Raw genomic sequence first — 72,089 nt, 5'->3', positions numbered from 1 at the left:
GTTACATTAATCGTCTGCAAAGCTATGTCGCGTACTGCGGTATGTGGAGACACTATAAGGACCATAGTCGAACACAGAAGAAACTTCTAACTTGATGTAATAGACAGTAAGAAGCAGTAAAATTCAAGTTTTAGTTACCGATTATTGACTTTTTACCCTTCTTTGGTGCCTTCGAAATGAGCTAGGAACTTAAGATTTTGAGTGAAAGTAGGACTAGCAGCCGCGTTGCATGGGAGAATGTGACAAGTGTTCATATATAGAAAAACCTGAGAAATCCGTCCGTTTTTGTCATTTGTTATCGAATCGATTTAAAGCCAGATCGTCACATTGGCCACTCTTTTCTCTGAAACGGTTACATTTATGTCTGCAAAGCTATGTCGCGTGCTGCCTTATGCGGAGACTCTAAAAGCACCATAGTAGCACACAGAAGAAGCTCCAAAGTTAATGTAATAGCCAATAAGAAACAGTACAATTCAAGTTTTAGTTATCGATTATTGACTTTTTACCCTTCCTCCGTGCATTGGACATGAGCTAGGACCTTACGATTTTGCATGAAGTGAGTACTAGCACCGGCGTTGCACGGAAGAATGTGAAAAGTGTTCATATGTAGTAAAAACCTCAGAAATCCGTCCGTTTTCGTCATTTGTTATCGAATCGACTTAAAGTCAGATCGTCACATTGTGTACTCTTCTGTCTGAAACGCTTACGTTTATCGTCTGCAAAGCTATGTCGCGTGCTGCGGTATGGGGAGACACTAAAAGCACCATAGTAGAACACAGAAGAAGCTTCTAAGTTGATGTAATAGCCAGTAAGAAGCAATACAATTCAACTTTTAGCTATCGATTATTGACTTTTTACACTCTTTGGTGCCTTGGACATGATCTACGACCTTAAGATTTTGCATAAAGTGAGGACTAGCAGTCGCGTTGCATGGGAAAATGTGAAAAGTGTTCATATGTGGTAAAACCCTGAGAAATCCGTCCGTTTTCGTCATTTGTTATCGAATCGACTTACAGCCAGATAGCCACATTGGCCCCTCTTGTCTCCGAAACGGTTACATTAATCGTCTGCAAAGCTATGTCGCGTGCTGCAGTATGCGGAGACACTAAACGGACCATAGTAGAACACAGAAGAAACTTCTAACTTGATGTAATAGACAGTAAGAAGCAGTACAATTCAAGTTTTAGTTACCGATTATTGACTTTTTACCCTTCTTTGGTGCCTTGGACATGAGCTAGGACGTTACGATTTTGTACGAAAGGAGGACTAGCAGCCGCGTTGTGCGGGAGAATGTGAAAAGTGTTCATATGTGGTAAAACCCTGAGAAATCCGTCCGTTTTCGTCATTTGTCATCGAATCGACTTAAAGCCAGATCGTCACATTCGCCGCTATTCTCCCTGAAACGGTTACATTTATCGTCTGCAAAGCTATGTCGCGTGCTGCGGTATGCGGAGACACTAAACGGACCATAGTAGAACACAGAAGAAGCTTCGAAGTTGATGTAATAGGCAGTAAGGTGCAGTACAATTCAAGATTTAGTAATCGATTATTGTCTTTTTACCCTTCTTTGTTGCCTAGGACATGAGCTAGGACCTTACGATTTTGCATGAAGTGAGGAATAGAACCCGCGTTGCACGGGAGAATGTGAAAAGGGTTCATATGTAGTAAAAACCTTAGAAATCCGTCCTCTTTCGTCATTTGTTATTGAATCGACTTAAAGCCAGATCGTCACATTGGCCACTCATCTGTCTGAAACGGTTACATTTATCGTCTGCAAAGCTATGTCGCGTGCTGCGGTATGCGGAGACACTAAAAGCACCATAGTAGAACACAGAAGAAGCTTCTAAGTTGATGTAATAGCCAGTAAAAAGCAGTACAAGTCAAGTTTTAGATAACGATTATTGACTTTTTACCCTGTTTGGTGCCTTTGACATGAGCTAGGACCTTACGATTTTGCATGAAGTGAGGACTAGCAGCCGCGTTGCACGGGAGAATGGTAAGAGTTTTCATATGTAGTAAGAACCTGAGAAATCCGTCCGTTTTCGACATTTGTTATCGAATCGACTTAAAGCCAGTTCGTCACATTGGCCACTCTTCTGTCTGAAACGGTTACGTTTATCGTCTGCAAAGCTATGTCGCGTGCGGCGGTATGCGGAGAGACTAAAAGCACCATAGTAGAACACAGAAGAAGCTTCTAAGTTGATGTAATAGGCAGAAAGAAGCAGTACAATTCAAGTTTTAGTTATCGATTGTGACTTTTTACCCTCTTTGGTGCCTTGGACATGAGCTACGACCTTAAGATTTTGCATGAAAGGAGGACTAGCAGCCGCGTTGCATGGGAGAATGTGAAAAGTGTTCATACGTACTAAAAACCTCAGAAATCCGTCCGTTTTCGTCATTTGTTATCGAATCGACTTAAAGGCAGATCGTCACATTGTCCACTATTCTGTCTGAAACGCTTACGTTTATCGTCTGCAAAGCTATGTCACGTGCTGCGGTATGCGGAGACACTAAAAACACCATAGTAGAACACAGACGAAGCTTCTAAGTTGACGTAATAGCCACTAAGAAGCAGTACAATTCAACTTTTAGGTATCGATTATTGACTTTTTACACTCTTTGGTGCCTTGGACATGAGCTACGACCTTATGATTTTGCATGAAGTGAGGACTAGCAGCCGCGTTGCACGGGAGAATGTGAAAAGTGTTCATATGTAGTAAAAACCTGAGAAATCCGTCCGTTTTCGACATTTGTTATCGAATCGACTTAAAGCCAGATAGTCACATTGGCCGCTGTTGTCTCCGAAATGGTTACATTAATCGTCTGCAATGCTATGTCGCGTGCTGCGGTATGTGGAGACACTATAAGGACCATAGTCGAACACAGAAGACACTTCTGACTTGATGTAATAGACAGTAAGAAGCAGTACAATTCAAGTTTTAGTTACCGATTATTGACTTTTTAGCCTCCTTTGGTGCCTTGGACATGAGCTACGACCTTATGATTTTGCATGAAGTTAGGACTAGCACCCGGGTTGCACGGGAGAATGTGAAAAGTGTTCATATGTGGTAAAACCCTGAGAAATCCGTCCGTTTTCGTCATTTGTTATCGAATCGACTTAAATCCATATAGTCACATTGGCCGCTCTTCTCTCCGAAACGGTTACATTTATCGTCTGCAAAGCTATGTCACGTGCTGCGGTATGTGGGGACACTATAAGGACCATAGTCGAACACAGAAGAAACTTCTAACTTGTTGTAATAGACAGTAAGAAGCAGTAAAATTCAAGGTATAGTTACCGATTATTGACTTTTTACCCTTCTTTGGTGCATTGGACATGAGCTAGGACGTTACAATTTTGCATGAAAGGAGGAATAGCAGCCGCGTTGCATGGGAGAATGTGAAAAGTGTTCATATGTGGTAAAACCCTGAGAAATCCGTCCGTTTTCGTCATTTGTTATCGAATCGACTTAAAGCCACATCGTCACATTGGCGGCTCTTCTCTCTGAAACGGTTACATTTATCGTCTGCAAAGCTATGTCGCGTGCTGCCTTATGCGGAGACTCTAAAATCACCATAGTAGCACACAGAAGAAGCTTCTAAGTTAATGTAATAGCCAATCAGAAGCAGTACAATTCTAGTTTTAATTATCGATTTTTGACTTATTACCCTCTTTGGTGCCTTGGACATGAGCTACGACCTTAAGATTTTGCATGAAAGGAGGACTAGCAGCCGCGTTGCATGGGGGAATGTGAAAAGTGTTCATACGTAGTAAAAACCTGAGAAATCCGTTCGTTTTCGTCATTTGTTATCGAATCGACTTAAAGTCAGATCGTCACATTGGACGCTCTTCTCTTCGAAACGGTTACTTTTATCGTCTGCAAAGCTATGTCGCGTGCAGCGGTATGAGGAGACACTATAAGGACCATAGTCGAACACAGAAGAAACTTCTAACTTGTAATAGACACTAAGAAGCAGTACAATTCAACTTTAAGTTATCGATTATTGACTTTTTATCCTTCTTTGGTGCCTTCGAGATTAGCTAGGAACTTAAGATTTTGAGTGAAAGGAGGACTAGCAGCCGCGTTGCATGGGAGAATGTGACAAGTGTTCATATATAGTAAAAACCTGAGAAATCCGTCCGTTTTTGTCATTTGTTTTCGAATCGATTTAAAGCCAGATCGTCACATTGGCCACTCTTCTCTCTGAAACGGTTACATTTATGTCTGCAAAGCTATGTCGCGTGCTGCCTTATGCGGAGACTCTAAAAGCACCATAGTAGCACACAGAAGAAGCTCCTAAGTTAATGTAATAGCCAATAAGAAGCAGTACAATTCAAGTTTTAGTTATCGATTATTGACTTTTTACCCTTCCTCCGTGCATTGGACATGAGCTAGGACCTTACGATTTTGCATGAAGTGAGGACTAGCACCGGCGTTGCACGGGAGAATGTGAAAAGTGTTCATATGTAGTAAAAACCTTAGAAATCCCTCCGTTTTCGTCATTGGTTATCGAATCGACTTAAAGTCAGATCGTCACATTGTCACTCTTCTGTCTGAAACGCTTACGTTTATCGTCTGCAAAGCTATGTTGCGTGCTGGGGTATGCGGAGACACTAAAAGCACCATAGTAGAACACAGAAGAAGCTTCTAAGTTGATGTAATAGCCAGTAAGAAGCAATACAATTACACTTTTAGCTATCGATTATTGACTTTTTACACTCTTTGGTGCCTTGGACATGATCTACGACCTTAAGATTTTGCATAAAGTGAGGACTAGCAGCCGCGTTGCATGGGAGAATGTGAAAAGTGTTCATATGTGGTAAAACCCTGAGAAATCCGTCCGTTTTCGTCATTTGTTATCGAATCGACTTACAGCCAGATAGCCACATTGGCCGCTCTTGTCTCCGAAACGGTTACATTAATCGTCTGCAAAGCTATGTCGCGTGCTGCAGTATGCGGAGACACTATAAGGACCATAGTCGAACACAGAAGAAACTTCTAACTTGGTGTAATAGACAGTAAGAAGCAGTACAATTCAAGTTTTAGTTACCGATTATTGACTTGTTACCCTTCTTTGGTGCCTTGGACATGAGCTACTACCTTATGATTTTGCATGAAGTTAGGACTAGCACCCGCGTTGCACGGGAGAATGTGAAAAGTGTTCATATGTGGTAAAACCCTGAGAAATCCGTCCGTTTTCGTCATTTGTCATCGAATCGACTTAAAGCCAGATCGTCACATTCGCCGCTATTCTCCCTGAAACGGTTACATTTATCGTCTGCAAAGCTATGTCGCGTGCTGCGGTATGCGGAGACACTAAACGGACCATAGTAGAACACAGAAGAAGCTTCGAAGTTGATGTAATAGGCAGTAAGGTGCAGTACAATTCAAGATTTAGTAATCGATTATTGTCTTTTTACCCTTCTTTGTTGCCTTGGACATGAGCTAGGACCTTACGATTTTGCATGAAGTGAGGAATAGAACCCGCGTTGCACGGGAGAATGTGAAAAGGGTTCATATGTAGTAAAAACCTTAGAAATCCGTCCTCTTTCGTCATTTGTTATTGAATCGACTTAAAGCCAGATCGTCACATTGACCACTCTTCTGTCTGAAACGGTTACATTTATCGTCTGCAAAGCTATGTCGCGTGCTGCGGTATGCGGAGACACTAAAAGCACCATAGTAGAACACAGAAGAAGCTTCTAAGTTAATGTAATAGCCAGTAAAAAGCAGTACAAGTCAAGTTTTAGTTAACGATTATTGACTTTTTACCCTGTTTGGTGCCTTTGACATGAGCTAGGACCTTACGATTTTGCATGAAGTGAGGACTAGCAGCCGCGTTGCACGGGAGAATGTGAAGAGTTTTCATATGTAGTAAGAACCTGAGAAATCCGTCCGTTTTCGACATTTGTTATCGAATCGACTTAAAGCCAGTTCGTGACATTGGCCACTCTTCTGTCTGAACGGTTACGTTTATCGTCTGCAAAGCTATGTCGCGTGCTGCGGTATGCGGAGACACTAAAAGCACCATAGTAGAACACAGATGAAGCTTCTAAGTTGATGTAATAGACAGAAAGAAGCAGTACAATTCAAGATTTAGTTATCGATTATTGACTTTTTACCCTCTTTGGTGCCTTGGACATGAGCTACGACCTTAAGATTTTGCATGAAAGGAGGACTAGCAGCCGCGTTGCATGGGAGAATGTGAAAAGTGTTCATACGTACTAAAAACCTCAGAAATCCGTCCGTTTTCGTCATTTGTTATCGAATCGACTTAAAGTCAGATCGTCACATTGTCCACTATTCTGTCTGAAAGGCTTACGTTTATCGTCTGCAAAGCTATGTCGCGTGCTGCGGTATGCGGAGACACTAAAAACACCATAGTAGAACACAGACGAAGCTTCTAAGTTGACGTAATAGCCACTAAGAAGCAGTACAATTCAACTTTTAGGTATCGATTATTGACTTTTTACCCTCTTTGGTGCCTTGGACATGAGCTACGACCTTATGATTTTGCATGAAGTGAGGACTAGCAGCCGCGTTGCACGGGAGAATGTGAAAAGTGTTCATATGTAGTAAAAACCTGAGAAATCCGTCCGTTTTCGACATTTCTTATCGAATCGACTTAAAGCCAGATAGTCACACTGGCCGCTCTTGTCTCCGAAACGGTTACATTAATCGTCTGCAATGCTATGTCGCGTGCTGCGGTATGTGGAGACACTATAAGGACCATAGTCGAACACAGAAGACACTTCTGACTTGATGTAATAGACAGTAAGAAGCAGTACAATTCAAGTTTTAGTTACCGATTATTGATTTTTTACCCTCCTTTGGTGCCTTGGACATGAGCTACGACCTTATGATTTTGCATGAAGTTAGGACTAGCACCCGCGTTGCACGGGAGAATGTGAAAAGTGTTCATATGTGGTAGAACCCTGAGAAATCCGTCCGTTTTCGTCATTTGTCATCGAATCGACTTAAAGCCAGATCGTCACATTCGCCGCTTTTCTCCCTGAAACGGTTACATTTATCGTCTGCAAAGCTATGTCGCGTGCTGCGGTATGCAGAGACACTAAACGGACCATAGTAGAACACAGAAGAAGCTTCGAAGTTGATGTAATAGCCAGTAAGATGCAGTACAATTCAAGATTTAGTAATCGATTATTGTCTTTTTACCCTTCTTTGGTGCCTTGGACATGAGCTAGGACCTTACGATTTTGCATGAAGTGAGGAATAGAACCCGCGTTGCACGGGAGAATGTGAAAAGTTTTCATATGTAGTAAGAACCTGAGAAATCCGTCCGCTTTCGACATTTGTTATCGAATCGACTTAAAGCCAGATAGTCACATTGGCCGCTCTTGTCTCCGAAACGGTTACATTAATCGTCTGCAATGCTCTGTCGCGTGCTGCGGTATGTGGAGACACTATAAGGACCATAGTCGAACACTGAAGAAACTTCTGACTTGATGTAATAGACAGTAAGAAGCAGTACAATTCAAGTTTTAGTTACCGATTATTGACTTGTTACCCTTCTTTGGTGCCTTGGACATGAGCTACTACCTTATGATTTTGCATGAAGTTAGGACTAGCACCCGCGTTGCACGGGAAAATGTGAAAAGTGTTCATATGTGGTAAAACCCTGAGAAATCTGTCCGTTTTCGTCATTTGTCATCGTATCGACTTAAAGCCAGATCGTCACATTCGCCGCTATTCTCCCTGAAACGGTTACATTTATCGTCTGCAAAGCTATGTCGCGTGCTGCGGTATGCAGAGACACTAAACGGACCATAGTAGAACACAGAAGAAGCTTCGAAGTTGATGTAATAGCCAGTAAGATGCAGTACAATTCAAGATTTAGTAATCGATTATTGTCTTTTTACCATTCTTTGGTGCCTTGGACATGAGCTAGGACCTTACGATTTTGCATGAAGTGAGGAATAGAACCCGCGTTGCACGGGAGAATGTGAAAAGTTTTTTATATGTAGTAAGAACCTGAGAAATCCGTCCGTTTTCGACATTTGTTATCGAATCGACTTAAAGCCAGATCGTCACATTGGCCACTCTTCTGTCTGAAACGGTTACATTAATCGTCTGCAAAGCTATGTCGCGTACTGCGGTATGCGGAGACAATAAAAGCACCATAGTAGAACACAGAAGCAGCTTCTAAGTTGATGTAATAGCCAGAAAGAAGCAGTACAATTCAAGTTTTAGTTATCGATTGTTGACTTTTTACCCTCTTTGGTGCCTTGGACATGAGCCAGGAACTTAATATTTTGCATGAAAGGAGGACTAGCAGCCCCGTTGCATGGGAGAATGTGAAAAGTGTTCATATGTGGTAAAACCCTGAGAAATCCGTCCGTTTTCGTCATTTGTTATCGAATCGACTTAAATCCATATAGTCACATTGGCCGCTCTTCTCTCCGAAACGGTTACATTAATCGTCTGCAAGGCTATGTCGCGTACTGCGGTATGCGGAGACACTAAAAGCACCATAGTAGAACACAGAAGCAGCTTCTAAGTTGACGTAATAGCCAGTAAGAAGCAATACAATTCAACTTTTAGGTATCGATTATTGACTTTTTACCCTCTTTGGTGCCTTGGACATGAGCTACGACCTTAAGATTTTGTATAAAGTGAGGACTAGCAGCCGCGTTGCATGGGAGAATGTGAAAAGTGTTCATATGTGGTAAAAGCCTGAGAAATCCGTCCGTTTTCGTCATTTGTTATCGAATCGACTTAAAGCCAGATAGTCACATTGGACGCTCTTGTCTCCGAAACGGTTACATTAATCGTCTGCAAAGCTATGTCGCGTACTGCGGTATGTGGAGACACTATAACGACCATAGTCGAACACAGAAGACACTTCTAACTTGATGTAATAGACAGTAAGAAGTAGTAAAATTCAAGTTTTAGTTACCGATTATTGACTTTTTATCCTTCTTTGGTGCCTTCGAAATGAGCTAGGAACTTAAGATTTTGAGTGAAAGAAGGACTAGCAGCCGCGTTGCATGGGAGAATGTGACAAGTGTTCATATATAGTAAAAACCTGAGAAATCCGTCCGTTTTTGTCATTTGTTATCGAATGGATTTAAAGCCAGATCGTCACATTGGCCACTCTTCTCTCTGAAACGGTTACATTTATGTCTGCAAAGCTATGTCGTGTGCTGCCTTATGCGGAGACTCTAAAATCACCATAGTAGCACACAGGAGAAGCTCCTAAGTTAAAGTACTAGCCAATAAGAAACAGTACATTTCAAGTTTTAGTTATCGATTATTGACTTTTTACCCTTCCTCCGTGCATTGGACATGAGCTAGGACCTTACGATTTTGCATGAAGTGAGTACTAGCACCGGCGTTGCACGGGAGAATGTGAGAAGTGTTCATATGTAGTAAAAACCTCAGAAATCCGTCCGTTTTCGTCATTTGTTATCGAATCGACTTAAAGTCAGATCGTCACATTGTGTACTCTTCTGTCTGAAACGCTTACGTTTATCGTCTGCAAAGCTATGTCGCGTGCTGCGGTATGGGGAGACACTAAAAGCACCATAGTAGAAAACAGAAGAAGCTTCTAAGTTGCTGTAATAGCCAGTAAGAAGCAATACAATTCAACTTTTAGCTATCGATTATTGACTTTTTACACTCTTTGGTGCCTTGGACATGAGCTAGGACGTTACGATTTTGTACGAAAGGAGGACTAGCAGCCGCGTTGTGCGGGAGAATGTGAAAAGTGTTCATATGTGGTAAAACCCTGAGAAATCCGTCCGTTTTCGTCATTTGTCATCGAATCGACTTAAAGCCAGATCGTCACATTCGCCGCTATTCTCCCTGAAACGGTTACATTTATCGTCTGCAAAGCTATGTCGCGTGCTGCGGTATGCGGAGACACTAAACGGACCATAGTAGAACACAGAAGAAGCTTCGAAGTTGATGTAATAGGCAGTAAGGTGCAGTACAATTCAAGATTTAGTAATCGATTATTGTCTTTTTACCCTTCTTTGTTGCCTTGGACATGAGCTAGGACCATACGATTTTGCATGAAGTGAGGAATAGAACCCGCGTTGCACGGGAGAATGTGAAAAGTGTTCATATGTAGTAAAAACCTTAGAAATCCGTCTTCTTTCGTCATTTGTTATTGAATCGACTTAAAGCCAGATCGTCACATTGGCCACTCTTCTGTCTGAAACGGTTACATTTATCGTCTGCAAAGCTATGTCGCGTGCTGCGGTATGCGGAGACACTAAAAGCACCATAGTAGAACACAGAAGAAGCTTCTAAGTTGATGTAATAGCCAGTAAAAAGCAGTACAAGTCAAGTTTTAGTTAACGATTATTGACTTTTTACCCTTCTTTGGTGCCTTTGACATGAGCTAGGACCTTACGATTTTGCATAAAGTGAGGACTAGCAGCCGCGTTGCACGGGAGAATGTGAAGAGTTTTCATATGTAGTAAGAACCTGAGAAATCCGTCCGTTTTCGACATTTGTTATCGAATCGACTTAAAGCCAGTTCGTCACATTGGCCACTCTTCTGTCTGAAACGGTTACGTTTATCGTCTGCAAAGCTATGTCGCGTGCTGCGGTATGCGGAGACACTATAAGCACCATAGTAGAACACAGAAGAAGCTTCTAAGTTGATGTAATAGGCAGAAAGAAGCAGAACAATTCAAGTTTTAGTTATCGATTTTGACTTTTTACCCTCTTTGGTGCCTTGGACATGAGCTACGACCTTAAGATTTTGCATGAAAGGAGGACTAGCAGCCGCGTTGCATGGGAGAATGTGAAAAGTGTTCATACGTACTAAAAACCTCAGAATTCCGTCCGTTTTCGTCATTTGTTATCGAATCGACTTAAAGTCAGATCGTCACATTGTCCACTATTCTGTCTGAAACGCTTACGTTTATCGTCTGCAAAGCTATGTCACGTGCTGCGGTATGCGGAGACACTAAAAACACCATAGTAGAACACAGACGAAGCTTCTAAGTTGACGTAATAGCCACTAAGAAGCAGTACAATTCAACTTTTAGGTATCGATTATTGACTTTTTACCCTTTTTGGTGCCTTGGACATGAGCTACGACCTTATGATTTTGCATGAAGTGAGGACTAGCAGCCGCGTTGCACGGGAGAATGTGAAAAGTGTTCATATGTAGTAAAAACCTGAGAAATCCGTCCGTTTTCGACATTTCTTATCGAATCGACTTAAAGCCAGATAGTCACATTGGCCGCTCTTGTCTCCGGAACGGTTACATTAATCGTCTGCAATGCTATGTCGCGTGCTGCGGTATGTGGAGACACTATAAGGACCATAGTCGAACACAGAAGACACTTCTGACTTGATGTAATAGACAGTAAGAAGCAGTACAATTCAAGTTTTAGTTACCGATTATTGATTTTTTACCCTCCTTTGGTGCCTTGGACATGAGCTACGACCTTATGATTTTGCATGAAGTTAGGACTAGCACCCGCGTTGCACGGGAGAATGTGAAAGGTGTTCATATGTGGTAGAACCCTGAGAAATCCGTCCGTTTTCGTCATTTGTCATCGAATCGACTTAAAGCCAGATCGTCACATTCGCCGCTTTTCTCCCTGAAACGGTTACATTTATCGTCTGCAAAGCTATGTCGCGTGCTGCGGTATGCAGAGACACTAAACGGACCATAGCAGAACACAGAAGAAGCTTCGAAGTTGATGTAATAGCCAGTAAGATGCAGTACAATTCAAGATATAGTAATCGATTATTGTCTTTTTACCCTTCTTTGGTGCCTTGGACACGAGCTAGGACCTTACGATTTTGCATGAAGTGAGGAATAGAACCCGCGTTGCACAGGAGAATGTGAAAAGTTTTCATATGTAGTAAGAACCTGAGAAATCCGTCCGCTTTCGACATTTGTTATCGAATCGACTTAAAGCCAGATAGTCACATTGGCCGCTCTTGTCTCCGAAACGGTTACATTAATCGTCTGCAATGCTATGTCGCGTGCTGCGGTATGTGGAGACACTATAAGGACCATAGTCGAACACTGAAGAAACTTCTGACTTGATGTAATAGACAGTAAGAAGCAGTACAATTCAAGTTTTAGTTACCGATTATTGACTTGTTACCCTTCTTTGGTGCCTTGGACATGAGCTACTACCTTATGATTTTGCATGAAGTTAGGACTAGCACCCGCGTTGCACGGGAGAATGTGAAAAGTGTTCATATGTGGTAAAACCCTGAGAAATCCGTCCGTTTTCGTCATTTGTCATCGAATCGACTTAAAGCCAGATCGTCACATTCGCCGCTATTCTCCCTGAAACGGTTACATTTATCGTCTGCAAAGCTATGTCGCGTGCTGCGGTATGCAGAGACACTAAACGGACCATAGTAGAACACAGAAGAAGCTTCGAAGTTGATTTAATAGCCAGTAAGATGCAGTACAATTCAAGATTTAGTAATCGATTATTGTCTTTTTACCCTTCTTTGGTGCCTTGGACATGAGCTAGGACCTTACGATTTTGCATGAAGTGAGGAATAGAACCCGCGTTGCACGGGAGAATGTGAAAAGTTTTCATATGTAGTAAGAACCTGAGAAATCCGTCCGTTTTCGACATTTGTTATCGAATCGACTTAAAGCCAGATCGTCACATTGGCCACTCTTCTGTCTGAAACGGTTACATTAATCGTCTGCAAAGCTATGTCGCGTACTGCGGTATGCGGAGACACTAAAAGCACCATAGTAGAACACAGAAGCAGTTTCTAAGTTGATGTAATAGTCAGAAAGAAGCAGTACAATTCAAGTTTTAGTTATCGATTGTTGACTTTTTACCCTCTTTGGTGCCTTGGACATGAGCCAGGAACTTAATATTTTGCATGAAAGGAGGACTAGCAGCCCCGTTGCATGGGAGAATGTGAAGAGTGTTCATATGTGGTAAAACCCTGAGAAATCCGTCCGTTTTCGTCATTTGTTATCGAATCGACTTAAATCCATATAGTCACATTGGCCGCTCTTCCCTCCGAAACGGTTACATTTATCGTCTGCAAAGCTATGTCACGTGCTGCGGTATGTGGGGACACTATAAGGACCATAGTCGAACACAGAAGAAACTTCTAACTTGTCTTAATAGACAGTAAGAAGCAGTACAATTCAAGGTATAGTTACCGATTATTGACTTTTTACCCTTCTTTGGTGCATTGGACATGAGCTAGGACGTTACGATTTTGCATGAAAGGAGGAATAGCAGCCGCGTTGCATGGGAGAATGTGAAAAGTGTTCATATGTGGTAAAACCCTCAGAAATCCGTCCGTTTTCGTCATTTGTTATCGAATCGACTTAAAGCCACATCGTCACGTTTGCGGCTCTTCTCTCTGAAACGGTCATATTTATCGTCTGCAAAGGTATGTCGCAGTGCTGCGGTATGCGGAGGCACTAAAAGCACCATAGTAGAACACAGAAGAAGCTTCTAAGTTGATGTAATAGCCAGAAAGAAGCAGTACAATTCAAGTTTTAGTTATCGATTATTGACTTTTTAGCCTCTTTGGTGCCTTGGAAATGAGCTACGACCTTAAGATTTTGCATCAAAGGAGGACTAGCAGCCGCGTTGCATGGGAGAATGTGAAAAGCGTTCATACGTTGTAAATACCTGAGAAATCCGTTCGTTTTCGTCATTTGTTATCGAATCGACTTAAAGTCAGATCGTCACATTGGACGCGCTTCTCTCCGAAATGGTTACATTTATCGTCTGCAAAGCTATGTGGCGTGCTGCGGTATGCGGAGACACTGAACGGACCATAGTAGAACACAGAAGAAGCTTCGAAGTTGATGTAATAGTCAGTAAGATGCAGTACAATTCAACTTTAAGTTATCGATTATTTACTTTTTACCCTTCTTTGGTGCCTTGGAGATGAGTTAGGAACTTAAGGTTTTGAGTGAAAGAAGGACTAGCAGCCCCGTTGCATGGGAGAATGTGAAAATTGTTCATATATAGTAAAAACCTGAGAAATCCGTCCGTTTTTGTCATTTGTTATCGAATCGACTTAAAGCCAGATCGTCACATTGGCCGCTCTTCTCTGAAACGGTTACATTTATGTCTGCAAAGCTATGTCGCGTGCTGCCTTATGCGGAGACTCTAAAAGCACCATAGTAGCATACAGAAGAAGCTTCTAAGTTAATGTAATAGCGAATAAGAAGCAGTACAATTCAAGTTTTAGTTGTCGATTATTGACTTTTTACCCTTCTTTGGTGCCTTGGACATGAGCTAGGACGTTATGATTTTGCATGAAAGGAGAACTAGCAGCCGCGTTGCACGGAAGAATGTGAGAAGTGTTCATATGTAGTTAAAACCTGAGAAATCCGTATGTTTTCGTCATTTCGAATCGACTTAAAGCCAGATCGTCACATTCGCCACGCTTCTGTCTGAAACGGTTACGTTTATCGTCTGGAAAGCTATGTCGCGTGCTGCGGTATGCGGAGACACTAAAAGCACCATAGTAAAACACAGAAGAAGCTTCTAAGTTGATGTAATATCCAGTAAGAAGCAGTAAAATTCATGTTTTAGTTATTGATTACTGACTTTTTACACTTCTTTGGTGCCTTGGATATGAGCTAGGACCTTATGATTTTGCAAGAAAGGAGGATTAGCAGCCGCGTTGCACGGAAGAATGTGAAAAGTGTTCATATGTAGTTAAAACCTGAGAAAACCGTCCGTTTTCGTCATTTCGATTCGACTTAAAGGCAGATCGTCACATTGGCCGCTCTTCTCTCTGAAACGGTTACATTTATCGTCTGCAAAGTTATGTCGCGTGCTTCGGTATGCGGAGACACTAAAAGCACCATTGTAGAACACAGCAGAAGCTTCTAAGTTGATGTAATAGCCAGTAAGAAGCAGTACAATTCAATTTTTAGTTATCGATTATTGACTTTTTACCCTTCTTTGGTGCCTTGCACATGAGCTAGGATTTACGATTTTGCATGAAGTGAAGTCTAGCACCCGCGTTGCACGGGAAATTGTGAAAAGTGTTCATATGTAGTTAACACCTGAGAAAACCGTCCGTTTTCGTCATTTCGAATCGACTTAAAGGCAGATCGTCACATTGGCCGCTCTTCTCTCTGAAACGGTTACGTTTATCATCTGCAAAGCTATATCGCGTGCTGCGGTATGCGGAGACACTAAAAGCACCATAGAAGAACACAGAAGAAGCTTCTAAGTTGATGTAATAGGCAGAAAGAAGCAGTACAATTCAAGTTTTAGTTATCGATTGTTGACTTTTTACCCTCTTTGGTGCCTTGGACATGAGCTATGACCTTAAGATTTTGCAAGAAAGGAAGACTAGCAGCCTCGTTGCACGGGAGAATGTGAAAAGTGTACATATGTAGTAAAAACCTTAGAAATCCGTCCGCTTTCGTCATTTGTTATTGAATCGACTTAAAGCCAGATCGTCACATTGGCCACTCTTCTGTCTGAAACGGTCATATTTATCGTCTGCAAAGATATGTCGCGTGCTGCGGTATGCGGAGGCACTAAAAGCACCATAGTAGAACACAGAAGAAGCTTCTAAGTTGATGTAATAGCCAGAAAGAAGCAGTACAATTCAAGTTTTAGTTATCGATTATTGACTTTTTACCCTCTTTGGTGCCTTGGACATGAGCTACGACCTTAAGATTTTGCATCAAAGGAGGACTAGCAGCCGCGTTGCATGGGAGAATGTGAAAAGTTGTCATATATAGTAAAAACCTGTGAAATCCGTCCGTTTTTGTCATTTGTTATCGAATCGACTTAAAGCCAGATCGTCACATTGGCCGCTCTTCTCTCTGAAACGGTTACATTTATGTCTGCAAAGCTATGTCGCGTGCTGCCTTATGCAGAGACTCTAAAAGCACCATAGTAGCATACAGAAGAAGCTTCTAAGTTAATGTAATAGCGAATAAGAAGCAGTACAATTCAAGTTTTAGTTGTCGATTATTGACTTTTTACCCTTCTTTGGTGCCTTGGACATGAGCTAGGACCTTAAGATTTTGCATGAAAAGAGGACCAGCAGCTGCATTGCACGGGAGAATGTGAAAAGTGTTCAAAAGTAGTAAAAACCTGAGAAATCCGTCGGTTTTTGTCATTTGTTATAGAATCGACTTAAAGCCAGATCGTCATAATGGCCACTCTTCCGTCTGAAACGGTTACATTTATGTCTGCAAAGCTATGTCGCGTGCTGCGGTATGCGGAGACACTAAAAGCACCATAGTAAAACACAGAAGAAGCTTCTAAGATGATGTAATATCCAGTAAGAAGCAGTAAAATTCATGTTTTAGTTATTGATTACTGACTTTTTTACACTTTTTTGGTGCCTTGGACATGAGCTAGGACCTTATGATTTTGCAAGAAAGGAGGATTAGCAGCCGCGTTGCACGGAAGAATGTGAAAAGTGTTCATATGTAGTTAAAACCTGAGAAAACCGTCCGTTTTCGTCATTTCGAATCGACTTAAAGGCAGATCGTCACATTGGCCGCTCTTCTCTCTGAAACGGTTACATTTATCGTCTGCAAAGATATGTCGCGTGCTGCCTTATGCGGAGAATCTAAAATCACCATAGTAGCACACAGAAGAAGCTCCTAAGTTAAAGTACTAGCCAATAAGAAACAGTACATTTCAAGTTTTAGTTATCGATTATTGACTTTTTACCCTTCCTCCGTGCATTGGACATGAGCTAGGACCTTACGATTTTGCATGAAGTGAGTACTAGCACCGGCGTTGCACGGGAGAATGTGAGAAGTGTTCATATGTAGTAAAAACCTCAGAAATCCGTCCGTTTTCGTCATTTGTTATCGAATCGACTTAAAGTCAGATCGTCACATTGTGTACTCTTCTGTCTGAAACGCTTACGTTTATCGTCTGCAAAGCTATGTCGCGTGCTGCGGTATGGGGAGACACTAAAAGCACCATAGTAGAAAACAGAAGAAGCTTCTAAGTTGCTGTAATAGCCAGTAAGAAGCAATACAATTCAACTTTTAGCTATCGATTATTGACTTTTTACACTCTTTGGTGCCTTGGACATGAGCTAGGACGTTACGATTTTGTACGAAAGGAGGACTAGCAGCCGCGTTGTGCGGGAGAATGTGAAAAGTGTTCATATGTGGTAAAACCCTGAGAAATCCGTCCGTTTTCGTCATTTGTCATCGAATCGACTTAAAGCCAGATCGTCACATTCGCCGCTATTCTCCCTGAAACGGTTACATTTATCGTCTGCAAAGTTATGTCGCGTGCTGCGGTATGCGGAGACACTAAACGGACCATAGTAGAACACAGAAGAAGCTTCGAAGTTGATGTAATAGGCAGTAAGGTGCAGTACAATTCAAGATTTAGTAATCGATTATTGTCTTTTTACCCTTCTTTGTTGCCTTGGACATGAGCTAGGACCATACGATTTTGCATGAAGTGAGGAATAGAACCCGCGTTGCACGGGAGAATGTGAAAAGTGTTCATATGTAGTAAAAACCTTAGAAATCCGTCCTCTTTCGTCATTTGTTATTGAATCGACTTAAAGCCAGATCGTCACATTGGCCACTCTTCTGTCTGAAACGGTTACATTTATCGTCTGCAAAGCTATGTCGCGTGCTGCGGTATGCGGAGACACTAAAAGCACCATAGTAGAACACAGAAGAAGCTTCTAAGTTGATGTAATAGCCAGTAAAAAGCAGTACAAGTCAAGTTTTAGTTAACGATTATTGACTTTTTACCCTTCTTTGGTGCCTTTGACATGAGCTAGGACCTTACGATTTTGCATAAAGTGAGGACTAGCAGCCGCGTTGCACGGGAGAATGTGAAGAGTTTTCATATGTAGTAAGAACCTGAGAAATCCGTCCGTTTTCGACATTTGTTATCGAATCGACTTAAAGCCAGTTCGTCACATTGGCCACTCTTCTGTCTGAAACGGTTACGTTTATCGTCTGCAAAGCTATGTCGCGTGCTGCGGTATGCGGAGACACTATAAGCACCATAGTAGAACACAGAAGAAGCTTCTAAGTTGATGTAATAGGCAGAAAGAAGCAGAACAATTCAAGTTTTAGTTATCGATTTTGACTTTTTACCCTCTTTGGTGCCTTGGACATGAGCTACGACCTTAAGATTTTGCATGAAAGGAGGACTAGCAGCCGCGTTGCATGGGAGAATGTGAAAAGTGTTCATACGTACTAAAAACCTCAGAATTCCGTCCGTTTTCGTCATTTGTTATCGAATCGACTTAAAGTCAGATCGTCACATTGTCCACTATTCTGTCTGAAACGCTTACGTTTATCGTCTGCAAAGCTATGTCACGTGCTGCGGTATGCGGAGACACTAAAAACACCATAGTAGAACACAGACGAAGCTTCTAAGTTGACGTAATAGCCACTAAGAAGCAGTACAATTCAACTTTTAGGTATCGATTATTGACTTTTTACCCTTTTTGGTGCCTTGGACATGAGCTACGACCTTATGATTTTGCATGAAGTGAGGACTAGCAGCCGCGTTGCACGGGAGAATGTGAAAAGTGTTCATATGTAGTAAAAACCTGAGAAATCCGTCCGTTTTCGACATTTCTTATCGAATCGACTTAAAGCCAGATAGTCACATTGGCCGCTCTTGTCTCCGGAACGGTTACATTAATCGTCTGCAATGCTATGTCGCGTGCTGCGGTATGTGGAGACACTATAAGGACCATAGTCGAACACAGAAGACACTTCTGACTTGATGTAATAGACAGTAAGAAGCAGTACAATTCAAGTTTTAGTTACCGATTATTGATTTTTTACCCTCCTTTGGTGCCTTGGACATGAGCTACGACCTTATGATTTTGCATGAAGTTAGGACTAGCACCCGCGTTGCACGGGAGAATGTGAAAGGTGTTCATATGTGGTAGAACCCTGAGAAATCCGTCCGTTTTCGTCATTTGTCATCGAATCGACTTAAAGCCAGATCGTCACATTCGCCGCTTTTCTCCCTGAAACGGTTACATTTATCGTCTGCAAAGCTATGTCGCGTGCTGCGGTATGCAGAGACACTAAACGGACCATAGTAGAACACAGAAGAAGCTTCGAAGTTGATGTAATAGCCAGTAAGATGCAGTACAATTCAAGATTTAGTAATCGATTATTGTCTTTTTACCCTTCTTTGGTGCCTTGGACATGAGCTAGGACCTTACGATTTTGCATGAAGTGAGGAATAGAACCCGCGTTGCACAGGAGAATGTGAAAAGTTTTCATATGTAGTAAGAACCTGAGAAATCCGTCCGCTTTCGACATTTGTTATCGAATCGACTTAAAGCCAGATAGTCACATTGGCCGCTCTTGTCTCCGAAACGGTTACATTAATCGTCTGCAATGCTATGTCGCGTGCTGCGGTATGTGGAGACACTATAAGGACCATAGTCGAACACTGAAGAAACTTCTGACTTGATGTAATAGACAGTAAGAAGCAGTACAATTCAAGTTTTAGTTACCGATTATTGACTTGTTACCCTTCTTTGGTGCCTTGGACATGAGCTACTACCTTATGATTTTGCATGAAGTTAGGACTAGCACCCGCGTTGCACGGGAGAATGTGAAAAGTGTTCATATGTGGTAAAACCCTGAGAAATCCGTCCGTTTTCGTCATTTGTCATCGAATCGACTTAAAGCCAGATCGTCACATTCGCCGCTATTCTCCCTGAAACGGTTACATTTATCGTCTGCAAAGCTATGTCGCGTGCTGCGGTATGCAGAGACACTAAACGGACCATAGTAGAACACAGAAGAAGCTTCGAAGTTGATTTAATAGCCAGTAAGATGCAGTACAATTCAAGATTTAGTAATCGATTATTGTCTTTTTACCCTTCTTTGGTGCCTTGGACATGAGCTAGGACCTTACGATTTTGCATGAAGTGAGGAATAGAACCCGCGTTGCACGGGAGAATGTGAAAAGTTTTCATATGTAGTAAGAACCTGAGAAATCCGTCCGTTTTCGACATTTGTTATCGAATCGACTTAAAGCCAGATCGTCACATTGGCCACTCTTCTGTCTGAAACGGTTACATTAATCGTCTGCAAAGCTATGTCGCGTACTGCGGTATGCGGAGACACTAAAAGCACCATAGTAGAACACAGAAGCAGTTTCTAAGTTGATGTAATAGTCAGAAAGAAGCAGTACAATTCAAGTTTTAGTTATCGATTGTTGACTTTTTACCCTCTTTGGTGCCTTGGACATGAGCCAGGAACTTAATATTTTGCATGAAAGGAGGACTAGCAGCCCCGTTGCATGGGAGAATGTGAAAAGTGTTCATATGTGGTAAAACCCTGAGAAATCCGTCCGTTTTCGTCATTTGTTATCGAATCGACTTAAATCCATATAGTCACATTGGCCGCTCTTCCCTCCGAAACGGTTACATTTATCGTCTGCAAAGCTATGTCACGTGCTGCGGTATGTGGGGACACTATAAGGACCATAGTCGAACACAGAAGAAACTTCTAACTTGTCTTAATAGACAGTAAGAAGCAGTACAATTCAAGGTATAGTTACCGATTATTGACTTTTTACCCTTCTTTGGTGCATTGGACATGAGCTAGGACGTTACGATTTTGCATGAAAGGAGGAATAGCAGCCGCGTTGCATGGGAGAATGTGAAAAGTGTTCATATGTGGTAAAACCCTCAGAAATCCGTCCGTTTTCGTCATTTGTTATCGAATCGACTTAAAGCCACATCGTCACGTTTGCGGCTCTTCTCTCTGAAACGGTCATATTTATCGTCTGCAAAGGTATGTCGCAGTGCTGCGGTATGCGGAGGCACTAAAAGCACCATAGTAGAACACAGAAGAAGCTTCTAAGTTGATGTAATAGCCAGAAAGAAGCAGTACAATTCAAGTTTTAGTTATCGATTATTGACTTTTTAGCCTCTTTGGTGCCTTGGAAATGAGCTACGACCTTAAGATTTTGCATCAAAGGAGGACTAGCAGCCGCGTTGCATGGGAGAATGTGAAAAGCGTTCATACGTTGTAAATACCTGAGAAATCCGTTCGTTTTCGTCATTTGTTATCGAATCGACTTAAAGTCAGATCGTCACATTGGACGCGCTTCTCTCCGAAATGGTTACATTTATCGTCTGCAAAGCTATGTGGCGTGCTGCGGTATGCGGAGACACTGAACGGACCATAGTAGAACACAGAAGAAGCTTCGAAGTTGATGTAATAGTCAGTAAGATGCAGTACAATTCAACTTTAAGTTATCGATTATTTACTTTTTACCCTTCTTTGGTGCCTTGGAGATGAGTTAGGAACTTAAGGTTTTGAGTGAAAGAAGGACTAGCAGCCCCGTTGCATGGGAGAATGTGAAAATTGTTCATATATAGTAAAAACCTGAGAAATCCGTCCGTTTTTGTCATTTGTTATCGAATCGACTTAAAGCCAGATCGTCACATTGGCCGCTCTTCTCTCTGAAACGGTTACATTTATGTCTGCAAAGCTATGTCGCGTGCTGCCTTATGCGGAGACTCTAAAAGCACCATAGTAGCATACAGAAGAAGCTTCTAAGTTAATGTAATAGCGAATAAGAAGCAGTACAATTCAAGTTTTAGTTGTCGATTATTGACTTTTTACCCTTCTTTGGTGCCTTGGACATGAGCTAGGACGTTATGATTTTGCATGAAAGGAGAACTAGCAGCCGCGTTGCACGGAAGAATGTGAGAAGTGTTCATATGTAGTTAAAACCTGAGAAATCCGTATGTTTTCGTCATTTCGAATCGACTTAAAGCCAGATCGTCACATTCGCCACGCTTCTGTCTGAAACGGTTACGTTTATCGTCTGGAAAGCTATGTCGCGTGCTGCGGTATGCGGAGACACTAAAAGCACCATAGTAAAACACAGAAGAAGCTTCTAAGTTGATGTAATATCCAGTAAGAAGCAGTAAAATTCATGTTTTAGTTATTGATTACTGACTTTTTACACTTCTTTGGTGCCTTGGATATGAGCTAGGACCTTATGATTTTGCAAGAAAGGAGGATTAGCAGCCGCGTTGCACGGAAGAATGTGAAAAGTGTTCATATGTAGTTAAAACCTGAGAAAACCGTCCGTTTTCGTCATTTCGATTCGACTTAAAGGCAGATCGTCACATTGGCCGCTCTTCTCTCTGAAACGGTTACATTTATCGTCTGCAAAGTTATGTCGCGTGCTTCGGTATGCGGAGACACTAAAAGCACCATTGTAGAACACAGCAGAAGCTTCTAAGTTGATGTAATAGCCAGTAAGAAGCAGTACAATTCAATTTTTAGTTATCGATTATTGACTTTTTACCCTTCTTTGGTGCCTTGCACATGAGCTAGGATTTACGATTTTGCATGAAGTGAAGTCTAGCACCCGCGTTGCACGGGAAATTGTGAAAAGTGTTCATATGTAGTTAACACCTGAGAAAACCGTCCGTTTTCGTCATTTCGAATCGACTTAAAGGCAGATCGTCACATTGGCCGCTCTTCTCTCTGAAACGGTTACGTTTATCATCTGCAAAGCTATATCGCGTGCTGCGGTATGCGGAGACACTAAAAGCACCATAGAAGAACACAGAAGAAGCTTCTAAGTTGATGTAATAGGCAGAAAGAAGCAGTACAATTCAAGTTTTAGTTATCGATTGTTGACTTTTTACCCTCTTTGGTGCCTTGGACATGAGCTATGACCTTAAGATTTTGCAAGAAAGGAAGACTAGCAGCCTCGTTGCACGGGAGAATGTGAAAAGTGTACATATGTAGTAAAAACCTTAGAAATCCGTCCGCTTTCGTCATTTGTTATTGAATCGACTTAAAGCCAGATCGTCACATTGGCCACTCTTCTGTCTGAAACGGTCATATTTATCGTCTGCAAAGATATGTCGCGTGCTGCGGTATGCGGAGGCACTAAAAGCACCATAGTAGAACACAGAAGAAGCTTCTAAGTTGATGTAATAGCCAGAAAGAAGCAGTACAATTCAAGTTTTAGTTATCGATTATTGACTTTTTACCCTCTTTGGTGCCTTGGACATGAGCTACGACCTTAAGATTTTGCATCAAAGGAGGACTAGCAGCCGCGTTGCATGGGAGAATGTGAAAAGTTGTCATATATAGTAAAAACCTGTGAAATCCGTCCGTTTTTGTCATTTGTTATCGAATCGACTTAAAGCCAGATCGTCACATTGGCCGCTCTTCTCTCTGAAACGGTTACATTTATGTCTGCAAAGCTATGTCGCGTGCTGCCTTATGCAGAGACTCTAAAAGCACCATAGTAGCATACAGAAGAAGCTTCTAAGTTAATGTAATAGCGAATAAGAAGCAGTACAATTCAAGTTTTAGTTGTCGATTATTGACTTTTTACCCTTCTTTGGTGCCTTGGACATGAGCTAGGACCTTAAGATTTTGCATGAAAAGAGGACCAGCAGCTGCATTGCACGGGAGAATGTGAAAAGTGTTCAAAAGTAGTAAAAACCTGAGAAATCCGTCGGTTTTTGTCATTTGTTATAGAATCGACTTAAAGCCAGATCGTCATAATGGCCACTCTTCCGTCTGAAACGGTTACATTTATCGTCTGCAAAGCTATGTCGCGTGCTGCGGTATGCGGAGACACTAAAAGCACCATAGTAGAACACAGAAGAAGCTTCTAAGTTGATGTAATAGCCAGTAAGAAACAGTACAATTCAAGTTTTAGTTATCGGTTATTGACTTTTTACACTTTTTTGGTGCCTTGGACATGAGCTAGGACCTTATGATTTTGCATGAAAGGAGAACTAGCAGCCGCGTTGCACGGAAGAATGTGAAAAGTGTTCATATGTAGTTAAAACCTGAGAAATCCGTATGTTTTCGTCATTTCGTATCGACTTCAAGCCAGATCGTCACATTCGCCACGCTTCTGTCTGAATCGGTTACGTTTATCGTCTGCAAAGCTATGTCGCGTGCTGCGGTATGCGGAGACACTAAAAGCACCATAGTAAAACACAGAAGAAGCTTCTAAGATGATGTAATATCCAGTAAGAAGCAGTAAAATTCATGTTTTAGTTATTGATTACTGACTTTTTTACACTTCTTTGGTGCCTTGGATATGAGCTAGGACCTTATGATTTTGCAAGAAAGGAGGATTAGCAGCCGCGTTGCACGGAAGAATGTGAAAAGTGTTCATATGTAGTTAAAACCTGAGAAAACCGTCCGTTTTCGTCATTTCGAATCGACTTAAAGGCAGATCGTCACATTGGCCGCTCTTCTCTCTGAAACGGTTACATTTATCGTCTGCAAAGCTATGTCGCGTGCTGCCTTATGCGGAGAATCTAAAATCACCATAGTAGCACACAGAAGAAGCTTCTAAGTTAATGTAATAGCCAATAAGAAGCAGTACAATTCAAGTTTTAGTTATCGATTATTGACTTTTTACCCTTCTTCGGTGCATTGGAATGAGCTAGGACCTTACGATTTTGCATGAAGTGAGGAATAGAACCCGCGTTGCACGGAAAAATGTGAAAAGGGTTCATATGTAGTAAAAACCTTAGAAATCCGTCCGCTTTCGTCATTTGTTATTGAACCGACTTAAAGCCAGATCGTCACATTGGCCACTCTTCTGTCTGAAACGGTTACACTTATCGTCTGCAAAGGTATGTCGCGTGCTGCGATATGAAGAGACACTAAACGGACCATAGTAGAACACAGAAGAAGCTTCGAAGTTGATGTATTAGCCAGTAAGATGCAGTACAATTCAACTTTAAGTTATCGATTATTTTCTTTCTACCCTTCTTTGGTGCCTTGGAGATGAGTTAGGATCTTAAGATTTTGAGTGAAAGAAGGACTAGCAGCCGCGTTGCATGGAAGAATGTGAAAAGTGTTCATATATAGTAAAAATCTGAGAAATCCGTCCGTTTTCGTCATTTGTTATCGAATCGACTTAAAGCCAGATCGTCACATTGGCCGCTCTTCTCTCTGAAACGGTTACATTTATGTCTGCAAAGCTATGTCGCGTGCTGCCTTATGCGGAGACTCTAAAAGCACCATAGTAGCACACAGAAGAAGCTTCTAAGTTAATGTAATAGCGAATAAGAAGCAGTACAATTCAAGTTTTAGTTGTCGATTATTGACTTTTTACCCTTCTTCCGTGCATTGTACATGATCTAGGACCTTACGATTTTGCATGAAGTGAGGACTAGCACCGGCGTTGCACGGGAGAATGTGAAAAGTGTTCCAATGTAGTAAAACCCTGAAAAATCCGTACGTTTTCGCCATTTTTTATCGAATCGACTTAAAGCCATATACTGACATTGGCCGCTCTTCTCTCTGAAACGGTTACATTTATCGTCTGAAAAGCTATGTCGCGTGCTGCGGTATGCGGAGACACTAAAAGCACCATAGTAGAACACAGCAGAAGCTTCTAAGGTAATGTAATAGCCAGTAAGAAGCAGTACAATACAAGTTTTAGTTATCGATAATTGACTTCTTACTCTCTTTGGTGCCTTGGACATGAGCTAGGGCCTTACTACTTTGCATGAAGTGAGGACTAGCACCCGCGTTCGACGGGAGAATGTGAAAAGTGTTCATATGTAGTAAAAACCTAAGAAATCCGTCCGTTTGCGTCATTTGTTATCAAATCGACTTAAAGCCAGATCGTCACATTGGCCGCTCTTCTCTCTGAAACAGTTACATTTATCGTCTGCAAAGCTATGCCGCGTGCTGTGGTATACGGAGACACTAAAAGCACCACAGTAGAACATAGAAGAAGCTTCTAAGTTGATGTAATAGCCAGCAAGAGGTAGTACAATTCAAGTTTTAGTTATCGATTATTGTCTTTTTCACTGGCTTTGGTGCCTTGGAAATGAGCTAGGACCTTAAGATTTTCCATGAAAGGAGGACTAGCACCCGTTTTGCAGGGGACAATGTGAAAAATGTTCATATGTAGTAAAAACATGAGAAATCCGTCCGTTTAGGTCATTTGTTATAGAATCGACTAAAAGCCAGATCGTCACATTGGCCGCCCTTCTCTATGATACGGTTACATTTATCGTCTGCAAAGCAATCTCGCATGCAGCAGTATGCGGAGACACTAAATGCATCATAGTAGAACACAGAAGAAGCATCTAACTTGATGTAATAGCCAGTAAGAAGCAGTAGAATTCAAGTTTTAGGTATCGATTATTGACTTTTTAACTGGATTTGGTGACTTGGAAATGAGGTAGGACCTTAAGATTTTGCATGAAAGGAGGACTAGCAGCCGCGTTGCACGGGAGAATGTGAAAAGTGTTCATATGTAGTAAACAAATGAGAAATCCGTCCCTTTTCGTCATTTGTTATCGAATCGACTTAAAGACAGATCGTCACATTGGCCGCTATTCTCTATGAAACGGTTACATTTATCGTCTGTAAAGCTATGTCGCATGATGCGGTATGCGGAGACACTAAAAGCACCATAGTAGATCATAGCAGAAGCTTCTAAGTTGATGTAATAGCCAGTAAGAAGCAGTACAATTAAAGATTTAGATATCGATTATTGCCTTTTTACCCTTCTTTGGTGCCTTGGAGATGAACTAGGACCATAAGATTCTGCATGAAAGAGGGCTAGCACCCGCGTTGCTCGGGAGAATGTGAAAAGGGTTCATATGTAGTAAAAACCTAAGAAATCCGTCAGTTTACGTCATTTGTTATCGAATCGTCTTAAAGCCAGATCGTCACATTGGCCGCTCTTCTCTCTGAAACGGATACATTTATCGTCAGCAAAGTTATGTCGCGTGCTGCGGTATGCGGAGACACTAAAAGCACCATAGTAGAACACAGAAGAAACTTCTAAGTTGATGTAATAGCCAGTAAGAAGCATTACAATTCAAGTTTTAGTAATCGATTATTGACTTTTTATCTTACTTTGGTGACTTGGACATGAGCTACGACCATAAGATACTGCATGAAAGAGTGTTAGCACCCGTGTTGCACGGGAGAATGTAAAAAATGTTCATATGTAGTAAAAACCTAAGAAATCCGTCCGTTTTCGTCATGTGTTATCGAATCGACTTAAAGCCAAATCGTCACATTGGCCGCTATTCTCTATGAAACGGATATATTTATCGTCAGCAAAGTTATGTCGCGTGCTGCGGTATGCGGAGACACTAAAAGCACGATAGTAGAACACAGCAGAAGCTTCTAAGTTGATGTAACAGCAAGTACTAACCAGTACAATTCAAGTTTTAGTTATCGATTATTGACTTTTTACCCTTCTTTCGTGCCTTGGAGATGAGCTAGGACCTTAAGATTTTGCATGATAGGAGGACTTGCAGCCGCGTTGCAAGGGAAAATGTGAAGAGTGTTTATATGTTGCAAGAACCTTAGAAATCCGTCCGTTTTCGTCATTGGTTATTGAATCGACTTAAAGCCAGATCGTCACTTTGGCTGCTCTTCTCTCTGAAACGGATACATTTATCGTCTGCAAAGCTATGTCACGTGCTGCGGTATGCGGAGACACTAAAAGCACCATAGTAGAACACAGAAGAAGCTTCTAAGTTGATGTAATAGCCAGTAAGAAGCAGTAAATTCAAGTTTTAGTTATCGATCCACGACTTTTTACCCTTCTTTGGTGGCTTGGAAATGAGCTAGGACTTTACGATTATGCATGAAAATAGGACTAGCACACAACGTTGCACGGGAGAATATGAAAAGTGTTCATATGTAGTAAAAGCCTGAGAAATCCGACCGTTTTCGTCATTTGTTATCGAATCGGCTTAAAGCCAGATCGTAACATTGGCCGCTCTTCTCTCTAAAACGGTTACATTTATCGTCTGCAAAGCTATGTCGAGTGCTGCGGTGTGCGGAGACACTAAAAGCACCTATAGTAGAAAACAGAAGAAGCTTCTAAGTTGATGTAATAGCCAGTAAGAAGCAGTGCAATTCATGTTTTAGTTCTCGATTATTGACTTCTTACCCTTCCTTAATGCCGTAGACATGAGCTAGGACCTTAAGAAATTGCATGAAAGGAGGACTAGCAGCCGCGTTGCACGGGAGAATGTGAGGAGTGTTCATATGTAGTAAAAACCTGAGAAATCCGTCCGTTTTCGTCATATGTTATTGAATCGATTGGCCGCTCATCTCTCTGAAACGGTTACATTTATCGTCTGCAAAGCTATGTCGCGTGCTGCGGTATGCGGAGACACTAAAAGCACCTATAGTAGAAAACAGAAGAAGCTTCTAAGTTGATGTAATAGCCACTAAGAAGCAGTAAAAATCAAGTTTTAGTTATCGATTAATGACTTCTTACCTTTCTTTGGTGCCTTAGACATGAACTAGGACCTTAAGATGTTGCATGAAAAGAGGACTAGCAGCCGCGTTGCATGGGAGAATGTGAAAAGTGTTCATATATAGTAAAAACCTAAGAAATCCGTCTGTATTCGTCATTTGTTATCGAATCCACTTAAATCCAGATCGTCACATTGGCCGCTGTTCTTTCTGTAACGGTTACATTTATCGTCTGCAAAGCTATGTCGCGTGCTGCGGTATGCGGATACACTAAGAGCACCATAGTAGAACACAGAAGAAGCTTCTAAGTTGATGTAATAGTCAATAAGAAGCTGTACAATTCAAGTTTTAGTTAGCGATTATTGACTACTTACCCTTCTTTGGTGCGATGGACATGAGCTAGGACGTTATGATTTTGAATGAAAGGAGGACTCGCAGCCGCGTTGCATGGGAGAATGTGAAGAGTGTTTATATGTTTCAAGAACCTGAGAAATCCGTCCGTTTTCGTCATTTGTTATTGAATCGACTTAAAGCCAGATCGTGACATTTGCCGCTCTTCTCTATGAAACGGTTACATTTATGGTCTGCAAAGCTATTTCGGGTGCTGCGGTATGCGGAGACACTAAAAGCACCATAGTAGAACACAGAAGAAGCTTCTAAATTGATGTAATAGCCAGTAAGAAGCAGTACAATTCAAGTCTTAGTTATCGATTATTGACTTCTTACCCTTCTTTGGTGCCTTAGACATGAGCTAGGACTTTACGATTTTGCATGAAAGGAGGACTAGCAGCCTCGTTGCACGGGAGAATGTGAAAAGTGTATATATGTAGTAAAAACCTGAGAAAACCGTCCGTTTTCGTCATTTGTTATTGAATCGACTTAAGCCAGATCGTCACATTGGCCGCTCTTGTCTCTGAAACGGTTACATTTATCGTCTGCAAAGCTATGTCGCGTGCTGCGGTATGCGGAGACACTAAAAGCACCTATTGTAGACCACAGAAGAAGCTTCCAAGTTGATGTAATAGCCAGTAAGAAGCAGCACAATTCAAGTTTTAGTTATCGATTGTTGACTTCTTACCCTTCTTTGGTGCCTTAGACATGAGCTAGGACTTTACGATTTTGCATGAAAGGAGGACTAGCAGCCGCGTTGCACGAGAGAGTTATGAAAGTGCTCATATGTTGTAAAAACCTGAGAAAACCGTCCGCTTTCGTCATTTGTCATCGAATCGACTTAAAGCCAGATCGTCACATTGGCCGCATTTCTCACTGAAACGGTTACACTTATCGTCTGCAAAGCTATGTCTGGTGCTGCGGTATGCGGAGACACTAAAAGCACCTATTGTAGACCACAGAAGAAGCTTCCAAGTTGATGTAATAGCCAGTAAGAAGCAGCAAAATTCAAGTTTTAGTTATCGATTGTTGACTTCTTACCCTTCTTTGGTGCCTTAGACATCAGCTAGGACGTTAACATTTTGCATGAACGGAGGTCTAGCAGCCGCGTTGCACCTGAGAATGTGAAAAGTGTTCATATGTAGTAAAAACCTGATTAATCTGTCCGTTTTTGTCATTTGTTATCGAATCGACTTAAAGCCCGATCTCCACATTGGCCGCTCTTCTCTCTGAAACGGTTAGATTTATCGTCTGCAAAGCTATGTCGCGTGCTGCGGTATGCGGAGACACTAAGAGCACCATAGTAGAACACAGAAGAAGCTTCTAAGATGATGTAATAGCAGTAAGAAGCAGTACATATCAAGATTTAGTTATCGATTATTGACTTTAAAATTCTTTGGTGACTTGGACATGAGCTAGGAGCTTAAGATTTTAGATGAAAGGAAAAATAGCAGCCGCGTTGCACGGGAGAATGTGAAAAGTGTTCATATGTAGTAAAAACCTCAGAAATCCGTCCGTATTCGTCATTTGTTATCGAATCGACTTAAAGCCAGATCGTCACATTGGCCGCTCTTCTCTCTGAAACGGTTACATTTACCGTCTGCAAAGCTATGTCGCGTGCTGCGGTATGCGCAGACACTAAAAGCACCATAGTAGAACACAGAAGAAGCTCCTAAGTTGATGTAATAGCCAGTAAGAAGCAGTACAATTGATGTTTTAGTTATCGATTATTGGCTTTACAATTCTTTGGTGCCTTGGACATGAGCTAGGACCTTACGATTTTGCATGTACGGAGGAATAGCATCCGCGTTGCACGGGAGAATGTGAAAAGTGTTCATATGTTGTCGAAACCTGAGAAATCCGTCCGTTTTCGTCATTTGTTATCGAATACACTTAAAGCCAGATCGTCACATTGGCTGCTCTTCTCTCTGAAACGGTTACATTTTTCGTCTGGAAAGCCATGTTGCGTGCTGCGGTATGCGGAGACACTAAAAGCACCATAGTAGAACACAGAAGAATTTCCTAAGTTGATGTAATAGCCAGTAAGAAGCAGTACAATTGAAGTTTTAGTTATCGATTATTCACATTTTACCCTTCTTTGGTTCCTTGGATGTGAGCTAGGACCTAAGGATTTTGCATGATAGGAGAACTAGCAGCCGGTTTGCATGGAAGAATGTCTAGAGTATTTATATGCTGCAAGAACCTGAGAAATCCGTCCGTTTTCGTCATTTTTTATCCAATCGACTTAAAGCCAGATCGTCCCAATGACCGCTCTTCTCTCTGAAACGGTTACATTTATCGTGTGCAAAGCTATGTCACATGCTGCGGTTTGCGAATACACTGAAAGCACCATAGTAGAACACAGAAGTAGATTCTAAGTTAATGTAATAGCCAGTAAGAAGCAGTACAATTGAAGTTTTAGTTATCGATCCATGACTTTTTACCCTTCATTTGTTCCTTGGACATGAGATAGGACCTTAAGATATTGCATGAAAAGAGGTCTAGCAGCCGCGTTGCACGGGAGAATGTGAAAAGTGTTCATATGTTGTAAAAACCTGAGAAAACCGTCCGTTTTCTTCATTTGCCATCGAATCGACTTATAGCCAGATCGTCACATTGGCCGCTCTTCTTTCTGTAACGGTTACATTTATCGTCTGCAAAGCTATGTCGCGTGCTGCGGTATGCAGAGACACTTAAAGCACCACAGTAGAACACAGAAGAAGCTTGTAAGTTGATGTAATAGCCAGTAAGAATCAGTACAATTCAAGTTATAGTTATTGATTATTGACTTCTTACCCTTCTTTGGTGCCTTACACATGAACTAGGACCTTAAGATATTGCATGAAAAGAGGACTAGCAGCCGTGGTGCACGGGAGGATGTGAAAAGTGGTCATATGTAGTAAAAATCTGAGAAATCCGTCCGTTTTCGTCATTTGTTATCGAATCGACTTAAAGCCAGATCGTCACATTGGCAGCTATTTTCTCTAAAACGGTTACATTTATCGTCTGCGAAGCTGTGTTGGGTGCTGCGGTATGCGGAGACAGTAAAAGCACCTATAGCAGAACACAGAAGAAGCTTCTAAGTTGATGTAATAGCCAGTAAGAAGCAGTACAATTCAAGTTTTAGTTATCGATTATTGACTTCTTACCCTTCTTTGGTGCCTTACACATGAACTAGGACCTTAAGATATTGCATGAAAAGAGGACTAGCAGCCGTGGTGCACGGGAGGATGTGAAAAGTGGTCATATGTAGTAAAAATCTGAGAAATCCGTCCGTTTTCGTCATTTGTTATCGAATCGACTTAAAGCCAGATCGTCACATTGGCAGCTATTTTCTCTAAAACGGTTACATTTATCGTCTGCGAAGCTGTGTTGGGTGCTGCGGTATGCGGAGACAGTAAAAGCACCTATAGCAGAACACAGAAGAAGCTTCTAAGTTGATGTAATAGCCAGTAAGAAGCAGTACTATTCTAGTTTTAGTTATCGATTATTGACTTCTTAACCTTCTTTGGTGACTTGGACATGAGCTAGGACCTTAAGATTTTGCATGAAAGGAGGACTAGCAGCCGCGTTGCACGGGAGAATGTGAAAAGTGTTCATATGTAGCAAAAACCTGAGAAATCTGTCAGTTTTCTTCATTTAATATCGAATCGACTTAAAGCCAGATCGTCACATTGGCCGCTCTCCTCTCTGAAACGGTTACATTTATCGTCTGCAAAGTTATTTCGCGTGCTTTGGTATGCGGAGACACTAGAAGCACCATAGTAGAACACAGAAGAAGCTTCTAAGTTGATGTAATAGCCAGAAAGAAGCAGTACAATTCAAGATTTAGTTATCGATTATTGACTTTTTACCCTTCTTTGGTGCCTTGGACATGAGCTGGGATCTTAAGATTTTGCATGAAAGGAGGACTAGCAGCCGTGTTGCACGGGAGAATGTGAAAAGTGTTCATGTATTGTAAAAACGTGAGAAATCCGTCCTTTTTCGTCATTTGTTATCGAATCGACTTAAAGCCAGGTCGTCACATTGGCCGCTCTCCTCTCTGAAACGGTTACATTTATCGTCAGCAAAGCTATGTCGGCTGCTGCGGTATGCGGAGACACTAAAAGCACTATAGTAGAACACAGAAGAAGCTTCTAAGTTGATGTCATAGCCAGTAAGAAGCAGTACAATTTAAGATTTGGTTATCGATTATTGACTTTTTACACTTCCTTGCTGCCTTGGACATGAACTAGGACCTTAAGATTTTGCCTGAAAGGAGGACTTGCAGCCGCGTTACACGGGAGAAAGTGGAAAGTGTTCGTATGTAGTAAAAACCTGGGAAATCGGCCCGTTTTCGTCATTTGTTAACGATTCGTCTTAAAGCCAGATCGTCATATTGGCCGCTCTTCTCTCTGAAACGGTTACATTTATCGTCTGCAAAGCAATGTCACGTGCTGCGGTATGCAAAGACACTAAAAGCACCATAGTAGAACACAGTAGAAGCTTCAAAGTTGATGTAATAGCCAGTAAGAATCAGTACAATTCAAGTTTTAGTTATCGATCCATGACTTTTTCCCTTCTTTGGTGCCTTGGAAATGAGTTAGAACTTTACGATTTTGCATGAAAGGAGTACTAGCAGCCTCGTTGCACGGGAGAATATGAAAAGTACTCATACGTAGTAAAAACCTGTGAAATCCGACCGTTTTCGTCTATTGTTATCGAATCGACTTTTAGCCAGATCGTCACGTTGGCCGCTCTTCTCTCTGAAACGGTTACATTTATCGTCTGCAAAGCTATGTCACGTGCTGCGGAATGCAGAGACACTAAAAGCACCACAGTAGAACCCAGAAGAAGCTTCTAAGTTGATGTAATAGCCAGTAAGAAGCAGTACAATTCAAGTTTAAGTTATCGATTATTGACTTCTTACCCTGCTTTGGTGCCTTAGACATTAGCTAGAACATTAAGACATTGCATGAAAAGAGGACTAGCAGCCGCATTGCACGGGAGAATGTGAAAATAATTTGTGTGTAGTAAAAACCTGAGAAATCCGTCCGATTTCGTCATTTGTTATCGAATCGACTTAGAGCCAGATCGTCACATTAACTGCTCTTCTCTATGAAACGGTTACATTTATCGTCTGCAAAGCTACGTCGCTTGCTGCGGTATGCTTAGACTCTAAAAGCACCATAGTAGAACACAGAAGAAGCTTCTAAGTTTATGTAATAGCCAATAAGAAGCAGTACAATTCAAGTTTTATTTGTCGATTATTGACTTCTTACCCTTCTCTGTTGCCTTACACATGAACTAGGACCTTAAGATATTGCATGAAAAGAGGGCTAGCAGCCGTGGTGCACGGGAGAATGTGAAAAGTGTTCATATGTAGTAAAAATCTGAGAAATCCGTCCGTTTTCGTCATTTGTTATGGAATCGACTTAAAGCCAGATCGACACATTGGTCCCTCTTCTCTCTGAACCGGTTACATTTAGCGTCTACAAACCTATGTAGCGTGCTGCGGTATGCGGACTCACTAACAGCACCATAGTAGAACACAGAAGAAGCCTCTAAGTTGATGTAATAGCCAGTAAGAAGCAGTACAATTCAAGTTTTTGTTATCGATTATTGTCTTCTGATCCTGCTTTGGTGCCTTAGACATGAGCTAGGAGCTTAAGATATTGCATGAATAGAGGATTAGCAGCCGCGTTGCACGGGAGAATGTAAAAAGAATTTGTGTGTAGTAAAAATCTGAGAAATCCGTCCGTTTTCGGCATTTGTTATCGAATCGACTTGAAGCCAGATCGTCACATAGGGTGCTCTTCTCTCTGAAACGGTTACGTTTATCGTCTGCAAAACTACGTCGCGTGCTGCGGTATGCGGAGACAATAAAAGCACCATAGTAGAACACAGAAGAAACTTCTAAGTTGATGTAATAGCCAGTAACAAGCAGTACAATTCAGGTTTTAGGTATGGATCGATTACTTTTTACCCTACTTTGGTGCCTTGCAAATGAGATAGCACTTAACGATTTTGAATGAAAGGAGGACTAGCAGCCTCGTTGCACGGGAGAATATGAAAAGTGTTCATATGTAGTAAAATCCTGAGAAATCCGACCGTTTTCGTAATTTGTTATCCAATCGACTTAAAGCCATATCGTCACAATTGCCGCATTTCTCTCTGAAACGGTTACATTTATCGTCTGCAAAGCAACGTCACGTGCTGCGGTATGCGGAGACACTAAAAGCACCATAGTAGAACACAAAGGAAGCTTCTAAGTTGATGTAATAGCCAGTAAGAAGCAGTACAATTCACGTTTTAGTTATCGATTATTAACTTTTTACCCTTCTTTGGTGCCTTGGACATGAGCTAGGACCTTAAGATTTTGCATGAAAGGAGGACTAGCAGCCGTGTTGCACGGGAGGATGTGAAAAGCGTTCATATATTGTAAAAACGTGAGAAATCCGTCCTTTTTCGTCATTTGTTATCGAATCGACTTAAAGCCAGGTCGTCACATTGGCCGCTCTCCTCTCTGAAACGGTTACATTTATCGTCAGCAAAGCTATGTCTGCTGCTGCGGTATGCGGAGACACTAAAAGCACCATAGTAGAACACAGAAGAAGCTTCTAAGTTGATGTAATAGCCAGTAAGAAGCAGTACAATTTAAGATTTAGTTATCGATTATTGACTTTTTACACTTCCTTGGTGCCGTGGGCATGAACTAGGACCTTAAGAGTTTGCCTGAAAGGAGGACTAGCAGCCGCGTTGCACGGGAGAAAGTGAAAAGTGTTCGTATGTAGTAAAAACCTGGGAAATCGGTCCGTTTTCGTCATTTGTTAACGATTCGACTTAAAGCCAGATCGTCTCATTGGCCGCTCTTCTCCCTGAAACGTTTACATTTATCGTCTTCAAAGCAATGTCGCGTACAGCGGTATGCGGATACACTAAACACACCACAGTAGAACACAGAAGAAGCTTCTAAGTTGATGTAATAGCCAGTAAGAAGCAGTACAATTCAAGATTTAGTTATCGACTATTGACTTTTTACCGTTACTTGGTGCCTTGGACATGAACTAGGACCTTAAGATTTTGCCTGAAAGGAGGACTAGCAGCCACGTTGCATGGGAGAATGTGAAGAGTGTTTATATGTTGCAAGAACCTGAGAAATCCGTCCGTTATCGTCATTTGTTATCAAATCGAATTAAAGCCAGATCGTCACATTGGCTGCTATTATCTCTAAAACGGTTACATTTATCGTCTGCAAAGCTACGTCGCGTGCTGCGGTATGCGGAGACACAAAAAGCACCATAGTAGAACACAGAAGAAGCTTCTATGTTGATGTAATAGCCAGTAAGAAGCAGTACAATATAAGATTTAGTTTTCGATTATTGACTTTTTACCCTTCTTTGATGCGTTGAACATGAGATAGGACCTTAAGATTTTGCCTGATAGGAGGTCTAGCAGCCGCGTTGTACGGGAGAAAGTGAAAAGTGTTCATATGTAGTAAAAACCTGAGAAATCCAAACGTTTTCCTCGTTGGTTATCAATAGGACTTAAAGTCAGTTCGTCACATTAGCCGGTCTCCTCTCTGAAACGGTTACATTTATCGTCTGCGAAGCTATGTAGCGTGGTGCGGTGTGCGGAGACACAAAAAGCACAATAGTAGAACACAGAAGAAGCTTCTAAGTTGATGTAATAGCCAGTAAGAAGCAGTACAATTTAAGATTTAGTTATCGGTTATTGACTTTTTACCATTCATGGTGCCTTGGACATGGGCTAGGACCTTAAGATTTTGCATGAAAGGAGGACTAGCAGCCGCGTTGCACGGGAGAGTGTGAAAAGTGTTCATATATAGTAAAAACCTGAGAAATCCGCCCGTTTTCGTCATTTGTTATTGAATCAACTTAAAGCCAGATCGTCACGTTAGCCGGTCTTCTCTCTGAAACGGTTAAATGTATCGTCAGCAAAGCTATGTCGGCTGCTGCGGTATGCGGAGACACTAAATGCATTATAGTAGAACACAGAAGAAACTTCTAAGTTGATGTAATAGCCAGTAAGAAGCAGTTCAATTTAAGATTTAGTTATCGATTATTGACGTTTACACTTCCTTGGTGCCTTGGACATGAGCTTGGACCTTAAGATTACGCCTGAAAGGAGGACTAGCTGCCGCGTTGCACGGGAGAACGTGAAAAGTGTTCATATGTAGTAAAAACCTGAGAAATCCGTCCGTTTTCGTCACTTGTCATCGAATCGACTTAAAGCCAGATCATCACATTGGCTGCTCTTCTCTCTGAAACGGTTACATTTATCGTCTGCAAAGTCATGTTTCGTGCTGCGGTATGCGGAGACACTAAAAGCACCATAGTAGAACACTGAAGAAGCTTTTAAGTTGATGTAATAGCCAGTAAGAAGCAGTACAATTTAAGATTTAGTTATCGATTGTTCACTTTTTACACATCCTTGCTGCCTTGGACATGAGCTAGGACCTTAAGATTTTGCCTGAAAGGAGGATTAGCAGCCTCGTTGCATGGAGAATGTAAAAAGTGTTCATATGTAGTAAAAACCTGAGAAATCCGTCCGTTTTCGTCATTTTTTATCGAATCGAATTAAAGCCAGATCGTCACATTGGCTGCTATTCTCTCTAAAACGGTTATATTTATCATCTGCAAAGCTATGGCTGTAGCTGCGGTATGCGGAGACACTAAAAGCACCATAGTAGAACACAGAAGAAGCTTCTAAGTTGATGTAATAGCCAGTAAGAAGCAGTACAATTTAAGATTTAGTTATCGATTATTGACTTTTTACATATCCTTGGTGCCTTGGACATGAGCTAGGACCTTAAGATTTTGCCTGAAAGGAGGACTAGCAGCCGCGTTGCACGGGAGAAAGTGAAAAGTGTTCATATGTAGTAAAAACCTGGGAAATCCGTCCGTTTTCGTCATTTTTTATCGAATCGTTTTAATGCCTGATCGTCACGTTGGCCGCTCTTCTCTCTGAATCGGTTACATTTATCGTCTGCAAAGCTATGTCGGGTGCTGGGGTATGCGGAGACACTAAAAGGACCTATAGTAGAACACAGAAGAAGCTTCTAAGTTGATGTAATAGCCAGTAAGAAGCAGTACAATTGAAGATTTAGTTATCGATTATTGACTTTTTACCATTCTTTGGTGCCTTGGACATGGGCTAGGACCTTAAGATTTTGCATGAAAGGAGGACTAGCAGCCGCGTTGCACGGGAGAATGTGAAAAGTTTTCATATGTAGCAAAAACCTGAGAAATCCGTCCGTTTTCGTCATTTGTTATCGAATCGACTTATAGTCAGATCGTCACATTGTCCGCTCTTCTCTCTGAAACGGTTACATTTATCGTCTGCAAAGTCATGTCTCGTGCTGCGGTATGCGGAGACACTAAAAGCACCATAGTTGAACACTGAAGAAGCTTCTAAGTTGATGTAATAGCCAGTAAGAAGCAGTACAATTTAAGATTTAGTTATCGATTGTTCACTTTTCACACATCCTTGCTGCCTTGGACATGAGCTAGGACCTTAAGATTTTGCCTGAAAGGAGGATTAGCAGCCTCGTTGCATGGAGAATGTAAAAAGTGTTCATATGTAGTAAAAACCTGAGAAATCCGTCCGTTTTCGTCGTTTGTTATCGAATCGACTTAAAGCCAGATCGTCTCATTGGCCGCTCTTCTGTCTGAAACGGTTACATTTATCGTCTGCAAAGTCATGTCTCGTGCTGCGGTATGCGGAGACACTAAAAGCACCATAGTAGAACACTGAAGAAGCTTCTAAGTTGATGTAATAGCCAGTAAGAAGCAGTACAATTTAACATTTAGTTATCGATTGTTCACTTTTTACACATCCTTGCTGCCTTGGACATGAGCTAGGACCTTAAGATTTTGCCTGAAAGGAGAATTAGCAGCCTCGTTGCATGGAGAATGTAAAAAGTGTTCATATGTAGTAAAAACCTGAGAAATCCGTCCGTTCTCGTCATTTGTTATCGAATCGACTTAAAGCCAGATCGTCAAATTGGCCGCTCATCTCTCTGAAACGGTTATATTTATCATCTGCAAAGCTATGTCTGTAGCTGCGGTATGCGGAGACACTAAAAGCACCATAGTAGAACACAGAAAAAGCTTCTAAGTTGATGTAATAGCCAGTAAGAAACAGTACAATTCAAGTTTTAGTTATCGACTACGGACTTTTTTGCCTTCTTTGGTGTCATGGACATGAGCTACGACCTTAAGATTTAGCATGAAAGGAGGACTAGCAGCCGCGTTGGATGGGAGAATGAGAAAAGTGTTCATATGTAGTAGCAACCTGAGAAATCCGTCCGTTTTCGTCATTTGTATCAAATCGTCTTAAAGCCAGATCGTGACGTTAGCCGCTCTTCTCTCTGAAACGTCTGCAAAGCTATGTCGGGTGCTGCGGTTTGCGGAGACAGTAAAAGCACCTATAGTAGAACACAGAAGAAGCTTCTAAGTTGATGTAATAGCCAGTAAGAAGCAGTACAATTTATTTGTAGTTATGGATTATTGACTTTTTACCCTTACTTGGTGCCTTGTACATGAACAAGGATCTTATGATTTTGTATGAAAGGAGGACTAGCAGCTGCGTTGCACGGGAGAATGTGAAAAGTGTTTATATGTAGAAAAAACCTGTGTAATCCGACCGTTTTCTTTATTTGTTATCGAATGAACTTAAAGCCAGATCGTCACATTAGCCAGTCTTCTCTCTGAAACGGTTACATTTATCGTCTGCAAAGCCATGTCTCGTGCTGTGGTATGCGGAGACACTACAAGCACCATAGCAGAACACAGAAGAAGCTTCAAAGTTGATGTAATAGAAAGTAAGAAGCAGTACAATTCAAGTTTTAGTTATCGATCCATGACTTTTTACCCTTCTTTGGTGCCTTAGAAAAGAGCTAGGACTTTAAGATTTTGCATGAAAGGAGGACTAGCAGACACGTTGCATGGGAGAATGTGAAAAGTGTTCATATGTAGTAAAACCCTGAGAAATGAGTCCGTTTTCGTCATTTGTTATCGAATGGTCTTAAAGCCAGATCGTCACCTTGGCCGCTCTTCTCTCTGAATAGGTTACATTTATTGTCTGCAAAGCTGTGTCCGGTGCTGCGGTATGCGGAGACACTAAAGGAACCTATAGTAAAACACAGAAGAAGCTTCTAAGTTGATGTAATAGCCAGTAAGAAGCAGTACAATTCTAGTTTTAGTTATCGATTATAGACTTTGTACCATTCTTTGGTGTCTTGGACATGAGCTAGTAGGACCTGAAGATTTTGCGTGAAAGAAGGACTAGCAGCCGCGTTGCACGGGAGAATGTGAAACGTGTTCATATGTAGTAAAAACCTGAGAAATCCGTCCGTTTTCGTCATTTGTTATAGAATGGAATTAAAGCCAGATCGTCACGTTGGCCGCTCTTCTTTCTGAAACGGTTACATTTATCCTCTGCAAAGCTATGTCTGTTGCTGCGGTATGCGGAGACACTAAAAGCACCATAGTAGAACACAGAAGAAGCTTCTAAGTTGATGTAATAGCCAGTAAGAAGCAGTACAATTTAAGATTTAGTTATCGATTATTGACTTTTTACACTTCCTTGGTGCCTTGGACATAAACTAGGACCTTAAGATTTTGCCTGAAAGGAGGACTAGCAGCCGCGTTGCACGGGAGAAAGTGAAAAGTGTTCGTATGTAGTAAAAACCTGGGAAATCCGTCCGTTTTCGTCATTTGTTATCGAATCGACTTAAGACCAGATCGTCACATTGGCCGCTATTCTCTCTGAAACGGTTACATTTATCGTCTGCAAAGCTATGTAGGGTGCTGTGGTATGCGGAGACAGTAAAAGCACCTATAGTAGAACACAGAAGAAGCTTCTAAGTTGATGTAATAGAAAGTAAGAAGCAGTACAATTCAAGTTTTAGTTATCGATCCATGACTTTTTACCCTTCTTTGGTGTCTTAGAAAAGAGCTAGGACTTTAAGATTTTGCATGAAATGAGGACTAGCAGACTCGTTGCACGGGAGAATGTGAAAAGTGTTCATATGTAGTAAAACCCTGAGAAATCCGTCCGTTTTCGTCATTTGTTATCGAATGGTCTTAAAGCCAGATCGTCACATTGGCCGCTCTTCTCTCTGAATAGGTTACATTTATTGTCTGCAAAGCTGTGTCCGGTGCTGCGGTATGCGGAGACACTAAAGGCACCTATAGTAAAACACAGAAGAAGCTTCTAAGTTGATGTAATAGCCACTAAGAAGCAGTACAATTTTAGTCGTAGTTATCGATTATTGACTTTTTACCCTTCTTTGATGCGTTGAACATGAGATAGGACCTTAAGATTTTGCCTGAATGGAGGAATAGCTGCTGCGTTGCACAGGGGAATGTGAAAAGTGTTCATATGTAGTAGAAACCTAAGAGATCCGCCCGTTTTCGTCATTTGCTATCGAAGCGACTTAATGTCAGATCGTCACATTGGCCGGTCTTTTCTCTGAAACGGTTACATTTATCGTGTGCAAAGCTATGTCGCGTGCTGCGATATGCGGAGACACTAAAAGCAAAATAGCAGAACAGAGAAGAAGTTTATAAGTTGATGTAATAGCTAGTAAGAAGGAGTGCAATTCAAGTTTAGTTATCGATTTTTTACTTTTTAGCCGGCTTTTATGCCTTGGACATGAGCTAGGACATTAAGATTTTGCATGAATTGACGCCTAGCAGACACGTTGCACGGGAGAATGTGAAAACTGTTCGTATCTAGTAACAACGTAATAAATCTGCCCGTTTTCGTCATTTGGTATCGAGTCGACTTAATGTTAGATGGTAACATGAACCGCTCTTCTCTCTGAAACGGTTACACTTAACGTGTGCAAAGCTACGTCGCGTGCTGCGGAATGCGGAGACGCTAAGAGCAGCATAATAGAACACAGAAGAAGCTTCTAAGTTGATGTAATAACAAGTAAGACGCAGTACAATTCAAGTTTTAGTTATCGATTTTTGACTTTTTAGCCGGCTTTGGTGCCTTAAACATGAGCTAGGACCTTAAGATGTTGCATAAAGGGAGGACCTTCAGCCACGTTGTACGGGAGAATGTGAAAAGTGTTCGTATCTTGTAAATACCTAATAAATCAGCCCGTTTTCGTCATTTGCTATCGAATCGACTTAATGTTAGATAGTCACATTATCCGCTCTTCTCCCTGACACGGTTACATTTAACGTGTGCAAAGCTATGTCGAGTGCTGCGGAATGCGGAGACACTAAAAGTAGCATAATAGAACACAGAAGAAGCTTCAAAGTTTATGTAATAGCTAGTATGAAGCAGTACAATTCAAGTTTAGTTATCGATTTTTGACTTTTTTGCCGGCTTTGGTGCCTTCGACATGAGCTAGGAAATTAAGATTTTTCATGAATGGAGGACTAGCAGCCACGTTGCACGGGAGAAGGTGAAAAGTGTTCGTATGTAGTAAAAACCTATAAAATCGGCCCGTTTTCTTCTGTTGGTATCGATTCGACTTAATGTCAGATCGTCACATTGGCTGCTCTTCACTACTAAACGGTTACATCTATCGTGTGCAAAACTAAGTCGCGTATTGCGGAAAGCGGAGACACTAAAAGCACCATAGTAGAACACAGAAGAAGCTTCTAAGTTGATGTAATAGCCAGTAAGAGAAAGTACAATTCAAGTTTTAGTTAACGATTTTTGACTTTTTAGCCGGCTTTAGTGCATTGGACATGCGCTGGGACCTTAAGATTTTGCATGAAGAAGGACTAGCAGCTACGTTGCACCGGAGAATGTGAAAAGTGTTCATATGTAGTGAAAACCTAAGAGAACCGCCCGTTTCAGTCATTTGCTATCGAATCGACTTAACGTTAGATCGTCACATTGGCCGCTCTTCTCTGTGAAACGGTTACATTTATCGTGTGCAACGCTATGTCGCGTGCTGCTACATGCGCAGACACTAAAAGCACCATAGTATAACACAGAAGATGATTCTAAGTTTATGTAATAGCCAGTAAGAAGCAGTACACCTGATGTTTAGCTTTAGATTTTTGACTTTTTAGCCGGCTTTGGTGCGTTGGACATTGGCTAGGACCTAATGATTTGCATGAAATGAAGACTAGCAGCCGCGTTGCACGGGAGAAAGTGAAAAGTGTTCATATGTAGTGAAAACCTAAGAGATCCGCCCGTTTTCGTCATTTGCTATCGAATCGACTTAATGTCAGATGGTCACATTGGCCGCTCCTCTCTCTGAAACGGTTACATTTAACGTGTGCAAAGCTATGTCGCGTGCTGCGGAATGCGGAGACACTCAAAGCACCATAGTGGACCACAGAAGAAGCTTCTAAGTGATGTAACAGCCAATAAGAAGCAGTACAATTCAAGTTTTAGTTAACGATTTTTGACTTTTTAGCCGGCTTTGGTGCGTTGGACATTGGCTAGGACCTAATGATTTGCATGAAATGAAGACTAGCAGCCGCGTTGCACGGGAGAAAGTGAAAAGTGTTCATATGTAGTGAAAACCTAAGAGATCCGCCCGTTTTCGTCATTTGCTATCGAATCGACTTAATGTCAGATGGTCACATTGGCCGCTCTTCTCCATTAAACGGTTACATTCATCGTGTGCAAAACTATGTCGCGTAATGCGGAATGCGGAGACACTAAAAGGACCATAGTAGAACACAGAAGATGCTTCTAAGTTGATGTAATAACCAGTAAGAAGCAGTACAACTGAAGTTTAGCTATCGATTTTTGACTTTTTAGTTGGCTTTTTTTGTTGGACATGAGGTAGGACCTTAAGATTTTGCATTAAGGGAGGACTAGCAGCCACGTTGCAGGGGAGAATGTGAAAAGTGTTCATATGTAGTTACAACCTAAAAAATCTGCCCGTTTTCGTCAATTGCTATCGAATCGACTTAATGTCAGATCGTCACATTGGCCGCTCTTTTCTCTCAAACGTTTACATTTATCGTGTACAAAGCTATGTCGCGTGCTGCAGAATGCGGAGACGCTAAAAGCACCATAGTACAACACATAAGAAGCTTCTAAGTTGGTGTAATTGCAAGTAAGAAGCAGTACAATTAAAGTTTTAGTAATCACATTTTGACAGTTTGCCGGCTTTGGTGCCTTGGATATGAGCTAGGACCTTAAGATTTGCATGAAGGGAAGACTATCAGCCACGTTGTACGGGAGGATGTGAAAAGTGTTCATATGTAGTAAGAACCTAAGAGATCCGTACGTTTTCGTCTTTTGCTATCGAATCGACTTAATGTCAGATCGTCACATTGGCCGGTCTTCTCTCTGAAACGGGTACATTTATCGTGTGCAACGCTATGTCGTGTCCTGCTATATGCGGAGACACTAAAAGCACCGTAGTAGAACACAAAAGAAGCTTCTAAGTTGATGTAATAGCCAGTAAGAAGCAGTACAACTCAAGTTTAGCTTTCGGTTTTTGACATTTTAGCCGGCTTTGGTGCGTTGGACAAGAGCTAGGACCTTAAGATTTGCATGAAGAGAGGACTAGCAGCAACGTTGCATGGGAGAAAGTGATAAGTGTTCATATGTAGTAACAACCTAATAAATCTGCCCGTTTTCGTCATTTGCTATCGAATCGACTTAATGTGAGATTGCCACATTAGCCGCTCTTCTCTCTGAAACGGTTACATTTATCGTGTGCAAAGCTTTGGTGCCTTAAACATGAGCTAAGACCTTAAGATGTTGCATAAAGGGAGGACCTTCAGCCACGTTGTACGGGAGAATGTGAAAAGTGTTCGTATCTTGTAAATACCTAATAAATCAGCCTGTTTTCGTCATTTGCTATCGAATCGACTTAATGTTAGATGGTCACATTAACCGCTCTTCTCTCTGAAACGATTACTTTTAACGTGTGGAAAGCTACGTCGCGTGCTGCAGAATGCGGAGACGCTAAAAGTACCATAGTAGAACACAAAAGAAGCTTCTATATTGATTTAATAGCAAGTAAGAAGCAGAACAATTCAAGTTTTATTTATCGATTTTTGACTTTTTAGCCGCCTTTGCTGCCTTGGACATGCGCTAGGACCTTAAGATTTTGCATGAAGGAGGTCTAGCAGCCACGTTGCACGGCACAATGTGATAAGTGTTCATATGTAGTAGAAACCTAACAGATCCGCCCGTTTTCATCATTTGCTATCGAATCGACTTAATGTCAGATCGTCACATTGGCCGCTCTTCTCTCTGAAACGATTACATTTATCGTGTTCAAAGCTATGTAGGGTACTGCGAATTGCGGTGACACTAAAAGCACCATAGTAGAACACAGAAGAAGCTTCTAAGACGATGTAGTAGCCAGTAAGAAGCAGTAAAATAATAGTTTTAGCTATCGATTATTGACTTTTTGCCGGCTTTGCTGCCTTGGACATGAGCTAGGACCTTCAGATGTTGCATGAAGGGTGGACTAGCAGCCACATTGTACGGGAGAATGTGAAAATTGTTCATATGTAGTAAAAACCTAAGAGATCCGCCCGTTTTCGTCATTTGCTATCGGATCGACTTAACGTTAGATCGTCACATTGGCCGCTCTTCTCTCCGAAACGGTTACATTTATCGTGTGCAACGCTATGTCGCGTGCTGCTACATGAGCAGACTCTAAAAGCACCATAGTATAACACAGAAGATGCTTCTAAGTTTATGTAATAGCCAGTAAGAAGCAGTACACCTGATGTTTAGCTTTCGATTTTTGACTTTTTAGCCGGCTTTGGTGCGTTGGACATGAGCTAGGACCTTATGATTTGCATGAAATGAGGACTAGCAGCCGCGTTGCACGGGAGGAAGTGAAAAGTGTTCATATGTAGCAAAAACCTAAGAAATCCGCCTGTATTCGTCATTTGCTATCGAATTGAATTCATGTCAGATGGTCTCATTGGCCGCTCTTCTCTCTGAAACGATTACATTTATCGTGTGCGAAGCTATGTCGCGTGCTGCGATATGCGGAAACACTAAGAGCACCATAGTAGAACACAGAAGATGCTTCTAAGTTGATGTAGTAGCCAGTAAGAAGCAGTACAACTCAAGTTTAGTTATCGATTTTGACTTTTTAGCCTGCTTTGGTGCCTTAGACATGAGCTAAGACTTTATGATTTTGCATGAAGGGAGGACTAACAGCCACGTTGCATGGGAGAATGTGAAAAGTGTTCATATGTAGTAAAAACCTAAGAGATCCGCCCGTTTTCGTCATTTGCTATCGAATCGACTTAATGTCAGATGGTCACATTGGCCGCTCTTCTCTCTGAAACGGTTGCATCTATCGTGTGCAAAGCTATGTCGCGTGCTGCGACATGCAGAGACACTAAAAGCACCCTAGTAGAACAAACAAGAAGCTTCTAAGTTGATGTAATAACAAGTAAGAAGCGGGACAATTCAAGTATTAGTTATCGATTTTTGACTTTTTATCTGGCTTTGGTGCCTTGGACATGGGCTAGGACCTTAAGATGTTGCATAAATTGAGGACTTTCAGCCACGTTGTTATTGGAGAATGTGAAAAGTGTTGATATGTAGTAACAACCTAATAAATCAGCCCGTTTTCGTCTTTTGCTATCGAATCGACTTTTTGTCAGATCGTCACATTTTCGGCTCATCTCTCTGAAACGGTTAAATTTATCGTGTGGAAATCTATATCGCGTGCTGCGATATGCGGAGTCACTAAAAGCACCATAGTAGACCATAGAAGAAGCTTCTAAGTTGATGTAATAGCCAATAAGAAGCAGTACAATTCAAGTTTAGTTACCGATTTTTGACTTTTCTGCCGGATTTGGTGCCTTCGACATGAGCTAGTAAATTAAGATTTTTCATGAATGGAGGACTAGCAGCCACGTTTCACGGGAGAATGGGAAAAGTTTTCGTATGTAGTAAAAACCTAAGAAATCGGCCCGATTTCGTCTTTTGGTATCGAATCGACTTAATGTCAGATGGTCACATTAGCCGCTCTTCTCTCTGAAACGGTTAGATTTATCGTGTGCAAAGCTATGTCGCGTGCTGCGGAATGCGAAGACGCTAAAAGCACCATAGTAGAACACAGAAGAAGCTTCTAAGTTGATGTAATTGCAAGTAAGAAGCAGTACAATTAAAGTTTAAGTAATCGATTTATGACTTTTTGACGGCTTTGGTGCCTTGGATATGAGCTAGGACCTTAAGATGCTGCATGAAGGGAGGACTATCAGCCACGCTTTACGGGAGAATTTGAGAAGTGTTCACATGTAGTAAAAACCTAAGAAATACGGCTGTTTTCGTCATTTCCTATCGAATCGACTTAATGTCAGATGGTCTCGTTCGCCGCACTTCTCTCTGAAACGGTTACATTTATCGGGTGCAAAGCTATGCTGCGTGCTGCGACATGCAGAGACACTAAAAGCACCCTAGCAGAACACAGAAGAAGCTTATAACTCGATGTAATTGCCAGTAAGAGGCAGTACAATTCGAATTTAGTTATCGATTTTTGAATTTTTAGCCGACTTTGGTGCCTTGGACTTGAGCTAGGAAATTAAGATTTTTCATGAATGGAGGACTACAGGTCACGTTGCGCGGGAGAATGTGAAATGTGTTCGTATGTAGTAAAACCATAAGAAATCCGCCCGTTTCCGTCATTTGCTATCGAATCGACTTATTGTCAGATCGTCACATTGGCCGCTCTTCTCACTGAAACGGTTACATTTATCGTGTGCAAAGCTATGTCGCGTGCTACGATATGCGGAGACACTAAAAGCACCATAGTAGAACACAGTATAAGCATCTAAGTTGATGTAATAGCCAGTAAGAAGCAGTACAACTCAAGATTAGTTATCGATTTTAACTTCTTAGCCTGCTTTGGTGCCTTAGACATGAGCTAAGACGTTATGATTTTGCATGAAGGGAGGACTAGCAGCTACGTTGCATGGGAGAATGTGAAAAGTGTTCATATGTAGTAACAACCTAATAAATCAGCCTGTTTTCGTCATTTGCTATCGAATCGACTTAATGTTAGATGGTCACATTAACCACTCTTCTCTCTGAAACGATTACTTTTAACGTGTGGAAAGCTACGTCGCGTGCTGCAGAATGCGGAGACGCTAAAAGCACCATAGTAGAACACAGAAGAAGCTTCTATATTGATTTAATAGCAAGTAAGAAGCAGAACAATTCAAGTTTTGTTTATCGATTTTTGACTTTTTAGCCGGCTTTGCTGCCTTGGACATGCGCTAGGACCTTAAGATTTTGCATGAAGAAGGACTAGCAGCCACGTTGCACGGGAGAATGTGAAAAGTGTTCATATGTAGTAAAAACCTAAGAGATCCGCCCGTTTCCGTCATTTGCTATCGAATCGACTTAACGTCAGATGGTCACATTGGCCGCCCTTCTCTCTGAAACGGTTACATTTATCATGTGCAAAGCTATGTCGAGTGCTGCGGAATGCGGAGACACTAAAAGCAGCATAATAGAATGCAGAAGAAGCTTCTAAGTTGATGTAATAGCCAGTAAGAAGCAGTAAACTTCAAGTTTAATTATCGAATTTTGACTTTTTTGCCGGCTTTGGTGCCTTCGACATGAGATAGGAAATTAAGATTTTTCATGAATGGAGGACTAGCAGCCACGTTGCACGGGAGAAGGTGAAAAGTGTTCGTATGTAGAAAAACCTATAAAATCGGCCCGTTTTCGTCTTTTAGTATCGATTCGACTTAATGTCAGATCGTCACATTGGCCGCTCTTCTCTATTAAACGGTTACATCTATCGTGTGCAAAACTATGTCGCGTATTGCGGAATGCGGAGACACTAAAAGCGCCATAGTAGAACACAGAAGAAGCTTCTAAGTTGATGTAATTGCAAGTAAGAAGCAGTACAATTAAAGTTTTAGTAATCGATTTTTGACTTTTTGCCGGCTTTCGTGCTTTGGACATGAGCTAGGACCTTAAGTTTTTGAATGAAGCGACGCCTAGCAGCCACGTTGCACAGCAGAATGTGAAAAAGTGTTCGTATGTAGTAAGAACCTAATAAATCAGCCCGTTTTCGTCATTTGCAATGGAATCGACTTAATGTCAGATGGTCACATTGGCCGCTCTTCTCTCTGAAACGGTTGCATTTATCGTGTGCAAAGCTATGTCGCGTGCTGCGGAATGCGGAGACGCTAAAAGCACAATAGTAGAACACACGAGAAGCTTCTAAGTTGATGTAATAACAAGTAAGAAGCGGTACAATTCAAGTATTAGTTATCGATTTTTGACTTTTTAGCTGGCTTTGGTGCTTTGGACATGCGCTAGGACCTTAAGATTTTGAATGAAGAAGGACTAGCAGCAACGTTGCACGGGAGAATGTGAAAAGTGTTCATATGTAGTAAAAACCTAAGAGATCCGCCCGTGTCCGTAATTTGCTATCGAATCGTCTTAATGTCTGATCGTCACATTAGCCGCTCTTCTCTATTAAACGGTTACATTTATCGTGTGCAAAACTATGTCGCGTGATGCGGCATGCGGAGACTCTAAGAGCACCATAGTAGAACACATAAGGAGCTTCTAAGTTGATGTAATAACCAATAAGAAGCAGTAAAATTCAAGTTTAGTTATCGATTTTTGACTTATTTGCCGGCTTTGGTGCCTTCGACAAGAGCTAGGAAATTAAGATTTTTCATGAATGGAGGACTAGCAGCTACGTTGCACGGGAGAAGGTGAAAAGTGTTCGTATGTAGTAAAAACCTATAAAATCGGCCCGTTTTCGTCTTTTGGTATCGATTCGACTTAATGTCAGATCGTCACATTGGCCGCTCTTCTCTATTAAACGGTTACATTTAACGTGTGCAAAACTATGTCGCGTGATGCGGCATGCGGAGACTCTAAGAGCACCATAGTAGAACACATAAGGAGCTTCTAAGTTGATGTAATAACCAATAAGAAGCAGTACAATTCAAGTTTTAGTTATCGATTATTGACTTCTTACCCTGCTTTGGTGCCTTGGACATGAGCTAGGATCTTAAGATTTTGCATGAAAGGAGGACTAGCAGCCGTGTTGCACGGGAGAATGTGAAAAGTGTTCATATATTGTAAAAACGTGAGAAATCCGTCCTTTTTCGTCATTTGTTATCGAATCGACTTAAAGCCAGGTCGTCACATTGGCCGCTCTCCTCTCTGAAACGGTTACATTTATCGTCAGCAAAGCTATGTCGGCTGGTGCGGTATGCGGAGACACTAAAAGCACTATAGTAGAACAAAGAAGAAGCTTCTAAGTTGATGTAATAGCCAGTAAGAAGCAGTACAATTTAAGATTTAGTTATCGATTATTGACTTTTTACACTTCCTTGGTGCCTTGGACATGAACTAGGACCTTAAGATTTTGCCTGAAAGGAGGACTTGCAGCCGCGTTGCACGGGAGAATATGAAAAGTACTCATACGTAGTAAAAACCTGAGAAATCCGACGGTTTTCGTCATTTGTTATCGAATCGACTTTTAGCCAGATCGTCACGTTGGCAGCTCTTCTCTCTGAAACGGTTACATTTATCGTCTGCAAAGCTATGTCACGTGCTGCGGAATGCAGAGACACTAAAAGCACCACAGTAGAACACAGAAGAAGCTTCTAAGTTGATGTAATAGCCAGTAAGAAGCAGTACAATTCAAGTTTAAGTTATCGATTATTGACTTCTTACCCTGCTTTGGTGCCTTAGACATTAGCTAGAACATTAAGACATTGCATGAAAAGAGGACTAGCAGCCGCATTGCACGGGAGAATGTGAAAATAATTTGTGTGTAGTAAAAACCTGAGAAATCCGTCCGTTTTCGTCATTTGTTATCGAATCGACTTAGAGCCAGATCGTCACATTAACTGCTCTTCTCTATGAAACGGTTACATTTATCGTCTGCAAAGCTACGTCGCGTGCTGCGGTATGCTTAGACTCTAAAAGCACCATAGTAGAACACAGAAGAAGCCTCTAAGTTGATGTAATAGCCAATAAGAAGCAGTACAATTCAAGTTTTTGTTATCGATTATTGTCTTCTGATCCTGCTTTGGTGCCTTAGACATGAGCTAGGACCTTAAGATATTGCATGAATAGAGGATTAGCAGCCGCGTTGCACGGGAGAATGTGAAAAGAATTTGTGTGTAGTAAAAATCTGAGAAATCCGTCCGTTTTCGGCATTTGTTATCGAATCGACTTGAAGCCAGATCGTCACATAGGGTGCTCTTCTCTCTGAAACGGTTACGTTTATCGTCTGCAAAACTACGTCGCGTGCTGCGGTATGCGGAGACAATAAAAGCACCATAGTAGAACACAGAAGAAACTTCTAAGTTGATGTAATAGCCAGTAACAAGCAGTACAATTCAGGTTTTAGGTATGGATCGATTACTTTTTACCCTACTTTGGTGCCTTGCAAATGAGATAGCACTTAACGATTTTGAATGAAAGGTTGACTAGCAGCCTCGTTGCACGGGAGAATATGAAAAGTGTTCATATGTAGTAAAATCCTGAGAAATCCGACCGTTTTCGTAATTTGTTATCCAATCGACTTAAAGCCATATCGTCACAATTGCCGCATTTCTCTCTGAAACGGTCACATTTATCGTCTGCAAAGCAACGTCACGTGCTGCGGTTTGCGGAGACACTAAAAGCACCATAGTAGAACACAAAGGAAGCTTCTAAGTTGATGTAATAGCCAGTAAGAAGCAGAACAATTCACGTTTTAGTTATCGATTATTGACTTTTTACCCTTCTTTGGTGCCTTGGACATGAGCTAGGACCTTAAGATTTTGCATGAAAGGAGGACTAGCAGCCGTGTTGCACGGGAGGATGTGAAAAGCGTTCATATATTGTAAAAACGTGAGAAATCCGTCCTTTTTCGTCATTTGTTATCGAATCGACTTAAAGCCAGGTCGTCACATTGGCCGCTCTCCTCTCTGAAACGGTTACATTTATCGTCAGCAAAGCTATGTCGGCTGCTGCGGTATGCGGAGACACTAAAAGCACCATAGTAGAACACAGAAGAAGCTTCTAAGTTGATGTAATAGCCAGTAAGAAGCAGTACAATTTAAGATTTAGTTATCGACTATTGACTTTTTACACTTCCTTGGTGTCGTGGGCATGAACTAGGACCTTAAGAGTTTGCCTGAAAGGAGGACTAGCAGCCACGTTGCATGGGAGAATGTGAAGAGTGTTTATATGTTGCAAGAACCTGGGAAATCCGTCCGTTATCGTCATTTGTTATCAAATCGAATTAAAGCCAGATCGTCACATTGGCTGCTTTTCTCTCTAAAACGGTTACATTTATCGTCTGCAAAGCTACGTCGCGTGCTGCGGTATGCGGAGACACAAAAAGCACCATAGTAGAACACAGAAGAAGCTTCTAAGTTGATGTAATAGCCAGTAAGAAGCAGTACAATTTAAGATTTAGTTTTCGATTATTGACTTTTTACCCTTCTTTGATGCGTTGAACATGAGATAGGACCTTAAGATTTTGCCTGAAAGGAGGTCTAGCAGCCGCGTTGTACGGGAGAAAGTGAAAAGTGTTCATATGTAGTAAAAACCTGAGAAATCCAAACGTTTTCCTCGTTGGTTATCAATAGGACTTAAAGTCAGTTCGTCACATTAGCCGGTCTCCTCTCTGAAACGGTTACATTTATCGTCTGCGAAGCTATGTAGCGTGGTGCGGTGTGCGGAGACACAAAAAGCACAATAGTAGAACACAGAAGAAGCTTCTAAGTTGATGTAATAGCCAGTAAGAAGCAGTACAATTTAAGATTTAGTTATCGGTTATTGACTTTTTACCATTCTTTGGTGCCTTGGACATGGGCTAGGACCTTAAGATTTTGCATGAAAGGAGGACTAGCAGCCGCGTTGCACGGGAGAGTGTGAAAAGTGTTCATATATAGTAAAAACCTGAGAAATCCGCCCGTTTTCGTCATTTGTTATTGAATCAACTTAAAGCCAGATCGTCACGTTAGCCGGTCTTCTCTCTGAAACGGTTAAATGTATCGTCAGCAAAGCTATGTCGGCTGCTGCGGTATGCGGAGACACTAAATGCATTATAGTAGAACACAGAAGAAACTTCTAAGTTGATGTAATAGCCAGTAAGAAGCAGTTCAATTTAAGATTTAGTTATCGATTATTGACGTTTACACTTCCTTGGTGCCTTGGACATGAGCTTGGACTTTAAGATTACGCCTGAAAGGAGGACTAGCTGCCGCGTTGCACGGGAGAATGTGAAAAGTGTTCATATGTAGTAAAAACCTGAGAAATCGGTCCGTTTTCGTCATTTGTTATCGAATCCACTTAAAGCCAGATCGTCACATTAGCCGGTCGTCTCTCTGAAACGGTTACATTTATCGTCTGCAAAGTCATGTTTCGTGCTGCGGTATGCGGAGACACTAAAAGCACCATAGTAGAACACAGAAGAAGCTTCTAAGTTGATGTAATAGCCAGTAAGAAAAAGTACAATTGAAGATTTAGTTATCGATTATTGACTTTTTACATATCCTTGGTGCCTTGGACATGAGCTAGGACCTTAAGATTTTGCCTGAAAGGAGGACTAGCAGCCGCGTTGCACGGGAGAAAATGAAAAGTGTTCATATGTAGTAAAAACCTGGGAAATCCGTCCGTTTTCGTCATTTGTTATCGAATCGTTTTAATGCCAGATCGTCACGTTGGCCGCTCTTCTCTCTTAATCGGTTACATTTATCGTCTGCAAAGCTATGTCGGGTGCTGGGGTATGCGGAGACACTAAAAGGACCTATAGTAGAACACAGAAGAAGCTTCTAAGTTGATGTAATAGCCAGTAAGAAGCAGTACAATTGAAGATTTAGTTATCGATTATTGACTTTTTACCATTCTTTGGTGCCTTGGACATGGGCTAGGACCTTAAGATTTTGCATGAAAGGAGGACTAGCAGCCGCGTTGCACGGGAGAATGTGAAAAGTTTTCATATGTAGCAAAAACCTGAGAAATCCGTCCGTTTTCGTCATTTGTTATCGAATCGACTTAAAGCCAGATCGTCTCATTGGCCGCTCATCTGTCTGAAACGGTTACATTTATCGTCTGCAAAGTCATGTCTCGTGCTGCGGTATGCGGAGACACTAAAAGCACCATAGTAGAACACTGAAGAAGCTTCTAAGTTGATGTAATAGCCAGTAAGAAGCAGTACAATTTAAGATTTAGTTATCGATTGTTCACTTTTTACACATCCTTGCTGCCTTGGACATGAGCTAGGACCTTAAGATTTTGCCTGAAAGGAGGATTAGCAGCCTCGTTGCATGGAGAATGTAAAAAGTGTTCATATGTAGTAAAAACCTGAGAAATCCGTCCGTTTTCGTCATTTGTTGTCGAATCGAATTAAAGCCAGATCGTCACACTGGCTGCTATTCTCTCTAAAACGGTTACATTTATCGTCTGCAAAGCTACGTCGCGTGCTGCGGTATGCGGAGACACTAAAAGTACCATAGAAGAACAAAGATGAAGCTTCTAAGTTGATGTAATAGCCAGTAAGACGTAGTACAATTCAAGATTTAGTTATCGATTATTGACGTTTACACTTCCTTGGTGCCTTGGACATGAGCATGGACTTTAAGTGTACGCCTGAAAGGAGGACTAGCTGCCGCGTTGCACGGGAGAATGTGAAAAGTGTTCATATGTAGTAAAAACCTGAGAAATCCGTCCGTTTTCGTCGTTTGTTATCGAATCGTCTTAAAGCCAGATCGTCACGTTGGCCGCTCTTCTCTCTGAATAGGTTACATTTATCGTCTGCAAAGCCATGTCGGGTGCTGCGGTATGCGAGGCACTAAAAGCACACATAGTAGAAAACAGAGGAAGCTTCTAAGTTGATGTAATAGCCAGTAAGAAGCAGTACAATTCAAGTTTTAGTTATCGATTATTGACTTCTTACCCTTCTTTGGTGCCTTAGACATGAGCTAGGACCTTAAGATATTGCATGAAAGGAGGACTATCAGCCGCGTTGCACGATGGAATGTGAAAAGCTTTCATATGTAGTAAAAACCTGAGAAATCCGTCCCTGTTCGTCATTTCTTATCAAATCGACTTAAAGCCAGATCGCCACATTGGCCGCTCTTCTCTCTGAAACGGTTGTACTTATCGTCTGCAAAGCTATGTCGTGTGCGGCGGTATGCGCAGACACTAAATCACCATAGTAGAACACAGATGAAACTTCTAAGTTGATGTTATAGCCAGTAAGAAGTAGTACAACTTAGGTTTTAGGTATCGATTACTGACTTTTTTGCTGGCTTTGGTGCCTTGGACATGAGCTAGGACTTTAAGATTCTGCATGAAACGAAGACTAGACCCCGAGTTGCACTGGAGAATGTGAAAAGTGTTCATATGTAGTAAAAACCTGAGAAATCCGTCCGTTACCGTCATTTGTTATCGAATCGAATTAAAGCCAGATCGTGACATTGGCCGCTCTTCTCTCTGAAGCGGTTGTACTTATCGTCTGCAAAGCTATGTCGTGTGCGGCGGTATGCAGAGACACTAAATCACCATAGTAGAACACAGATGAAGCTTCTAATTTGATGTAATAGCCAGTAAGAAGTTCTACAATTCAAGTTTTAGGTATCGATTATTGACTTTTTACCCTTCTTTGGTGCCTTGGACATGACCTAGAAACTTAAGATTTTGCATGAAAGGAGCACTAGCAGCCGCGTTGCACGGGAGAATGTGAAGAGTAATCATATATAGCAAAAACCTGAGAAATATGTCCGTTTTCGCCATTTGTTATCGAATCGACTTAAAGCCACATCGTCACATTGGCCGCTCTTCTGTCTGAAACGGATACATTTATCGTCTGCAAAGCTATGTCACGTGCTGCGGTATGCGGAGACACTAAAAGTACCATAGAAGAACAAAGATGAAGCTTCTAAGTTGATGTAATTGCCAGTAAGAAGTAGTACAATTCAAGTTTTAGGTGTCGATTATTGAGTTTTTACCCTTCTTTGGTGCCTTGGACATGAGCTAGGAACTTAAGCTATTGCATGAAAGGAGGACTAGCAGCCGAGTTGCACGGGAGAATGTGAAAAGTTTTCATATGTAGTAAAAACCTGAGAAATCCGTCCGTGTTCGTCATTTGTTATCGAATCGACTTAAAGCCAGATCGTACATTGGCAGCTCTTCTGTCTCAAACTTTTATGTTTATTGACTGCAAAGCTACGTCGCGTGCTGCGATAAGCGGAGACACTAAAAGCACCATAGTGGAACACAGATGAAGCTTCTAAGTTGATTTAATAGCCAGTAAGACGTAGTACATTTCATGATTTAGGTATCGATTATTGATTTTTTACCCTTCTTTGGTGCCTTGGACATGAGCTAGGAACTTAAGATTTTGAATGGAAGGAGGACTAGCAGCCGTGTTGCACGGGAGAATGTGAAAAGTTTTCATATGTAGTAATAACCTGAGAAATCCGTCTGTGTTCGTCATTTGTTATCGAATCGACTTAGAGCCAGATCGTCACATAGGCCGCTCTTCTCTCTGAAACGGTTGTACTTATCGTCTGCAAAGCTATGTCGCGTGCTGCGGTATGCGGAGACACTAAAAGCACCATAGTAGAACACAGATGATGCTTCTAAGTTGATGTAATAGCCAGTAAGACGTAGTACAATTCAAGATTTAAGTAGCGATTATTGACTTTTTACCCTTCTTTGGTACCTTGGACATGAGCTAAAAACTTAAGATTTTGCATGAAAGGAGGACTAGCAGTCACGTAGCACGGGAGAATGTGAAAAGTGTTCATATGTAGTAAAAACATGAGAAATCCGTCCGTTTTCGTCATATGTTATCGAATCGACTTAATGCCAGATCGTCACATTCGCCGCTCTTCTGTCTGAAACGGTTACATTTATCGTCTGCAAAACTACGTCGCGTGCTGCGGTATTCGGAGACACAAAAAGCACCATAGTAGAACACAGATGAAGCTCCTAACTTGATGTAATAGCTAGTAAGAAGTAGTACAATTCAAGTTTTAGGTATCGATTATTGACTTTTTACCCTTCTTTGGTGCCTTGGACATGAGTTAGGGACTTATGATTTTGCATGAAATTAGGACTAGCAGCCGCGTTGCATGGGAGAATGTGAAAAGTGTTCATATGTAGGAAAAAAATGATAAATCCGTCCGTTTTCTTCCTTTGTTATCGAATCGACTTAACGCCAGATCGTCACATTGGCCGCCCTCCTCTCTAAAACAGTTGTACTTATCGCTTGCAAAGCAATGTCACGTGCTGCGGCATGCGGAGACAATAAAAGCACCATAGTTGAACACAGATGAAGCTTCTAAGTTCATGTAATAGCCAGCAAGTTGTAGTATAATTAAAGTTTTAGGTATCGATTATTGATTTTTTACCCTTCATTGGTGCCTTGGACATCAGCTAGGAACATAAGATTTTGCACGGAAGGAGGACTAGCAGCCGCGTTGCATGTGAGAATTTGAAAAGTGTTTATATGTAGTAAAAACCTGAGAAATCCGTAAGTTTTCGTCATTTGTTATCGAATCGACTTAAACCCAGATCGTCACATTGGCCGCTCTTCTGTCTGCAACGGTTACGTTTATTGTCTCAAAGCTATGTCGCGTGCAGCGGTATGCGGAGACACTAAAAGCACCATAGTAGAACACAGATGAAGCTTCTAAGTTGATGTAATAGCCAGTAAGAAGTAGTACAACTCAGGGTTTAGGTATCGATTATTGACTTTCTTGCTGGCTTTGGTGCCTTGGACATGAGCTAGGACCTTAAGATTCTGCATGAAAGGAGGACTAGCAGCCGAGTTGCACGGGAGAATGTGAAAAGTGTTCATATGTAGTAAAAACCTGATAAATCCGTCCGTTTTCGTCATTTGTTATCGAATCGACTTAACGCCAGATCGTCACATTGGCCGCTCTTCTCTCTGAAACGGTTGTACTTATCGTCTGCAAAGCTATTTCGCGTGCTGCGGTATGTGGAGACACTAAAAGCACCATAGTAGAACGCAGATGAAGCTTCTAAGTTGATGTAATAGCCAATAAGAAGTAGTACAAAACAAGTTTTAGGTATCGATTATTGACATTTTACCCTTCTTTGGTGCCATGGAAATGATCTAGGAACTTAAGATTTTGCATGGAAGGAGGACTAGCAGCTGCGTTGCATGTGAGAATGTGAAAAGTGTTCATATGTAGTAAAAACCTGAAAAATCCGTCCGTTTTCGTCATTTGTTATCGATTCGACTTTAAGCCAGATCGTCACATTGGCCGCCCCTCCATCTGAAACGGTTACGTTTATTGTCTGCAAACCTATGTCGCGTGCTGTGGTATACGGAGACACTAAAAGCACCATAGTAGAACACAGATGGAGCTTCTAAGTTGATGTAATAGCCAGTAAGAAATAGTACAATTCAAGTTTTAGGTATCGATTATTGACTTTTTACCCTTCTTTGGTGCCTTGGACATGAGGTAATAACTTAAGATTTTTCATGAAAGTAGGACTAGCAGCCGCGTTGCACGGGAGAATGTGAAAAGTGTTCATATGTACTAAAAACCTGAGATATCCGTCCCTGTTCGTCATTTGTTATTCAATCGACTTAAAGCCACATCGTCACATTGGCCGCTCTTCTCTCTGATACGTTTGTACTTATCGTCTGCAAAGCTATGTCGCGTGCAGCGGTATGCGGAGACACTAAAAGCACCATAGTAAAACACAGATGAAACTTCTAAGTTGATGTAATAGCCAGTAAGAAGTAGTACAATTCAACGTTTAGGTATCGATTATTGACATTTTACCCTTCTTTGGTGCCATGGAAATAAGCTAGGAACTTAAGATTTTGCATGGAAGGAGGACAAGCAGCCGCGTAGCATGGGAGAACGTGAAAAGTGTTCATATGTAGTAAAAACCTGAGAAATCCGTCCGTTTTCGTCATTTGTTATCGAATCGACATGTAGCCAGATCGTCACATTAGCCGCCCTCCTCTCTGAAACAGTTGTACTTATCATTTGCAAAGCTATGTCACGTGCTGCGGTATGCGGAGACAACAAAAGCACCATAGTAGAACACAGATGAAGCTTCTAAGTTGATGTAATAGCCAGTAAGAAGTAGTACAACTCAGGTTTTAGGTATCGATTATTGACTTTTTTGCTTGCTTTGGTACCTTGGACATGGGCTTGGACCTTTTGATTCTGCATGAAAGGAGGACTAGCAGCCGAGGTGCATGGGAGAATGTGAAAAGTGTTCATATGTAGTAAAAACCTGAGAAATCCGTCCGTTTTCGTCATTTGTTATCGAATCGACTTAAAGCCAGATCGTCACATTGGCCGCTCTTCTGTCTGAAACGGATACATTTATCGTCTGCAAAGCTATGTCACGTGCTGCGGTATGCGGAGACACTAAAAGCACCATAGTAGAACACAGATGAAGCTTCTACGTTGATGTAATAGCCAGTAAGAAGTAGTAGAATTCAAGTTTTAGGTATCGATTACTGACTTTTCACCCTTCGTTGGTGCCTTGGACTTGAGCTTGGAACTTACGACATTCCATGAAATGAGGATTAGCAGCCGAATTGCACGGGAGAATGTGAAAAGTGTTCATATGTAGTAAAAACCTGAGAAATCCGTACGTTTTCGTCATTTGTAATCGAATCGACTTAAAGCCAGATCGTCACATTGGCCGCTCTTCTGTCTGAAACGGATACGTTTATCGTCTGCAAAGCAATGTCGCGTGCTGCGGTATGCGGAGACACTAAAAGCACCATAGTAGAACACAGATGAAGCTTCTAAGTTGATGTAATAGCCAGGAAGAAGTAGTACAATTCAAGTTTTAGGTATCGATTATTGACTTTTTACCCTTCTTTGGTGCCTTGGACATGAGATAAGAACATAAGATTTTGCATGAAAGGATGACTGGCAGCCGCGTTGCACGGGAGAATGTGAAAAGTGTTCATATGTAGAAAAACCTGAAAAATCCGTCCGTTTCCGTCATTTGTTATCAAATCGACTTAAAGCCAGATCGTCATGAGGGCCACTCTTCTCTATTAAACGGTTACATTTGTCGTCTGCAAAGCTATGTCGCGTGCTACGGTATGCGGAGATACTAAAAGCACCATAGTAGAACACAGATGAAGCTTCTAAGTTGATGTAATAGCCAGTAAGAAGTAATACAACTCAGGTTTTAGGTATCGATTATTGAGTTTTTTGCTTGCTTTGGTGCCTTGGACGTGAGCTAGGACCTTAAGATTCTGCATGAAAGGAGGACTAGCAGCCGCGTTGCACGGGAGAATGTGAAAAGTGTTCATATGCAGTAAAAATCTGAGAATTCCGTCCGTTTTTTTCATTTGCTATCGAATCGACTTAAAGCCAGATCGTCAAATTAGCCGCTCTTCGCTTTGAAACGGTTGTACTTATCGTCTGCAAAGCTATGTCGCGTGCTGCGGTATGCGGAGACACTAAAAGCACCATAGTAGAACACAGATGAAGCTTCTAAGTTGATGTAATAGCCAGTAAGAAGTAGTAGAATTCAAGTTTTAGTTATCGATTATTGACTTTTTACCCTTCTTTGGTGCCTTGGACATGAGCTAGGACCTTACGATTTTGCATAAAAAAAGAACTAGCAGCCGCGTTGCAAGGGAGAATGTGAAAAGTGTTCACATGTAGTAAAAACCTGAGAAATCCGTCCGTTTCCGTCATTTGTTATCAAATCGACTTAAAGCCAGATCGTCACGGGGGCCGCTCTTCTCTCTTAAACGGTTACATTTATCGTCTGCAAAGCTATGTCGCGTGCTGCGGTATGCGTAGATACTAAAAGCACCAAAGCAGAAAACTGATGAAGCTTCTACGTTGATGTAATAGCCAGTAAGTAGTAGTACAATTCAAGTTTTAGTTAAGGGTTACTGACTTTTTACCCTTCTTTGGTGCCTTGGTCATGAGCTAGGAACTTACGATTTTGCATGAAAGAAGAACTAGTAGCCGCGTTGCAAGGGAGAATGTGAAAAGTTTTCACATGTAGTAAAAACCTCAGAAATCAGAAAGTTTTCGTCATTTGTTATCGAATCGACTTCGAGCCAGACTTCCACAATAGTCGCTCTTCTCTCTGAAACGGTTACATTTATCGTCTGCAAAGCTATGTCGCGTGGTGCGGTATGCGGAGAGGCTAGATGCACCGAAGAAGCTTCTAAATTGATGTAATAGGCAGTAAGAAGCAGTACAATTCAAGTTTTACTTATCGTTTATTGACTTTTTACCCTTCTTTGGTGCCTTGGACATGAGCTAGGACCTTACGATTTTGCATGAAAGAAGAACTAGCAGCCGCGTTGCAAGGGAGAGTGTGAAAAGTGTTCACATGTAGTAAAAACCTGAGAAATCCGTCCGTTTCTGACATTTGCTATCAAATCGACTTAAAGCCTGATCGTCACATAGGCCACTCCTCTCTCTGAAACGGTTACATTTATCGTCTACAAAGCAATGTCGCGTGCTGCGGTATCCGAAGACACAAAAAGCACCATAGTAGAACAAAGAAGAAGCTTCTAAGTTCATGTAATAGCCAGTAAGATACAGTACAATTCAAGCTTTAGTTATCGTGTATAGAATTTTTACCCTTCTTTGGTGCCTTGGACATGAGGTAGGACCTTAGGATTTTGCATGAAAGGAGGACTAGCAGCCGCGTTGTATGGGAGAATGTGAAAAGTGTTCATATGTAGTAAATACCTGAGAAATCAGAAAGTTTTCGTCATTTATTATCGAATCGACTTCAAGCCAGACTTCCACAATAGTCGCTCTTCTCTCTGAAACGGTTAAATTTATCGGCTGGAAAGCTATGTCGCGTGCTGCGGTATGTGGAGATACTAAAAGCGCCATAGTAGAACACAGAAGAAGCTTCTAAGTTAATGTAATAGACAATGACAAGCAGTAAAATTCAAGTTTTAGTTATCGATTATTGACTTTTTACCCTTCTTTGGTGCCTTGGACATGAACTAGGACATTACGATTTTGCATGAAAAAAGAACTAGCAGCCGCGTTGCACGGGAGAATGTTAAAGGTGTTCATATTTGGTAAAAACATGAAAAATCCGTCCGTTTCCGTCATTTGTTATCAAATCGACTTAAAGCTAGATCGTCACGGGAGCCGCTCTTCTCTCTGAAACGGTTACATTTATCGTCTGCAAAGCTATGTCGCGTGCTGCGGTATGCGTAGATACTAAAAGCACCATAGTAGAAAACAGATGAAGCTTCTAAGTTGATGTAATAGCCAGTAAGTAGTAGTACAATTCAAGTTTTAGATATCGATTACTGACTTTTTACCCTTCTTTGGTGCCTTTGTCATGAGCTAGGACCTTAAGATTTTGCATGACAGGTGGAATAGCAGCCGCGTTTCATGGGAGAATGTCAAAAGTGTTCATATGTAGTAAAAACCTGAAAATCACTTCCGTTTTCGTCATTTGTTGTCGAATCGACTTAAAGCCAGATCCTCACCTTTGCCGCATTCCTCTCTGAAACGGTTACATTTATCGTCTGCAAAGCTATGTCGCGTGCTGCGGTATGCGGAGACGCTAAATGCACCATAGTAGAACACCGGTGAAGCTTCTAAGTTGATGTAATAGGCAGTAAGATGCAGTACAATTCAAATTTTAGTTATCGTTTATTGACTTTTTACCCTTCTTTGGTGCCTTGGACATGAGCTAGGACCTTACGATTTTGCATCAAAGAAGAACTAGTAGCCGCGTTGCAAGGGAGAATTTGAAAAATGTTCACATGTAGTAAAAACCTGAGAAATCTCTACGTTTTCGTTAATTGTTATCGAATCGACTTAAAGCCAAATCGATACAGGGGCCGCTCTTCTCTCTTAAACGGATACATTTATCGTCTGCAATGAAATGTCGCGTGCTGCGGTATGCGGAGATTATAAAAGCGCCGTAGTAGAACACAGAAGAAGCTTCTAAGATGATGTAATAGACAGTAAGAAGCAGTAAAGTTCAAGTTTTAGTTATGGATTATTGGCTATTTACCCTTCTTTGGTGCCTTGGACATGAGCTGGGAACTTAAGATTTTGCATGAAAGGAGGACTAGCAGCCGCGTTTCTCGGGAGAATGTGAAAAGTGTTCATATGTAGTAAAAACCCGAGAAATCCGTCCGTTTTCGTCATTTGTTATCAAATCGACTTAAAGCCAGATTGTCACATTGGCCGCTCTTCTGTCTGAAACGGTTACATTTATCGTCTGCAAAGCTATGTCGCGTGCCGCGGTATGCGGAGACACTAAAAGCACCATAGTGGAACACAGATGAAGCATCTAAGTTGATGTAATAGCCAGTAAGAAGTAGTACAATTCAAGTTTTAGGTATCGATTATTGACTTTTTGCCCATCTTTGGTGCCTTGGACATGAGCTAGGAACTTAAGATATTGCATGAAAGGAGGACTAGCAGCCGCGTTGCACGGGAGAATATGAAAGGTGTTCATATGTAGTAAAAACCTGTGAAATCCGTCCGTTTTCGTCATTTGTTATCGAATCGACTTAAACCCAGATCGTCACATTGGCCGCTCTTCTGACTGAAACGGTTACATTTATCGTCTGCAAAGCTATGTCACGTGCTTCGGTATGCGGAGACACTAAAAGCACCATAGTGGATCACAGATGAAGCATCTAAGTTGATGTAATAGCCAGTAAGAAGTAGTACAATTCAAGTTTTAGGTATCGATTATTGACTTTTTAGCTGTTTTTGGTGCCTTGGACATGAGCTAGGACCTTAAGATTCTGCATGAAGGAGGACTAGCAGCCGAGTTGCACGGGAGAATGTGAAAAGTGACCATATGTAGTAAAAACCTAAGAAATCCGTCCGTTTTCGTCATTTGTTATCGAATCGACTTAAAGCCAGATCGTCACATTGGCCGCTCTTCTGTCTGAAACAGTTACATTTATCGTCTGCAAAGCTATGTCGCGTGCTGCGGTATGTGGAGGCACTAAAAGCACCATAGTAGAACACAGATGAAGCTTCTAAGTTGATGTAATAGCCAGTAAGAAGTAGTACAATTTAAGTTTTAGGTATCGATTATTGACTCTTTACCCTTCTTTGGTGCCTTGGACATGAGCTAGGAACTTAAGATTTTGCATGAAAGGAGGACTAGCAGCCGCGTTTCACGGGAGAATGTGAAAAGTGTTCATATGTAGTAAAAACCCGAGAAATCCGTCCGTTTTCGTCATTTGTTATCAAATCGACTTAAAGCCAGATCGTCACATTGGCCGCTCTTCTGTCTGAAACGGTTACATTTATCGTCTGCAAAGCTATGTCGCGTGCCGCGGTATGCGGAGACACTAAAAGCACCATAGTGGAACACAGATGAAGCATCTAAGTTGATGTAATAGCCAGTAAGAAGTAGTACAATTCAAGTTTTATCTATCGATTATTGACTTTTTAGCTGGCTTTGGTGCCTTGGACATGTGCTAGGACCTTAAGATTCTGCATGAAAGGAGTAATAGCGTTAGTATTTTGCAGCCGTGGCTTATTAAACTGATAGTTCGGTAATTTTCACATCTGTCAGCACCTGCTTTCTTTGGGATTGGAATTATTATATTCTTCTTGAAGTCTGAGGGTATTTCGCCTGTCTCATACATCTTGCTCACCAGCTCGTAGAGTTTTGTCATGACTGGCTCTCCCAAGGCCGTCAGTAGTTCTAATGGAATGTTGTCTACTCCGGGGGCCTTGTTTCGACTCAGGTCTTTCAGTGCTCTGTCAAACTCTTCACGCAGTATCGTATCTCCCATTTCGTCTTCATCTACATCCTCTTCTATTTCCATAATATTGTCCTCAAGTACATCGCCCTTGTATAAACCTTCTATATACTCCTTCCACCTTTCTGCTTTCCCTTCTTTGCTTAGAACTGGGCTGCCATCTGCACTCTTGATATTCATACACTTGGTTCTCTTCTCTCCAAAGGTCTCTTTAATTTTCCTGTAGGCAGTATCTATCTTACCCCTAGTGAGATAAGCTTCTACATCCTTACATTTGTCCTCTAGCCATCCCTGTTTAGCCATTTTGCACTTCCTGTCGATCTCATTTTTGAGACGTTTGTATTCCTTGTTGCCTGCTTCATTTACTGCATTTTTATATTTTCTCCTTTCATCAATTAAATTCAATATTTCTTCTGTTACCCAAGGATTTCTAGCAGCCCTCGTCTTTGTAGCTACTTTATCCTCTGCTGCCTTCACTACTACATCCCTCAGAGCTACCCATTCTTCTTCTACTGTATTTCTTTCCCCTATTCCTGTCAATTGTTCCCTTATGCTCTCTCTGAAACTCTGTACAACCTCTGGTTCTTTCAGTTTATCCAGGTCCCATCTCCTTAATTTCTCACATTTTCGCAGTTTCTTCAGTTTTAGTCTACAGGTCATAACCAATAGATTGTGGTCAGAGTCCACATCTGACCCTGGAAATGTCTTACAACTTAAGACCTGGTTCCTAAATCTCTGTCTTACCATTATATAATATATCTGATACCTTTTAGTATCTCCAGGGTTCTTCCACGTATACAACCTTCTTTCATGATTCTTAAACCAAGTGTTAGCTATGATTAAGTTGTGCTCTGTGCAAAATTCTACTAGGCGGCTTCCTCTTTCATTTCTTAGACCCAATCCATATTCACCTACTATGTTTCCTTCTCTCCCTTTTCCTACACTCGAATTCCAGTCACCCATTACTATTAAATTTTCGTCTCCCTTCACTATCTGAATAATTTCTTTTATTTCATCGTACATTTCTTCAATTTCTTCATCATCTGCAGAGCTAGTTGGCATATAAACTTGTACTACTGTAGTAGGTGTGTGCATCGTATCTATCTTGGCCACAATAATGCGTTCACTATACTGTTTGTAGTAGCTTACCCGCATTCCTATTTTCCTATTCATTATTAAACCTACTCCTGCATTACCCCTATTTGATTTTGTGTTTATAAACCTGTAGTCACCTGACCAGAAGTCTTGTTCCTCCTGCCAGCGAACTTCACTAATTCCCCCTATATCTAACTTTAACCTATCCATTTCCCTTTTTAAATTTTCTAACCTACCTGCCCGATTAAGGGATCTGACATTCCACGCTCCGATATCGTCTGCAAAGCTATGTCACGTGCTGCGGTATGCGGAGACACTAAAAGCACCATAGTAGAACACAGATGAAGGTTCTAAGTTGATGTAATAGCCAGTAAGAAGTAGTACATTCAAGTTTTAGAAATCAATTATTGACTTTTTAGCTGGCTTTGGTGCCTTGGACATGAGCTAGGACCTTAAGATCCTGCCTGAAAGGAGGACTAGCAGCCTAGTTGCACGGGAGAATGTGAAAAGTGTTCATATGTAGTAAAAACCTGAGAAATCCGTCCGTATTCGTCATTTGTTATCGAATCGACTTAAAGCCAGATTTTCACATTGGCCGCTCTTCTGTCTGAAACGGTTACGTTTATCGTCTGCAAAGCTAAGTCGCGTGCTGCGGTATGCGGAGACACTAAAAGCACCATAGTAGAACACAGATGAAGGTTCTAAGTTGATGTAATAGACAGTAAGAAGTAGTACAATTCAAGTTTTAGGTATCGATTATTGACTTTTTACCCTTCTTTGGTACCATGGACATGAGCTAAGAACTTGCGATTTTGCATGAAAGGAGGACTAGCAGTCACGTTGCACGGGAGAATGTGAAAAGTGTTCATATGTAGTAAAAACCTGAGAAATCCGTCCGTTTTCGTCATATGTTATCGAATCGACTTAAAGCCAGATCGTCACATTGGCCGCTCTTCTGTCTGAAACGGTACATTTATCATCTCCAAAGCTATGTCGCGTGCTGCGGTATGCGGAGACTATAAAAGCACCATAGTAGAACACAGATGAAGCTTCTAAGTTGATGTAATAGCGAGTAAGAAGTAGTACAATTCAAGTTTTAGATATCGATTATTGACTTTTTACCCTTCATTGGTGCCTTGGACATGAGCAATGAACATAAGATTTTGCATGGAAGGAGGACTAGCTGCCGCGTTGCATGGGAGAATGTGAAAAGTGTTCATATGTAGTAAAAACCTGAGAAATCCGTAAGTTTTCGTCATTTGTTATCGAATCGACTTAAAGCCAGATCGTCACATTGGCCGCTCTCCTCTCTGAAACGGTTGTACTTATCATCTGCAAAACTATGTCGCGTGCTGTGGTACGCGGAGACAATAAAAGCACCATAGTAGAACACAGATGGAGCTTCTAAGTTGATGTAATAGCCAGTAAGAAGTAGTACAATTCAAGTTTTATTTATGGATTATTGACTTTTTACCCTTCTTTGGTGCCTTGGACATGGGCTAGGACCTTACGATTTTGTATGAAAGGAGGACTAGCAGCCGCGTGTCATGGGAGAATGTGAAAAGTGTTCATATGTAGTAAAAACCTGAGAAATCCGTCTGTTTTCGTCGTTTGTTATCGAATCGACTTAAAGCCAGATCGTCACATTGGCCGCTCTTCTGTCTGAAACGGTTACGTTTATCGTCTGCAAAGCTATGTCGCGTGCTGCGGTATGTGGAGACACAAAAAGCACCATAGTAGAACACAGATGAAGCTAATAAGTTGATGTAATAGCTAGTAAGATGTAGTACAATTCAAGTTTTAGGTATCGATTATTGACTTTTTTGCTGGCTTTGGTGACTTGGACATGAGATACGACCTTAAGATTCTGCATGAAAGGAGGACTAGCTGTCGAGTTACATGGGAGAATGTGAAAAGTGTTCATATGTAGTAAAAACCTGAGAAATCCGTCCGTTTTCGTCATTTGTTATCGAATCGACTTAAAGCAAGATCGTCACATTGGCCTCTCTTCTGTCTGAAACGTTTACATTTATCATCTGCAAAGCTATGTCGCGTGCTGCGGTATGCGGAGACACAAAAAGCACCATAGTAGAACAGAGATGAAGCTTCTAAGTTGATTTAATAGCTAGTAAGAAGTAGTACAATTCAAGATTTAGGTATCGATTATTGACTTTTTAACCTTCTTTGGTGCCTTGGACATGATCTAGGAACTTAAGATTTTTCATGAAAGGAGGACAAGCAGCCGCGCTTCACGGGATAAAGTGAAAAGTGTTCATATGTAGTAAAAACCTGATAAATCCGTCCGTTTTCGTCATTTGTTATCGAATCGAATTAAAGCCAGATCGTCACATTGTCCGCTCTTCTCTCTGAAACGGTTGTACTTTGTTGTTGTTGTTGTCGTCAGTCCTGAGACTGGTTTGATGCAGCTCTCCATGCTACTCTATCCTGTGCAAGCTGCTTCATCTCCCAGTACCTACTGCAACCTACATCCTTCTGAATCGGCTTAGTTTACTCATCTCTCGGTCTCCCTCTACGATTTTTACCCTCCACGCTGCCCTCCAATGCTAAATTTGTGATCCCTTGATGCCTCAAAACATGTCCTACCAACCGATCCCTTCTTCTAGTCAAGTTGTGCCACAAACATCTCTTCTCCCCAATCCTATTCAATACCTCCTCATTAGTTACGTGATCTATCCACCTTATCTTCAGTATTCTTCTGTAGCACCACATTTCGAAAGCTTCTATTCTCTTCTTGTCCAAACTAGTAATCGTCCATGTTTCACTTCCATACATGGCTACACTCCAAACAAATACTTTCAGAAACGACTTCCTGATACATAAATCTATATTCGATGTTAACAAATTTCTCTTCTTCAGAAACGCTTTCCTTGCCATTGCTAGTCTACATTTTATATCCTCTCTACTTTGACCATCATCAGTTATTTTACTTCCTAAATAGCAAAACTCCTTTACTACTTCAAGTGTCTCATTTCCTAATCTAATTCCCTCAGCATCACCCGATTTAATTTGACTACATTCCATTATCCTCGTTTTGCTTTTGTTAATGTTCATCTTATATCCTCCTTTCAAGACACTGTCCATTCCGTTCAACTGCTCTTCCAAGTCCTTTGCCGTCTCTGACAGAATTACAATGTCATCGGCGAACCTCAAAGTTTTTACTTCGTCTCCATGAATTTTAATACCTACTCCAAATTTTTCTTTTGTTTCCTTTACTGCTTGCTCAATATACAGATTGAATAACATCGGGGAGAGGCTACAACCCTGTCTCACTCCTTTCCCAACCACTGCTTCCGTTTCATGCCTCTCGACTCTTATTACTGCCATCCGGTTTCTGTACAAATTATAAATAGCCTTTCGCTCCCTGTATTTTACCCCTGCCACCTTTAGAATTTGAAAAAGAGTATTCCAGTCAACATTGTCAAAAGCTTTCTCTAAGTCTACAAATGCTAGAAACGTAGGTTTGCCTTTTCTTAATCTTTCTTCTAAGTTAAGTCGTAAGGTCAGTATTGCCTCACGTGTTCCAACATTTCGACGGAATCCAAACTGATCCTCCCCGAGGTCTGCATCTACCAGTTTTTCCATTCGTCTGTAAAGAATTCGCGTTAGTATTTTGCAGCCGTGGCTTATTAAACTGATAGTTCGGTAATTTTCACATCTGTCAGCACCTGCTTTCTTTGGGATTGGAATTATTATATTCTTCTTGAAGTCTGAGGGTATTTCGCCTGTCTCATACATCTTGCTCACCAGCTCGTAGAGTTTTGTCATGACTGGCTCTCCCAAGGCCGTCAGTAGTTCTAATGGAATGTTGTCTACTCCGGGGGCCTTGTTTCGACTCAGGTCTTTCAGTGCTCTGTCAAACTCTTCACGCAGTATCGTATCTCCCATTTCGTCTTCATCTACATCCTCTTCTATTTCCATAATATTGTCCGCAAGTACATCGCCCTTGTATAAACCTTCTATATACTCCTTCCACCTTTCTGCCTTCCCTTCTTTGCTTAGAACTGGGCTGCCATCTGCACTCTTGATATTCATACACTTGGTTCTCTTCTCTCCAAAGGTCTCTTTAATTTTCCTGTAGGCAGTATCTATCTTACCCCTAGTGAGATAAGCTTCTACATCCTTACATTTGTCCTCTAGCCATCCCTGTTTAGCCATTTTGCACTTCCTGTCGATCTCATTTTTGAGACGTTTGTATTCCTTTTTGCCTGCTTCATTTACTGCATTTTTATATTTTCTCCTTTCATCAATTAAATTCAATATTTCTTCTGTTACCCAAGGATTTCTAGCAGCCCTCGTCTTTGTAGCTACTTTATCCTCTGCTGCCTTCACTACTACATCCCTCAGAGCTACCCATTCTTCTTCTACTGTATTTCTTTCCCCTATTCCTGTCAATTGTTCCCTTATGCTCTCTCTGAAACTCTGTACAACCTCTGGTTCTTTCAGTTTATCCAGGTCCCATCTCCTTAATTTCTCACATTTTCGCAGTTTCTTCAGTTTTAATCTACAGGTCATAACCAATAGATTGTGGTCAGAGTCCACATCTGACCCTGGAAATGTCTTACAACTTAAGACCTGGTTCCTAAATCTCTGTCTTACCATTATATAATATATCTGATACCTTTTAGTATCTCCAGGGTTCTTCCACGTATACAACCTTCTTTCATGATTCTTAAACCAAGTGTTAGCTATGATTAAGTTGTGCTCTGTGCAAAATTCTACTAGGCGGCTTCCTCTTTCATTTCTTAGACCCAATCCATATTCACCTACTATGTTTCCTTCTCTCCCTTTTCCTACACTCGAATTCCAGTCACCCATTACTATTAAATTTTCGTCTCCCTTCACTATCTGAATAATTTCTTTTATTTCATCGTACATTTCTTCAATTTCTTCATCATCTGCAGAGCTAGTTGGCATATAAACTTGTACTACTGTAGTAGGTGTGTGCATCGTATCTATCTTGGCCACAATAATGCGTTCACTATACTGTTTGTAGTAGCTTACCCGCATTCCTATTTTCCTATTCATTATTAAACCTACTCCTGCATTACCCCTATTTGATTTTGTGTTTATAACCCTGTAGTCACCTGACCAGAAGTCTTGTTCCTCCTGCCACCGAACTTCACTAATTCCCCCTATATCTAACTTTAACCTATCCATTTCCCTTTTTAAATTTTCTAACCTACCTGCCCGATTAAGGGATCTGACATTCCACGCTCCGATATCGTCTGCAAAGCTATGTCACGTGCTGCGGTATGCGGAGACACTAAAAGCACCATAGTAGAACACAGATGAAGGTTCTAAGTTGATGTAATAGCCAGTAAGAAGTAGTACATTCAAGTTCTAGATATCAATTATTGACTTTTTAGCTGGCTTTGGTGCCTTGGACATGAGCTAGGACCTTAAGATCCTGCCTGAAAGGAGGACTAGCAGCCGAGTTGCACGGGAGAATGTGAAAAGTGTTCATATGTAGTAAAAACCTGAGAAATCCGTCCGTATTCGTCATTTGTTATCGAATCGACTTAAAGCCAGATTTTCACATTGGCCGCTCTTCTGTCTGAAACGGTTACGTTTATCGTCTGCAAAGCTATGTCACGTGCTGCGGTATGCGGAGACACTAAAAGCACCATAGTAGAACACAGATGAAGGTTCTAAGTTGATGTAATAGACAGTAAGAAGTAGTACAATTCAAGTTTTAGGTATCGATTATTGACTTTTTACCCTTCTTTGGTACCACGGACATGAGCTAAGAACTTGAGATTTTGCATGAAAGGAGGACTAGCAGTCACGTTGCACGGGAGAATGTGAAAAGTGTTCATATGTAGTAAAAAGTTGAGAAATCCGTCCGTTTTCGTCATATGTTATCGAATCGACTTAAAGCCAGATCGTCACATTGGCCGTTCTTCTGTCTGAAACGGTTACATTTATCATCTCCAAAGCTATGTCGCGTGCTGCGGTATGCGGAGACTATAAAAGCACCATAGTAGAACACAGATGAAGCTTCTAAGTTGATGTAATAGCGAGTAATAAGTAGTACAATTCAAGTTTTAGGTATCGATTATTGACTTTTTACCCTTCATTGGTGCCTTGGACATGAGCTACGAACATAAGATTTTGCATGGAAGGAGGACTAGCAGCCGCGTTGCATGGGAGAATGTGAAAAGTGTTCATATGTAGTAAAAACCTGAGAAATCCATCAGTTTTCGTCATTTGTTATCGAATCGACTTCAAGCCAGATCGTCACATTGGCCGCTATTCTGTCTGAAACGGTTACGTTTATTGTCTGCAAAGCTATGTCGCGTGCTGCGGTATGCGGAGACACTAAACGCACCATAGTAGAACACAGATGAAGCTTCTAAGTTGATGTAATAGCCAGTAGGAAATAGTAGAATTCAAGTTTTAGGTATCGATTATTGACTTTTTACCCTTCTTTGGTGCCTTGAACATGAGCTAAGAACTTAAGATTTTTCATGAAAGGAGGACTAGCAGTCGCGTTGCACGGGAGAATGTGAAAAGTTTTCATATGTAGTAAAAACCTGAGAAATCCGTCCCTGTTCGTCATTTCTTATCAAATCGACTTAAAGCCAGATCGCCACATTGGCCGCTCTTCTCTCTGAAACGGTTGTACTTATCGTCTGCAAAGCTATGTCGTGTGCGGCGGTATGCAGAGACACTAAATCACCATAGTAGAACACAGATGAAGCTTCCAATTTGATGTAATAGCCAGTAAGAAGTTCTACAATTCAAGTTTTAG

The sequence above is a fragment of the Schistocerca gregaria genome, unplaced genomic scaffold (genome assembly GCF_023897955.1).
Source record: "Schistocerca gregaria isolate iqSchGreg1 unplaced genomic scaffold, iqSchGreg1.2 ptg000317l, whole genome shotgun sequence".
NCBI lineage: Eukaryota > Metazoa > Arthropoda > Insecta > Orthoptera > Acrididae > Schistocerca > Schistocerca gregaria.
The sequence above is the reverse complement of the archived record's forward strand: the minus strand, read 5'-3'. Positions refer to the sequence as shown.